Source organism: Ursus americanus, chromosome 33, assembly GCF_024610735.1.
Source record: "Ursus americanus isolate L20-20 chromosome 33, mUrsAme1.1.p, whole genome shotgun sequence".
Lineage (NCBI taxonomy): Eukaryota > Metazoa > Chordata > Mammalia > Carnivora > Ursidae > Ursus > Ursus americanus.
In genome coordinates, this window is record NC_142159.1 from 4,530,735 (window position 1) to 4,601,686 (window position 70,952).

General features: G+C 41.4%; 3 protein-coding genes across 9 annotated transcripts; all 3 read left to right on the forward strand.

Annotated features, from left to right (window-relative positions):
• The first annotated feature begins 9,882 nt into the window (after positions 1 to 9,882).
• Positions 9,883 to 50,248, forward strand: ZMYM6 (zinc finger MYM-type containing 6). Of its 5 annotated transcripts, none has more exons than XM_045782329.2 (16): positions 9,883 to 10,048; positions 11,388 to 11,554; positions 20,654 to 20,738; positions 21,727 to 21,976; positions 25,215 to 25,389; positions 25,487 to 25,678; positions 28,171 to 28,321; positions 28,752 to 28,867; positions 29,670 to 29,963; positions 30,139 to 30,289; positions 31,188 to 31,360; positions 32,427 to 32,574; positions 33,784 to 33,924; positions 34,359 to 34,396; positions 46,447 to 46,591; positions 48,255 to 50,248. In XM_045782329.2, the coding sequence occupies exons 2-16, from the start codon at positions 11,462 to 11,464 to the stop codon at positions 50,084 to 50,086; spliced, it is 3,984 nt and encodes a 1,327-aa protein (XP_045638285.1). In that variant the 5' UTR covers positions 9,883 to 10,048; positions 11,388 to 11,461; the 3' UTR covers positions 50,087 to 50,248. The 5 variants fall into 5 exon arrangements, with proteins under 5 accessions (XP_045638285.1, XP_045638286.1, XP_045638283.1 ...); XM_045782330.2 differs by lacking the exon at positions 9,883 to 10,048 and adding an exon at positions 10,126 to 10,205; XM_045782327.2 differs by lacking the exon at positions 9,883 to 10,048 and adding an exon at positions 10,133 to 10,464.
• Positions 50,249 to 51,497: 1,249 nt separating this feature from the next.
• On the forward strand, positions 51,498 to 55,056 carry TMEM35B (transmembrane protein 35B). 3 transcript variants are annotated; one of them, XM_045782587.2, is made up of 4 exons: positions 51,498 to 52,144; positions 53,548 to 53,710; positions 54,005 to 54,064; positions 54,636 to 55,056. In XM_045782587.2, exons 1-4 carry the CDS (start codon positions 52,037 to 52,039, stop codon positions 54,737 to 54,739), a joined length of 435 nt encoding a protein of 144 aa, XP_045638543.1. In that variant the 5' UTR covers positions 51,498 to 52,036; the 3' UTR covers positions 54,740 to 55,056. The 3 variants fall into 3 exon arrangements, with proteins under 3 accessions (XP_045638543.1, XP_045638542.1, XP_045638544.1); XM_045782586.2 differs by having other exon boundaries at positions 51,603 to 52,144; positions 53,530 to 53,710; XM_045782588.2 differs by lacking the exon at positions 54,005 to 54,064 and having other exon boundaries at positions 51,966 to 52,144; positions 53,530 to 53,710.
• A 4,586-nt stretch (positions 55,057 to 59,642) lies between these two features.
• Positions 59,643 to 61,051, forward strand: LOC123782419 (platelet-activating factor receptor-like). Its single transcript, XM_045782623.2, has one exon. The coding sequence runs from the start codon at positions 59,656 to 59,658 to the stop codon at positions 60,661 to 60,663; it is 1,008 nt and encodes a 335-aa protein (XP_045638579.1). The 5' UTR covers positions 59,643 to 59,655; the 3' UTR covers positions 60,664 to 61,051.
• The last annotated feature ends 9,901 nt before the right edge of the window (positions 61,052 to 70,952 follow it).

Here is a 70,952-nt window from a genome sequence, read left to right on the forward strand (position 1 = left end):
TCTGCAATGCATTCCAGATAATTTTGGTGGATAAAACTACTAAAAATCAAATTCAGATGTTAGGGATACACGTGAGAGTAAATGTGGGGCTAAAATATTAGAGCTGCTATTAGGCCTCTTTTAGTAGTGACAATAATGAAAAAAAAATTCAAGGTCATGATCTTGCAGTGCTATTTTCCATTTTAACATGTTATGTTACTGAATCATACTTTTTTCAGACAATATGGTTCCATTGAGCACTAATGCTGTCCCATGCATTGACAAATATTATCTTGTGCTATGAATTATTTGCTTTTCCGAGAGTCAGGAAGGCCCTTAGGACTTGGAGGGCTGTTGCTCTCAATAGAAATCTTTGGACATCTATACTTTTTTTAGTTCTTGCACCTGAATTATAAACTATTAAAGCTGGAAAAGCCTTTAGAGACTTTCTTGTGTAATCCACGCAGATTACAGATATACCAGACGTTTTCATTTTTGGCTGTCTAGCATCCAACTTTCCCCTTGTTTCTAAGCATCCTGATCTCCCTTTTAGGGAAATTCTCCACTATGAGGACAGTTTCTCTGTTTGTTTCCTCTCACAGTAGAATAGAGAGGGATAGATTCTTTCCATATTTTCTTCCTGATATGGCGAGTAGCTTAGCAGGTAACCTAAACTTGGCCAATCAGATGATCATTCTTAGAACTTTGAATCCTGTACAAGTGTTGTGACAGAGATTTTCAAATGTTCATAAAACCCTATTTTCTTATCCTCCTGGCTTACAGATATACTACATCTTCCTGGAAGTTAGGTGCGGCCATGCGACTTGAGTTCTGAACAATGGAACATAGAAACAATGCCCAACTTGTAGGCCTGACCTAAATGTCCCATGTGTGATCTTTGCCCTCTCTTTCCCCAACCATTGGCAGAATGGAGAAGACTCCACAGACATAGAAGAGGACAGAAACAGAAAACCGAAGAATTATGGGTCCCTGAGACAATGCCTGGAGGACAGCTGCCCAGAAAAGCGACTAGACCAGGAGCACCCATGTTGGACTATGGTGTGAAACAGAAATAAACTTTCATAGTGTAGAACCTTTATAATTTGGGAGGTTATTTTGGCATTTAGCTTACCCAGACTCAAAGACAGAATGTTTGGCATAAAGTTCATTTTAGCAATATTTGGACATGGATCAAGCTATTCTTGCTGACAGATCTTGGGAGGTCCCTCATTTTGTCCATCGTCTAAACCTTTACTTAGAGCTTCTCATCATTTTGCAAGCCACCATATTTTTCCTTTTTGGCTTAAAACAACCAGACCCAGGGTGTCTGGTTGACTTAGTCGTTAGAGCATGAGACTCTTGAGCTTGGGATTCAGGAAATGGCTAGGTTGGAGGATAGAGACATCCCCCCTTGGCAGGCCTGCCCCTGTGAGCCTTAGTGGGAGAAGAGCCAAGGAAACTAGTTCCCTGTTGACAGCTTGCTTCCACATGCAAGGAAAAGAAGATGCTGAACTGCACATAGTTTCTTCTCCCAAACTCTCTGTTTAGAGAAGTCACTGCCTCAGCTGAGGAAGAATGAGAGGGTGAATAGAAGTCAGTACTTTAATGTTAAAGATTGACCCTTTAGGGGGTCAAAAGGGGGACATAAGATATATATATCATATATATATATGATATATATAATAATTATATATATATGTAAGATATATATCATAATTATCGATAGATATTTTGGCTGCTAGAAATATTTTATTTCTGATAATGTATTATTGTATCAAACATTGAAACAAAGTCCTCTATTATTCTACCCATCACAGAGAAGTGTTCACAGTTTGCTGTGTATCCTTTCTTATGACCATGCTAAAATTGAGATTTGCTATCAAAGGTGAAGCATCCTGTGTAGTGCCTGGTACAGAAGGAATTCATTTGCTTCCTTCCTTTCTTCTTCCTTAGTGCCCCAGAGCCTTCTCTAGTCTGAGACTCTATGACTAGTCTTGAGCTGGGCTGATGTAACCATAGAGTCCGAGGTGTGCCCTCGTTTCCAGGGTGCTGACAGACTTAGGCCTGCCAGAACTGCCAGAGAGCCGTAGTCAGGAGTCCCAAGCCCATGGCAGGGGCCCCTGGGGCAAGAGCCGCTCAGCCAGGCCAGGCCCATGGCCTTTCCTATTCTCTGATCCAGGGGTCTAGACCCTCACCAGAGCCAGGGCTCAGGGCTGCCTCTTGGGTTAGCACACTGTCCTGTAACGCTCTTTTTCTGAGCTGGAGGGCCTGTCCCCGCCTTCTGAGCCTCTCCTCAGACACAGGGCTGGGCCCCATGGGGCAGTTGGAGGATGGCTGTGTTCATGTGGTGGCCCTTCCCACCCTTAGCTCCTCCTGTAACTCTGTGTGATGCCGACCAGGCATCAGGGATGTCTAAGCCTGTTTTCTTCTTTCTGGGTGTTTGGGATTAGCAGGAGATGAGAGTGGGGAGCGAGGGACACAGCTGGGGAGTGTGTGGGTAGGAGGAGGCAGCGCCGACTGTAGGCTTTGGAGGCCTGATTCTGCCTCCGACTCAGCTCACATGTCTTCCCTCCTGCAGGGAGTCTTTCCTGAAACCACCTCTCTTCCTCCCCCGCCCAGTTATTCACTCCTTCTAATTCTTGTGGATAGTTTTTCCATGTCTGCTCCGCCTCCAGCACATGACCTTTAAAAGCGAAAATTTAACTCATTCATGTCTATGTCTCTACTGCTTAGCATCGGCTCTGGCTCAATAATACTTGATAACTTTAGGCACCGTGATTGAGGAAAGGAAGGGTGGTACCCCGGAGCTGAATTATGTAAGTGGGGGTGAGGACAGAAGAGGGAGAAGGGACTACCTTCCTAGGGCTTAGCCAGGAGTTTATGATCAGAACCTTCCTGAAGGCGGAGCTGTCCACTGTAAAAGGAGCTGCTAGGGAGGAGTTAACTCCTTGTCTTGAAAGGTGTGCAGAGACTGAAGATTCTCCTTGCAGTGCTGCAACCAGGATTCAAGCACAGCGCAAGCCTCGGGCCATATAACCACTAAAGGGCCTTCCACCTCTGAAGTCTGAGACTGTGGGAGGACACAGGGCTGGTACCAGAGAGCTACCGTGCTTGGAAAGCTGCCTGTCTGTCTAGACATGGTCAGGGTTGCCTGGAGGCCACTCAGAATAATGTGACCGCCTAATCAACCCCAACCCCTATCGCTTTCTTGTACATATTTATAGTCATTTAAATCACATACAACTTACATAAACTCCTGCCTGTATATGCACATTTCTGTGAATGTTTATCTTCATATATTCTTCACAGATAAGCATGTTAAAACCTAACCTCATCACTAAATAAACACTCATTGGCCCAAATTTATACACACTTCCTCCACTGCCCCCAGGCCCAGGGAAGCTATGGGGCTTCCTCTACTCGGGATTGGCCAGGCAATTCTGAGATGGGGAGAGGAGGAGAAGGCTTGGCTTGCCTATGAGGGATAGAATTAATCATAAAAGAAGAAAAGACTGAAATTCACTGGAAATTTAGCAATCTACACCATACCTTGCACAGTATTTTCAGAAATGTCATTAACTGACCCTGACCGTCTTGGCCGTGTATAACATTCTTGGATTTTAGTTTCTGTCATAGTACTGCAGATGAGAAGTCCAAAGCTGGCCTAATTCTCTTTCCTTTGTAAGTAAATGTTTGTTTTCATGTTTCATTTAGGATTCTCTGCACTGACTACACATCCATCTGCACTGTGCTCTTGAGCTGGAGAGCCGCCCATCACTTCCCAGCAACTCTGGTTTTGATTTGGCGGCATCTTATAACCAAATATGTCAGTTGTGCTGTGGGATTGTAATTATTGATTGGAACATGATACTATCCTCTCCTCGCCACACCCTCTCCTCGCCTCAATGCAGTTACACATGGTCACGTGGACAAGAGCCTCTATCGGTATGTACTCAGAGTTTTATGTGTCATTTTTGAGCCTAGCAACATAAGACGCATGTGTCCTTCCTCCACACTCTCAGGAAGATGTGCCTACAACCGAATTTCAGTGATGGAGAAACAAGAGGGGAGAATCGTATGTTCACAAATGATGATAGAGAAGTGCACCTGCTTATGACCTAGAGCATATGCCTCGAATGGTGATATGAAAGGTTACCTTCAGTTTGTTTTTATTTCATTTTTATTTTTTAAAGATTTTATTTATTTATTTGAGAGAAAGAGAGTGCATGTACTGGCAAGGCAGGGGGGTGCAGAGGGAGAAGCAGGCTCCCTGCTGAGCAGGAAGCCCAATGCGGGGCTGGATCCCAGGACCCTGAGATCATGACCTGAGCTGAAGGCAGACGCTTCACCGACTGAGCCACCTAGGGACCCCTAAACTTCAGTTTATTTGAGGGATTGAATTTTGGGGTTTCTTTGTTATAAAAATGGTCTTCAACACCCAGGGATTCAAAAAAATATATCATCTATAACTTTGAGGAAAATAATTAAAATGCTCAAACTAGTTTTCAAGGTAGAGGAGAGGGAGAGGAAAAGAAAGAGTGATAAACAATAAATCTGTACTCTAAGCAGGTCACAAAATTGCAACTGGGAATTTGAAATAGAAGTATACAGTAAGGATTCTTGAAACATAGGAACCCAGAGGGAATTCCTAATAACATCAAACTAAAAGATATAAACTATTTTAGTGTGTCAGTTATCTATTGTTAGGTAGCAAACCACTCCCAAACATTGTGGCTTAAAGCAACTATTTGTTATTTCTCATGACTCTGTGATTGTTTGGGCTCAGCTGGGGAATTCTTCTGCCCCATGGTATGTTGACGCTTTTAGCTGGGAATTTGGCTGGAATACCAAGATAACTTCACCCACATCCCTGGGACCTTGGCAGGGAAGCTCAGGGATTTCTCTCCTTCTATGTGGTCTCTCCAGTAGGATGGCGACACCTGTTTACATGATGGTGGCTCCAAGACAGCAAAGGCAGAAGCTGCCAGTTCTCTTAGAGCCTACACCCATGACTGTTACACTGTCACTCTCCTGCAATTTCCTGGTCAAAACAAGTTGACAGGCCAGCCCAGATTCAAGTGGCAGGGAAACTGACCCAACTTCTTGATAGTAGAAACCTCATACACATACAGAGATAGGAGGAATTGTTGGTGGCCATCTTTGGAAACAATCTCTTATAGTTTGCCTTTTGGACATAACAATCGATGTCCCTTCCCAATCAAAATACACTCACATTCTCAGCTGAAAGTCTCAAATCATTATGGCATTGGATCAAAGTCCAGGATCCCACCATCTAACTCAGGCCGATGAAGAAGAAACTCTTCTGGTGTAGTTCATTGGGTTCATCTGCTCAGGTGCAACTTTTTCAATCCAAACGCCTGCTAACTAAAAAGACAAGTTATCTGTTCCCCTTGCTCTCTGCTCCCCACACACCCCAAACACCTGATGACACAGAGAAATAATGACTCCAATGAACGCTCCTGTTCAAAAAGAGGAAGAACAGAAAGCATATAACAGTCATTGATCCAAAGTAATTCACTACCTGGACACCTGTTGTCAGATTCTCCTACTCCAAGGACAAGGGATGTTCTTTGATTGTTTTGTTCCCTGGGAATGGTTTCATAATCAATTGTCTTCAGAGGCTTTTGCTTCTTCCCTCTGGGCTCATGGCTTTCTCCCCTGAGAAACCTTTATTTTCCGTAAGAAATGGTCCATATTTGCAGCTGAGTTGCTTTCTCAGCTTCTATAAGGGTCTTTTTCATTTCAAACACTCAGTAATATTTATAGTCTAGGGTTTCAGTTTTTCCCAAATGCTTCCCTTAAATACTTCATGTTTCTTACTGGGATTCACTCTGTGCCCCCTCAAACCACCTCCATTTTTCTTTGTGAGACGGGACTCTCTCTACTCTGGGTGTTTCAGATTGTTATGGGACAATGCCCTTGTGTTTCTTAGAAGCCCTTCTGTCTAGATGAGAGGGTCTATGAGGTACTGTTTAACTCCTTTTGAGGTCTTACAGCTGCACGCTTGAGTTGATCTTGACCTCGAGGCCACATTTTACCTGTGATGTCCTATATGTGATTTTTCTTCCGAGATTTGTTTCTTATTTTGATGACATTTTGCTAGCTGGAGAGACTGTCTCGGACCCTTCATATTTTGTCTAATTTCTGCTTGAAAACAAAAGTTCCTTCTTTCACTTGTTTATCTTTTGCAAAGCCTTATCATAGGTGACTAAAATAAGTCAATAGCACTTTTATATATTCTGTCCAGAAATCTCCTAAGCCAGATCTACAAGTTCACTAATTACATTTCTATCTTCCATGTTATTATAGGGGGCAGTGCTGCAGAACATTTTGTCGCTGCACTACACTGCTTAGTCTTCCTCCAGCCTCCAATAACAATTTCCTCACTGTTCTTCCGGCCTCCACTAACAGACTCCTTGCCTTTCCAGACTCTGCTGCCTGCCTCGTCCCAAAGTCAATGTCACATGTTTTAGATTTTAGTTATGGCAGTACTCCATTTCTAGATATCAATTCTGTAACAGTTATCTACTGCTAAATAACAAAGCACCCCAAACTTACTAGCTTATGATAAGAACTGTTTATTCATTCATGACTTTATAATTTTGACTTAGCTGGGTAATTCTTCTGCTTATCTTGCCTGGGCTCACTCATGAGGCTGCAGTCATCTATCAACTTGGAGGATCAAAAATTGTTCCACTCATATGTATGGGGCCTTGGTGCTGGCTATAGGGTTACTCTCTGCATGTGCTTTTTCATCATTCAGTAGTTTAACCCATCTAATCTTGACATGGTGGTTAGAGTGTCCCAAGAAAGTCAAAGCTGCAAAGACTATTGAGAATACATTTGGGAATTTACAGGATATCACTTCTGTCACATTCTATCAGTCAAAATAAATCACAAAACCAACCAAAAAACAAGGGATAAGGAAACAGACTCCCTCTCTTGATGAAAAAAGTTGCAAAGAATTTACCATATTTAATCCTCCACAGGTGACTGCAAAAGTTCTAAAGCAAATTTAATATTTAATGATTTTATATTGGAAACAACATAGCAGGAAGAACATACAGATGCCCAATATCACCATTTCCATTAAGGCAAGAAAATGAGATAAAAAGTATACGCTTAGAAAGGAAGAGATAAATTTGTCATTCTCTATATTGTTGAAAACTTAGAAAATTTTTACAAATATGGATAAACTATTAGAATTAATAAATGAATTTAGCAAAGGCGCTGGCTTCAAAACCAACATACAAAAGTCAGTTATATTTCTACATTTATACCGGAAATAAACAATTAGAAAATGAAATTTTACCCTTTAAAATACCATAAAAGGGGTGCCTGGGTGACTCGGTTGGTTGGGTGTCTGACTCTTGGTTTCAGCTCAGGTCTCATGGGTTGTGGGATCAAGTCCTGCCTTTGGGTCCACGCTCAGCAGGAAGTCTGCCTGGAGATTCTCTCCTTCTGCCTCTCCCCCTGCTCTCTCTCTCAAATAAATGGGCAAATATTAAAAAAAAATACCATAAAATATCAAAGATCTAGAATAAATCTAAAAAATATGTAATCTCTAAACTTAAAAACTAAAAACATTAACAAGAGAAATTACAGAAACAAATGGAGATATATACTCTTTCCATGGATTGGGAGATTCAATCATATTAGTTTCCTAGGCCTGCTGTAAGAAAGTGCTACAAACAGAAATTTATTGTCTTACAGTTTTGGAGGCTTGAAGTCTAAATCAATGTATCAGCAGAGCCTTCTCTCTGAAATCTGAATGGGAGAATGCTTCCTTGTCTCTTCTGGCTTCTGGTGTTTATATTAATCCTTGGCATTCCTTGGCTTGAAGCTGCAGTACTTCAATTTCAGCCTCAATTGTCATATGCTGTCCTTTCTGCAAGTGTCTGTCTCTATGTCTCTTCTTTTTATAAGGACGTGAGTTATATTGGATTAAGGGTCAACCCTACTCCAATATGACCTCGTCTTAACTAATTACATCTGCAACAATGTTATTTCTTGAGGTCACCATATCTTTTTGGGGGACATGATTCAACACAATGAATAACAAATATCAATTTTCCAAAACAGGTCTATAGCTTCAGTGCAACATTAAACAAAATTCTGGCTGAGTCTAAAATATATGAGGAAAATTTGGTCGCATTTGGCAAGCGGATTCTAAAATTTATATGGGGGTGCCTGGCTGGTTCAGTCAGTGGAGCATGTGACTCTTGACCTCAGGGTTCTGAGTTTGAGCCATGGGTGTAGAGATTATTTAAAGATAAAATCTTAAAAATAATAAAATTTATATGAATATGCAAAGGACCAAGAAGAGCCAAGACAATTTTGAAGAACATAATGGGAGGGGAGACTTTTTTCTACCAGATACCAAGATTTACTGTAAAACTGTTACAGAAATTAAGACAGTGTGATATTTCCACAAAGAGAGACAAAATGAATAGATTACATAGTCCTGAAACAAATCCACACATTTATAGACAATTTATTTATGCAAAGGTGACAATACAGAGCAATAGGGGAAAGTACAGACTTTCAAAAATAGTACTTAATCAATTTAACATTCACATGTAAAAAACGAAACCCGACTTACCTCACACCATACACAAATCCCCACTTCAAGTGGATTGCAGAGCTAAATGAGAAAGACAAAGTAATTACAATCCCAGAATTTAATCAGGATCTTTGGTAGGAAAATATTTCTTAACAGGACACAAGAAGCACTAAGCATAAAGGTCTTCTATGTTTGTTAAAGACCAATAATGAAGTGGAAATGCTGGCCACTGAGTGGGAGAAGATATGTATAATACATGTATTCAACAAAGTACTCATATCTAGAATATATGTCCACAATAAAACGGCAGACAATCCAATACAAAAATGGGTAAGAGACTTGAACAGGCACTTCATAAAAGAGTATATCCAGATATCCAAAAACATAAAAATGGGCTCAATCTCATTAGAAATCTGGGAAATCCAAATTAAAACCACAATGAGGGACACCTGGCTGGCTCATTCGTTGGAGCGAGAGACTCCCGATCTCTGGGTGGTGAGTTTGGGCCCCATGTTGGTTGTAGAGATTACTTTAAAATAAAATCTTAAAAAACCCAAAAAACAAACAGAACACCCCACAGAGAGATATCACTATACCCCCACCAGAATGGTTAAAATTAAAAAGATGTACAGCGGTAGTTATTGGCAAGGATGTGGGGCAATTGGACCTCTCATAGATGGCTGGTAGGAGTGCGACTGAAAAACCACTTTCTAAAATTTCTTGACATTATCCACTTAAGTTTTATATATACATAAAAAGCACATTAGTTAATAGGTATAAACTTAACATATGTGCAACAAAAGACAGGAAAGCTCACAGCAGCATTATTCCTAATAGCCAAAACCTGGAAACATCAATAGTAGATAAATTGTAGCATATTCATAAAATAGAATATTATACAGCAGTCACAAATCAAAAAACAATTCTGAATGAAAAATACCAAATCTTGGCTTTGAACAAGTTAATTAATCTATTCATTTACATCTCTGTGATAAAAATGTGTACCTCTTGGGGTTGTGGTGAAGATAAAGGGGAATGATGCATGTCAAGTGTTTAGCAAGCACTTGGCTTAATAAATGTCAGCCATTATTTATTCTTATGTTCCTTAGTAGGCAATCTTTCCGGAAATGCAAGTTAAAGAATAGTGCAGACTATTTACAGTGCTATTTAATGCCCCCAACTTCCTGCCCCAAACCCTTTCTTCTACCTTTTCACCCTTAGGTCTTGGTCTCTTTAAGAAATCAACCATAACTGAGGAAAGAGGAATCCTGGGAAGATCACTCAGCTCAGGTCCAGAGCATGACGGGAAAAGGAGGGGCGGAGACCAGGGCTGCGCACGCGCGGTTGGCCGGGTGTTGCGTTGGGATGGATCAGGCGGAAGAATTCCAGTAAGAGAAAATAATCCTCGTCCCGGCGCGGGGAGCCTTGGGTCCTAGCCCTCCTTACCCACCCGGTACTCCCTGGGAGCAGGGAGGCGACCGGAAGGTGAGCGCGGCTGTTGGCGGCTATAGGGACTGCGCGGGGCGGGGCGGCGGGCGCGCCACGTGATGAGGCGGGCACCGGACGGGGGCGGTGCCTGGAGGGCTGCGTGACTGACGCCGTGCGGATTTCGCCGTAGGGACGCGGTGACAGGGATTTGCGGGTAGCGTTCTCCATCCGATATAACGTTGCCGCGTTTGTACTCGGTGACGGGCGCGGAGATTATTGGTAGGGACGAGACTTTCGCAGCGGTACCATACTCGATGGAGGGATGAGCGCCCGTAGATTGTTGTAACTGTGGCAAGTGGTCAGAAGTTCTCAGCTCTTCTTCCCCGCAGGCTTTTCCACCAGTTGCCCATTTCTATGCCTGGCTTGACTGTTTGGATAAGGACAACTTTGGGGAGCTTCCTTTTTTGCTTCAGGTTTAGTGCGTTTACTCTTAGGGGAAGGGAAATCTGCTGGATGGCTAAAAGAGTTTCTTGTTTACAGGGAAGCGATTGAGAAGCCTAACTCAGAGGGGCTTATTCGTGGGCATGGCCCCCAGGGAGACCCTGGAAGGTGCAGGTGGTCCACTTTAAACAAGGGCGTGCCTGTTGTTCACCGGTGGTGTCATCTGGACCTCTGATCTATTGTTAGGCCAATAAATGGGGCCCTTACGGAGGCCTCCAGTAAAGGCTGAGTTAGAGGTGGGGGTGGGGAGCTCGATGTGCCCTGCCCCACTTTGAGAAACAAAAGCTGAGGTGGGCCTCCAAGTACTCATTCTCCCGGAGTCAGAAACTGCACCTCTGAGCCCTTTCCCCTCAGTGCTTGGTAACTTTTCCCCACATCTTGGCCAGCTGGTCTGATTCCCCATGTAAGTTTTCAACATTTGAGAGACCAGAGTGTTTGTCTTTAAAGTTATTAGGGAGGTGGGAACTTTTTCCAGAGACTTTTCGTATTTTATTTTATTTATTTATTTATTTATTTGTTTATTTATTTATTTAGAGAGGGAGGGGGAGGGGCAGAGGAAGAGGGAGAGAGACTCCTAAGTAGGCTCCACACCCAGCTCTGAGCCCCTGGAGTCAGAGTGGGGCTCAATCCCAGGACCCTGAGATCATGACCTGAGGGAAATCAAGACTGAGCTGCCTGGGTGCCCCCAGAAGACTTTTCTTATGTGAAGATAACTATTAAAGGAGCAGAAGACAGGAAGAGGGGAGAATAGAGTTAGTCATGGCCCCAGAAGAGTTGATTTTCAAAGGCTCCACTCTGAAGCCTGGTGCTCAATACGAAGCTTTTAATATAGATAAACATGAAGGAGAAAATGAAAAGAATAAACCTGAATACCAATCCTTTATGTGTATTTTAGGAGTCCAGCTATCCTTTACCAAGAAGAAATCTATTAGTTTTAGACTGGGGAATTCCTTTACATAAGAAATTAGAATGAAAGAACCTTTGGATGGTGAATGTGGCAAAGCAGTGGCACCACAGCAGGGGCTTCTGGACAAAATTAAAGAAGAACCTGACAATGCTCAAGTAAGCGTTTCATTTTATTTAAAAAATTTTTTTTATTCTTTTCTCTCTAGTGAATTCAGATTTTTAGTTAGGCAGTTTCTGGCTTGTATGTTAAAACAACCCCATTTTTTCCCCATTAGATGAGTAAATCAGTTTATCTCTTCTTTAAATGAGATAAGATCTTGGTAACTGTATATTTCTGTTTGTAGAAAGAAAGTAATATGTATTACCATTTTTCTATACTTGGTACCTTTTTTTTTTTTTTAATTCTCTTGTATCTGACAGTAGTTTCCTTTTATTCTGTTAAGTATTTGTGTTCTATTCTCTGCCAGGGGATCGAGGAGTCCGTTTAGTCCCTCCCCTCCTTGAGCTTATAGGTTAGTAGGGGAGATAGATGTTACACAAGTAGTTGATCACATAATATATCTAATTACAAACTAAGACAAGTGCTCTGCAAGAAAAGCCTAAAATGGGGAATCTGACCTAGTTCTGGTTGGGGGCAGACGCTGGGTAGGGAAGGCTTCCCTGAGGGAAGGATGTTTAAGCTGAATTATGAAGAATGAATTGACTAGACAAAGGCACAGAGAGTGTTCCAGACAGTGGGATCTGCATATAGGAATGCCCTGAGTTGGGAAGATGAGTGGTTCTTTTGAAGAACCGCAAGACCATTGGGCTTAGAACAGAAAACATGAAAATGTTAATAAGGGTAATGTTGACCATAACAACAACACTAATAGAAAATATTTATATGTCACCATGTACTACATATAATATCATAATAATTTGTGACATTATCAATATTAACTTAGTGATCTTTTTTTTTTTTTTTAAAGATTTTTTTTTTATTTATTTATGTGACAGAGAGACAGCCAGCGAGAGAGGGAACACAGCAGGGGGAGTGGGAGAGGAAGAAGCAGGCTCATAGCAGAGGAGCCCGATGTGGGACTCGATCCCGGTACGCCGGGATCACGCCCTGAGCCGAAGGCAGACGCCTTAACGACTGCGCTACCCAGGCGCCCCTAACTTAGTGATCTTTAGATGTGCTTAGATTGTGCCAGGCACCATTCTCACAACCATATTATGATCCCCATTTTACAGATGAGGAAACCAAACTACAAAGAAGTCAAGCAGTTTACCACGGATCACAGTTCATAAATGGCAAACTAGATTTAAATCCAGGTAGTCAGACTTCAAAGCCTGTTATCCTGCCTCTAGAATGAGGCTCTGTAGGTAGTTTGAGGCGAGATTATGCAGGGCTTTGGGACCATGTTATGAATTTTGGTCTCTCTGGGAAGGCTCAGTGGGAAGAGAGCAATGGAAGAGATTGTAGGATTTTAAGTGGGAGAGTAAGATAAACATGTTCGGAAAGATCATCTAGGTACCCTTAGGGACCCAGATTGAAAATCTGTGGTGATCAGTATGGAGACGTCGGTTAGTTGTTTTGGCAAAGAATGATTTTTTTTTTCTTGCACTGTTCTTTTGCTTGATACTCTCTAGTTATGGCGTGAGCAAACCAATAATACTAAAAATATAAAGAATATAATAACAAAATAATAAATAATAATGGAAATATTTTATTTCTTATACCATCTGAAAGGCAGTATTATTCCAGACAGGGATGCCAAATAGGTTTTGTCTCTTTCATCAACTCCATGTCTTCCAAAGGTGCTGTGCTGGGAAGGCGTCTGAGGTTGAGTCTACAGGATGTGGGGTACACGGTTGTGGCATCCATGATATTTATTTTCCCCCCAGATGGTAAATTCTTACTCTTCTTCTTCCAGAAGTAGCCATTTGTTTGCCGAGTTTTGTGGATTCTACCTTTGAGGTGTTTTTTTTACTGTCTCTGCCTTTTCGTCCCTATTTCATTATTTCTCATTTGAACTTTTTTCTTTTTAAAAGATTTTATTTATTTATTCATTCAGCAGAGACAGAGACAGCCAGCGAGAGAGGGAACACCAGCAGGGGGAGTGGGAGAGGAAGAAGCAGGCTCCCAGCGGAGGAGCCTGATGTGGGGCTCGATCCCGTAACGCCAGGATCACGCCCTGAGCCGAAGGCAGATGCTTAACCGCTGTGCCACCCAGGCGCCCCTCTCATTTGAACTTTTATAACAATTTCCTACTCACCCTTTTTCCTTCAGTCACAGTCCCCAACAAAACACTGTAATGACACTATTGTACCTCTGCAGATCTGATGATGTGTCTCTCCCTTTAAAGACCCGGTCTCCTCATGTGTGATACAGCATGAACTTTTTAGTGTAACATCCAAACTATCCATGTTTTGGCCTTTGTGTCTGTCTTCAGTATCATGGTCATCCTTCCCACCTTTTCGAATCTATTTACCTGCAAACTATCTGCAATTTACTTGAAGTCATATTCTGTTGAGTTTTGTTTTCTTACCTTTGCACGTGCCATTTCTTCTGCCTGTGGTATTCTAAACTAGGCAACTTGGCAAAAATTTTTCTCCTCTTTAAGACATAGTTTAACAGTCAGTCACTCCGGTAGAATTAATCATTCTCTTTTTTTTTATGGTATATTGCTTTCACTTTTGCCATGACATCTACAGGTCAATGAATTTTGTTTTCATACAGAGTCTGGGATCCTCAGTTCTTAGTGCAATGGCTAGACAAGGTACATGCTCAGTAATTGAAATCAAAGAGCCTCTGTTTCACAGATGAGGAAACTGGGCCCGAAGAAGCAAGGGACTTCACCAAGGTCCCATGGCAAAGTTGGAGCACAAAACAAGTTTTTAAAAATTCTAGATCCAAATTTTCTTTCATTGTGCCTTGTCTGTATAGTGTATAAATTTAACAAATATTGTGCTATGAGTTGAATGTCCTTTCTGAATGTCAAAATTGTGATAATGAAAATCCCAACAGCTTACATTTTATTTTTTTAAAAGATTTTATTTATTTTTTTATTTGACAGAGAACGAGTGGGGTTTGGGGGGGGAGAGCTGAGGTAGAGGGACAAGCAGACTCCCTGCTGAGTGCAGAGCCCAAGACCCTCATATCATGACCTGAGCCGAAATCGAGTTGGACTCTTAACCGACTGAGCCACCCAGGTGCCCCAAGAGCTTACATTTTATCTATCTATCTATCTATCTATCTATTTATTTATGTATTTATTATTGTTTTTAGATTTTAGTTATTTGTCAGAGAGAGAGAGAGAGAAAGAGAGTGCACAAGCAGGGGGAGCGGCAGGGAAAGGGAGAAGCAAGCTCCCTGCTGAGCAGAGTCCCGATGCGGGACTTGATCCCAGGACTTCAGGGTCATGACCTGAGCCGAAGGCAGACGCTTAACCGACTGAGCCACCCTGGCATCCCAACAGCTTACATTTTAAATTTAAGTAGATAGGGACCCATTCAGTTCTCTTTGGTTTATATTAATGCTACTCAAGGTGAACAGGCTATAATTTTTTTCATAGTTGAGAGTGTGGGCTATGATAGAAAAGCCAATTAAACAAATAGTGTATGGTGTTTTCTGTGTTGCATTCAAATATTGGAAAATGGTAGGCAAGAAATAAAAAATGTTTAATATATTCTGATATACAGCCTTCCCCTGTCCCCCCCCCCCCCCCGACCATCTGAAAGCAGTGTTCCTATGAGAACTTTGTAGGCTGAAATGGTGTAAAATGAAGAAGTGAAATGATTACCACTAATTTATATGGGAAATTTTTTGAGCGTTTCTAGATTAGGCTTTTGTGATACCTTAGGACATATCTTAGTAACAGATGCACAAAATAAATCAAGATAAAGCCCTGATGCTCACATAGTCCAGAGCTATAGCAGCTGAGGTGCTGAGTGTGCTTCCTGGGAAAGGAGCTTGGTGGTGCTGCTCTCGCTTCTTGCTTCTCGGGATGCACGCTGCCTCTGCAACTGCTTGCTGCAAAACAGAGCTGAAGGCTGTTTTCGCTTTTTGCCTTTTCTCATAAAAACAGAAATCTTCAGATTTCTTTTGGTTAGTGAAAGTAGGTAGTAATGTCTTTTGTGAAAGTGAAGTGGTGTTACACAAACTTTTGAAAAGTGGGGAATATCTCTGCTGAGAGTCTGTTCTGGGTATTCAAGTTACAGTTAAGCTATCATTCATTCAGTGAGTTTTTATTCCTGCTTACTATAAATTTCATAGCACATGTTCAACATTTTGTAAGTCTTTTACATATGTTAATCCATTTGATACACACGACCCTGTTACTCTTCCTGCTTTACCCACGAAGATGCTGAGACACAGATAGTAACTTGTTAAAGGTCACACAACTGGTACGTGGCTGAGTGAGGATTTGAACCCATACCGCCTGGTTCAAGATCCCAAAACCTTAACCACAATACTGTAGGCTAAGTTGTGTTGGTTACTTTGTTTTCAGAAGAGCTATAAAGATGAAAGACAGGGCCTCTGCTCTCAAGGAAATTGATACTGTTAAGGGGGAGATATAGGAATAAGAGGTAATTATTTATTGAGTGCACCTCACCAGAAGCTATGCTAAGCATGTCTTGTGCATTCTCATTTAAATTCTACAGCCATATGAAGGATGTATCTTTACCCCATTTTACAAATGAGGGAACTGAAAAAAAAGAACAAACAAATGAGGGAACTGAGGAAAGGAGAGGTTGGTAATTTACCAAATTCAAAGGCAGCAACAGAGCTGGAATAGGAACTGGCTTCAAACTTGTACTCTTCCTGTTGCTTTGTGCCACCTTCGTACAGATACAAAGTCACAGTATTATGTAATTATTGTAACAGCAAATTGTTTAGGGTGCATTGGGAGCATAGGAGAAGGAGCCCTTCAGTCTGTCTGCAGAGGAGAGGAAGTCTTCACGGGGCAGGCAGCACTTGAATCGTGACAGTTAAGCTTTTCAGGCAGAGAAGATAGAATGTGCCAGGTCATGGAGAGGTGAGAGAATGTGGTATGTTTAGTGGTCGAGTATTTCAACAACAAAGAAGAGAATAGATTTAAGATGCTTCGGTAGAGTTGATCAAACTTAAAGATAACATATGAGGCATGTGGGTCAAGGAGGAATCCCAGAATGCTTAGAAGTTTCTGTCCTCAGTAAGTTGAGTTTTTGATGATACTATTTATGGAGGGGCAAGGAACAGGATTTGGGGGGAAATAAGTGCAGTTTGGGATCTGTTGTGTTTAAGGGGCTAGTGGGACATTCAATGGGTAATTTGCCCTGGGAGGCATTTGCATATATGGATATGGTATTTAGAGATTTGAAAGTTATCTACCTGTAGGTGTAGTGTTGCCAGATAAAATACAGAATGCCCAGGTAAATTTGTATCAAGTTAACGGTGATTTTTTTTTAAGATTTATTTATTTATTTGAGAGAGAAAATGCCAGCTTGGGAGAGGGGCAGAGGGAGAGGGAGGGAGAGTCCCAAGAGGACTCTGCACTGAGCACAGAGCCCAACATGGGGCTTGATCTCACAACCTCAAGATCACGACCTGAGCAGAAACCAAGTCAGAGGCCTAAGCGACAACACCACCCAGGCACCCCAACAGTGATTATTTTTTAATATGTTATATGCAATACTTGGGACATACTTATACTAAAAAAGTATTTGTTGTTTATCTGAAATTCAAGTTTAACCAGGCTTTTATATTTCCATTTGCTCAATCTGGTAGTCCTATATAGGTGATAGTTGAAGTTCTGAATGTGGATGAGATCGTTCAGGGACCAAAAATAGAGGAGAGAAGAGCTCAGGATAGAAAGCTGGGAAATGGATTAATTTAGGGCTTCAAAGTGGCTTCAGAGTAGTCCCTGCAATTAGCAGCCTCAGCATTACCTGGAAACTTGTTAGAAATTTATATTCTTGGACCCTGCTCCAGACCTACTGAGTTAGAAACTCTGGGGTTGAGGTCCAACAATCTATGTCTTTTTTTTTTTTTTTAAGATTTTAATTATTTGAGAGAGAGAGCTTGTGTGTGTGTGAGAGAGAGAGAGATCAAAGCAGGGGGGGAGGGGTAGACAGAGAAGCAGACTTCCTGCTGAGCAAGGAGCCTGATGCAGGACTTGATCCCAGTACTTCAGGATCATGACCTGAGTGGAAGGCTGACGCTTAACTGACTGAGCCATCCAAGCACCTAACAATCTATGTCTTAACAACACCTTTAGGGGCTTCTGATGCCACTGAATTTGGGAACCATTGACTTTAGGACTGAATATAAGATCAATGAAGGATACTAAGACATAGTAATGAATTGAAGTAACAGAACCAGAAGACAATGAAACGGAATCATTGGCAGTATCAGATGTATCTGAGAAGCCATGTAAGATAAAACCTTTAAAAAGTGTCTGTTGGGTTAAGCAACTGCAAGGTGATTGGTGAATCTTAAAACAGTTTCAGTTGGGGGTGTCTGGCTGGCTCAGTTGAAAGAGCATGCGACTCTTAATCTTTGGGTCGTGAGTTTGAGCCCCATGTTGGGGGTAGAGATTACTTAAATATATAAATAAACTTAAAGAGAATAGTTTCAGTTGAAGCAGTAGCCTGACAGCATTGGGTTCAGTGTTCAAAATAAGGAAGTAGAGAAATAATTAGGTGCTTTCTCTCTGGGTGGTTGGAAGGTGAGAGAAGAGGGAGTAGTTCCTTAGGAAATAGGTTCCTCATAAGCTGAGAAGAAAAAACCAACATGGAGGTGGTGAGAGGCTGAAGATACATGTCGGTGGTATGGAGTGCTGAAAGAAGGCAGAGGGAGTGGGATCCCAAATGCTAGCACTGTTTTTAGTCATCTTTAAGAAGGTTGTTTTTTCCTGTAAGATAGGAGGAGAGTTTGTTGATTAATTTGTAGGCATGGTGGAGGGGGGAATCAGGGTGTTGAGGGAGTTCTTAGTTGTTTCTTTTTTTTTCTTGGTACAATTGAAACATCAGGGAGCAGGAAATTTGTAGGGTTGATTTATTAGTGGTGAAGGTTTGAAACAGTTACTTTGTGAATCAAAAGGGAAATTTAATAGGCATATTAGAAAAATATCAGATTGAGTTGATGATAAGGCAAAGTAGTTTTATATTCTTTTTGGTAAGTTGAAGGAGGGTGTATATAGATACTTTTAACTTCCTCCTCTTTTTGCAAGTGCCAGTAAGTAAACATTGTTATTTAAGTATAATGTTTAAGATCATTGACTTGGATTCATTCATTCAACGAGAATTTATTTAATGCCATAACCATGAAAATAATAAGAAAAGCTAGAATTTTTGTGTGTAAGTCATGCTTAACTTTTGGTTTATCTGTAAGGTATCATGCTACAAACTGCATTTGTATTAAATCATTTATCCCCCCGTAATGGCCCTATGGATTAAATAATATATTTTATAGATAAGGAAATTGAAACTGGAAGAGATTAAATAACTTGTTTGAACCAGGATCACGTCTGTTTCTGCCTGCTGTCAGAACCCATAGCCTTCTCTGTTAGGTTATGTTGACTGTGCCGAGGTGGGAAAACAGATATGGTCCCTGTCCTTAATGGGCATGGTCCTTTCAATCTTGTGTATATGGGGGAAAGAAGAAGGGCGTTAGGCATAACAAATTATCACCCAAATAAATAGGAAATGATGTGTTGTGACAGGTGGTATGAGTGAAAGGAAATGGGAGACTACAGCAGGGAAACTTCTTTTTCAATGGGGGCCAGGGTTTGAATTCATTGTAGTAATTTTTTATTATTTTATCTTATTTTACTTTATTTTATTTTTTAAAGATTTTATATATTTGTCAGAGAAAGAGAGAGAGCACAAGCAGGGGGAGCAGCACAGGGAGAAGCAGGCTCCCTGCTGAACAAGGAGCCTGATGCGGGATTCAATCCCAGGACCCTGGGATCATGACCTGAGCCGAAGGCAGATGCTTAACCGACTGAGCCACCCAGGCATCCCTATTATAGTAATTTTTAAAAAGATTTATTTATTTATGAGAGAGAGAGAGAGAAAGAGAGGTTTTAGTACATGTGAGGGGTGGGAAGTGGGGAGAGGGGCAGGGGGAAAGGGAGAGAGAGTCCTAAGCAGACTTCCCGCTGAGTATGAGTCCAATGTGGGGCTTGATCTCATAACCCTGAGATCAGGACTTGAGCCGAAAGCGTCAGGTGCTTAACCAACTGCGCCACCCAGGCGCCGCTATAGTCATTTTTTTATATTGTATTTATACATCTGTGAAGGAGATAGCATGGGTTTTGGAACAAAGAGACCTGGATTTGGTTCCCATCTGTGCATTTAATGTCTCTGTGACCTTGGATAAATTGCTGAACCATCGATCTCTAAACTTCACTTTCCTTGTCTATAAAGAAGATATCATGGTTCCTGATTGCAGCAGCTCATTTGGTGCCATAATGTGCACTGTGGGAAGTGGTAAATTAATGCAGTGGTACCTAGTCTTTGGCGTGTAATAGTCCAGAGCAATTCGAAAAGTAACTTTGGGAGATGACCTATCAGTCATTTATTTTCCTAAGGATAGAGATATTAAAAATACAGCTGCTGTTTATTATCACCGTTGTTTCAGAAAAGAATACGATTTTTAAAAAGTTTTTATTTTGAAATATGTATTTTAACACCAAAGGAAATGTAGGGTGGTTGTGATCTCAGAATAAAGAACAGTCTTTTTCAAAATAGATATATGTACTTTTAAAAAATTTGTTTTATGATTATATTTTAAAGCATTTTAAAGAATGTATAATTAGGATAAATCAAAGGCTCTGACGATTTTATGTGTAATGAACAGATTGCATTGAAACTCTTGTGTCTTTTCTGCCATTAACAGATATGACAGTTTGTAAGTCTGTGGGCTAAAATTACTAATTGGATCCAATCTCTAAATCATTCAGATTTAATTTTATTTATTGTTCCATTATAAACACAGCCCAAAAAATGGTAGCGCTCAACATTGACATAGCTGTGTACGACTCCTGTATATGAGATTACATTTGAAAAGTAGTTAGAACTGTCATGAAAGATTTTCCAGTTCTGAAAGGTCCTTTTTGTAAAGATTAAATTTAGTCTAACGACTTGTAAATTTTGACTTTTGAGGTATTTGTGAAGGTGATTATGATTAGAATGTAGAAGAGATAGAACAGTATTTGTTTTTGCTTGAATTTCTAGTTTATTTAGATACTAACACTGTATTCATTTCTTTTTTTTTTCCCCCCTAAGGAGTACGGACATGCCCCACAGCCAAAAACTCAAGAAAGTGAACTGAAAATCAGTGCTGTGTTTTCAGTTGGTGACAGTCCTCTTGGTAAGAAATAGAACGGTATAAGTCAATTATGATTAATATTGGTATATTCTGGCTAGTAGAATTGAAGGAAAGCACCTCCTTATGTAAGTCTTTTTTTCCTTAAGACAAAGCAGAACTTTTTGAACTGGGTCTTAACTAGCATTTTTTTTTTTTTTAAAGATTTTATTTATTTATTTGACAGAGATAGAGACAGCCAGCGAGAGAGGGAACACAAGCAGGGGGAGTGGGAGAGGAAGAAGCAGGCTCAAAATGCTTAACTAGCATTTTAAAAAGTGGAATAGAGGGGCGCCTGGGTGTTCATTCGGTGGAGTGTATGACTCTTGATCTCAGGGTTGTGAGTTTGAGCCCCATGTTGGGTGTAGAGATTACTTAAAATCTTAAAAATATATATATATATGTATGTATGTATGTGTATATATATACACATGTATGTATGAAGAAATAAAAAGTGGTGGGGCGCCCAGGTGGCTCAGTTGTTAAGCGTCTGCCTTTGGCTCAGGGCGTGATCCCGGGGTCCTGGGATCGAACCCCACATCAGGCTTCTCCGCTGGGAGCCTGCTTCTTCCTCTCCCACTCCCCCTGCCTGTGTTCCCTCTCTCACTGGCTGTCTCTCTTTCTGTCAAATAAATAAATAAAATCTTAAAAAAAAAAAAGTAAAAAGTAATAAAAAGTGGGACTAAAATAAGGTTGTATTAAAGTGTAATGCGTGTAGTAAGGAAACAATTTCATGAAACTACTTTTTCAGTTATTAAATTTTACACACATAAACATACACACAAGTGTATGTCTTCTGAGTTATAATGTGAAATATAGTTCTTACTATGGGTTATGGTTAAAAAAAGTTTGAAAACCCCTGGTTTAGAGTGTTTATTGACTCACTAATACTGGATTTCAAGACTGAGAATTTGTCCTAAAAAATGGAGAACGTGTATTTGTTTGTGTCGATACTAAAACCGTTTTTTTTCCTTCCCTTATTTTGTATTTCTAGCCCAACAGTTGACCCCAGGCTTTCAGTTTTCTCTTGCATCATCTGGCCCAAACGTATTGCTTCCTTCGGTTCCAGCTGTAGCTATTCAGGTTTTTTGTTCTGGCTGTAAAAAAATGCTTTATAAAGGGCAAACTGCATATCATAAGACAGGATCTACTCAGCTCTTTTGCTCCACGCGGTGCATCACTGGATATTCTTCACCTGTCTGCGTTCTACCTCCTCCCAAGAAAACCTGCACAAACTGTACAAAGTATAAAATTTTTAACTACATCTCTTTTTACTTTACTTTTTTAGTGTGTATATAGTTTAGCTTAAATATGCTATTGTTAAAAAAACAAAAGAACCAAAGATGCTTTTGCTACTTTAAATCTCTTTAGCATGTTTCTATGGAATATTTAGTTGATTGAGATATTTGCAAATTCTCAAGTTTTGTAACATTAAGTAAGAGACTTGGTGTTAAAAGTGTCATCTAAACCAGTTTTCTATCTCTTTAAGCTTAAATTTTACTGCGAAAAGAAATAAACTAATAGTGGGAATTGTAGGACCACTCATATATCCTGTAATTGTAGACAACAACCAATCACAGCTATTTATTATCTTGAAAGTATTGAAGTATAGAATAAAATAAGAGTAGTCTTATATATTATGTAAGTTATCTAATTCTTCAGAAGATAAAAAACTCTAAATGGTTACAAAAGTAATGTGTTTATTTCTAAAACATCCTTGTAAGTTTTTGTTGGAAATTATTTTTTGCTTTACAGTCACACATAGGTGCAGAGAAAGGAAGAAATAGCAACAAAGCCACATAAACTTCTTTTTCTATGTTAGTATGTTTGAAAAATTGGGCATTTTCTGCCTATTCCTGTGGTAGTGTAGTTCTAGGAATACATTGTATTGTCAGTAGTCATTAATGTAGAGTGAAAAAGTTACAAGCTTGGTTTAGATCATGGCTCTAATCCCTTACTAGCTATATGACGTTGGGTCTAGATTTTAACTTTCCTAAGCCTTCATTTCTTTGTCAGTTAATAACTATCTACTTACTCAGATTTTAATGAAAGTATTAGCCCAGGGCTTACAAATGCTTAATAAGTGGGATCCTGTTATTTTTTTTTTTTTTTAAGATTTTATTTATTTATTTGACAGAGATAGAGACAGCCAGCGAGAGAGGGAACACAAGCAGGGGGAGTGGGAGAGGAAGAAGCAGGCTCATAGCAGAGGAGCCTGACGTGGGGCTCGGTCCCACAATGCCGGGATCACGCCCTGAGCCGAAGGCAGACGCTTAACCGCTGTGCCACCCAGGCGCCCCAGGGATCCTGTTATTTTTAATGATAAAATTATTATTATGTATATTAACATAGAATTTATAGGTTCCTGTTTTTTTCTTTGGAGATAGATGATAGTTTCTTTATCTGCTTGGGTGCTGGCCTTACGTATCTAAAAGTAGATCCTGTTAAAATGGAAATCTCCAACTAAAAAGAAAGAGGAATTTAAAAATATTTTACATAAATATTCAAATTTAGTTTTGGTTCTAAAATGTCCTTCTAATACCTTACTTAAACTCTTCTATACATTCTCATGAAACTGATCTGGAAGGGTAAATTTAGTTTTCTGTTTCTAGATACTCTGTTTCAACATATCAAATATCAAAACAAAATGAATTAAATTTTAAAGAACTAGCACAACTTACACATCCAAATGCATATTATTCTCTTAAAAATAGTCACTCTTGTCAGAGATATTTTACCACACCGCTGCTCTTATTCAAAATTTTTTTTTGATCTCTTGATTTGGCATTGCATTCAGAGCCTATGAAACATTCCTTTAGACCAAGTTAGGTGACAAATCTATCTTTATATCATGATTTTTGCAAATCGCCAAAAGTTGCTTGATGCCTTTATCAGTTGACTGTCGTAGACGATTCAACTGAGTCATACTCTTAAACATGAGATTTGACTATAACATTGAAAAGTTGTTCTTAGAATTCTTGTAAATAAAAGAGACATTAGAAGAATGTCGGAGCCATGTTTTTGGAAGATGTATTTTTTTTCTTAAGATTAATGTTAAGGTGCAAGTTTCATTTGGGTGCATAAGGTTTAGAATGCATTTATATTTATGTGCACAGATTTCCATTAAAAAGGCGTTCTTGTTGGTTTACATATGTATATATTATACCACTGGCAGATTCCCATTATTAAATAACATTCTCTATTGCTTTGTTTTTAGTAGAAAACTCACTTTTCAAAATTAATAACTTCATCCGTGTGTAAGCATATCCACTTGGTTTCCAAGATTCACTGTCCTATTTTTAAGGTTAGGTGAGTTTTAGAAAATTAAAGTACTTTGTTGTTATTGTTATTCTTTGATAGTTTACCATGGAACAGTTCTGTATGATAAAGGCACAGGATGGGAGGCAGAATAGTGGAATGATTAACTCCATGGACTGTGGAATCAGACTGCCTAGAGTTTGTATTCTGGCTTCACTGCTAACGAGCTGTGTGACCTTGACAAACTGTTTAACCTTTCTGATTTGGTCTCCTCATTTGTAAAGGGGCAATTATAATACTTACCTCACAGAATTTTTGTGATAATTAAGTTGGATAATTGGAATAAAAAGAACAATGTCTGGTACATACTAATTACTCAGTACACATTACTGTATATAATATTACCACTATATTCTTTGTGGCCTCTACCAGAGCTTCTAATTAATGACCATTTCCTTTAGTTTTTTATACTGGTCAGAAAAATGACAATACTTAGCCTTTGTTTTTACTGTCGGTGCTTATTACAGAAATGAGCTCTTACAAAATAACTTGAGGAGTCTTACAGAACGACTCGATTATTAGTGTTCTTTCGTATTCTTAATTCCATCTGTCCTCTGCTACCGAACCTTAATAGCTCTTTCGTTATCTGTTGCTTTGCTCTCTTCATTTATAGTTAAGTTTTATATATCATGCTAATTTTTTATATTAATCTTTGGTAGTTCATCTGTTTCCCAAATCTTGCATTTCAATTAAAAAAAAACCCCAAAACGTGTCATTCCTTGTCTCACTCATGTTTTGACTCTTGGCAGCTGCTGGCTAGTAAGAGGACAAGTGTATTTTGGTCTGGAGTTGTGGGATGGCCACTTGTTCCATTGGCTCCAGCGGATGAAACTTGGTTGGAGTTGGAAGCCTCACTGTTTTTGTCACGAACATCTGGCTGGATAGATTTTAAATATAATTTTCCCTCAACACATCCATAAATTAGGTAGCATAAACCCATGTTATCCATGAAAAATTGAGAGAGTAATTACTTTACTCATTGTCACTCAGCTAAGTAACAGAACTAGCCATCAAACTCAGTTTTCCAGATGCCTTATCCCAGGCCAGCTGTTTTCTCCTATGCAGTAGCTGCCCTTAGTAAATGTAGTTATTTTAACTCACAGTGAGGAGGAAATTACAGTTATGAAGAACACATTTCATTTTGCCTTTATTATTTATTTTTAGAGACATTTTAAATCCAAAGGATGTGATCACAACCCGATTTGAAAATTCTTCTCCTAGCAAAGATTTCTGCAGCCAATCATGTCTTTCTTCTTATGAGCTAAAGAAAAAACCTGTTGTCACCATATATACCAATAGCATTTCAACCAAGTGCAGTATGTGTCAGAAGAATGCTGATGTAAGTCACGTTGTACCTGTATTGGGATTCTGCTCAAAGATCCGAGATTTTTAATCGGCTTTGCTGATTTTGGATGTGTATGTTCTTTATTTCCTAGATTCGATTTGAAGTTAAATATCAGAATGTGGTGCATGGTCTTTGTAGTGATGCCTGTTTTTCAAAATTTCACTCCGCCAACAACCTCACCATGAACTGTTGCGAGAACTGTGGAAGCTACTGCTATAGTAGCTCTGGCCCGTGCCAGTCCCAGAAGGTTTTTAGTTCCACGAGTGTCACAGCGTATAAACAGGTATGAAGATCTGTCTGTCACACATAGTTAGGCTCGCTCCTTCCAGGGTGGCCCTGCAGGGATGAAGTGCGAAATAAACAAGATGAGTTGATCTTGGTGTACGAGTTCCCCTGCAGAAAAGTGAGGTAGATTCTCGTGGTGTAAGTGTTGATTATGGTAGTGAGGTGATACAGGTGAACCAGATCATGGTCAGGAATTCACAAATGGAATTTCATGTTTTGCTAGGAGTCTGAAATATTTTGTGATATATTGATAAGTGAAGAAAGCTCCACATTATTGTAAAGAAACTGTGACCAATTATAGATGATAAAATTAGTGGATCTAAAGCATATTTTTGTCCTTTTAGAAAATACATTTTTTGGGGCACCTGGGTGGCTCAGTGGGTGAAGCATCTGCCTTCAGCTCAGGTCATGATCCCAGGGTCCTGGGATCGAGCCCCACATCAGGCTCCCTGTTCAGCAGGGAATCTCCTTCTCCCTCTCCCCTCGGCCTGTCTTTCCCACTTGTGCAGCTCTCTCTCTCTCTCTCTCTGAAATAAATAAAATCTTAAAAAATATATATATATTTTTAATGTGTTTTGGAATGAATTGTAATTATTTTGGCACATGCCTTTATTAGACTAGTTTAGCTAATTTTTATTTGTTGTAATGAATAATGGATTCATTTGGTTACTAAATAGATCAATTTCGTTAGTTATTGTGGAATGATTTGAAATCTTTAAGAAATCATTTTTCTAAAAAAGGATATAAATGATCATTAAAAATTTTTATTTCAGTTAGCAAGTTTGATTTATTTTTAATTCCTCTGAGCAGTTGGTAGTGGACATTCATCTTTGAAAGTTTCCCTTTTCTAAGAATTAACCACTTTTGGCAGTTAGGTTACTGTTTTCACAAGAGTAAAATAAAATAAAATCCATGTTATTTTTATATACGTGATCCAAAAATTTCTCTTCCTAATTTTGTTGTTGGTATTATACTCTGTCAACTGCATAAATGATGTTCCTCTTTTACCAGGAAGATTATGTAGTGAAACTTCACACTTTGTATTTTCCTACTATTTAATTCCCTATAGAACTTTCTAAATTTAAATTCAATTTAATTAACATACAGAGTATTATTAATTTCAGAGGTAGAGTTCAGTGATTTATCAGTCTTATATAATTCCCAGTGCTCATTATTATATCACGTGCTCTCCTTAATGTCCATCACCCAGTTACCCCATCCCCTCACCCACCTCCCCTCCAGCAACCCTCAGTTTGTTTCCTGTGATTAAGAATTTCTCATGGTTTGTCTCCCTCTCTGATTTAGTCTTCTTTTATTTTTCCCTCCCTTCCCCTGTGATCCTCTGTTTTGTTTTTTAAATTCCACCTATGAGTGAGATCATATGATAATTTCTTTCTCCGATTGACTTTATTTCACTTAGCATACATAATACCCTCTAGTTCCATCCATGTCATTGCAAATGGCAAGATTTCATTTTTTTGATGGCTGAGTAGTATTAGTATTAGTAATATTCCATTGTGTGTGTGTGTATTTATCCATTCATCTGTCGATGGACATCTGGGCTCTTTCATAGTTTGGCTATTGTGGACGTTGCTGCTATAAACATTGGGGTGCAAGTGCCCCTTTGGATCACTACAGTTATATCTTTGGGGTAAATACCTACCCCATACAACTTCTTATTGAAGAGACTTTATCTTGTGTCAGTGACAGTATAGTATAATGGTTAGTCTGGACCTTTGGAGTGAGATGAACTGTTTAATCTCCCACTTTCCTGTTTGTTAATTGAATTAAAATTAATTTAAACTTTTTGTTAATATAATTTCTTAAAGTGTCTCACAATGTTGTTGAAAGGATTTTATGATACAGTCGATACGTTATTTGGTATAAGGTCTAGCTCATGGTGAGCACTGAATAAGTGAAAATATTGGTAATTTATATAAATGGTAGCCGTCATTATTATTGTTTCTTAAAACATGAGTAAAGTTACAGGCAGATTTTATTGTGAACTCAGGTTGGAAAGCAGGTAGTTCTGTAAGATCCCCTAATATACATTAAACCTCATCTCTGTTTCCTCCTGCTAAAGTGTCGTACTGGTTACGTAGCCTTAAAGGTGGCAGATGACCTTCTAGACTGATGTCCAAGGTCTGCTGAGGATGGCCCTTTGGTTCATGGATTGCCTGGTCATCTTTGATCCTTTGTAATGAGAAAAGTGCATTTACAAATGCCAGAGTCATTACTTTTAATGTGTTTTGTGGTTAATATACGTGAGTAGTTACTAATTTTCTTCAGTTTGTGTTTTATTATTGTCTGAAAGAACTTACTTTTCCCACATCCCAACTTCCAGGAAAATCTATACTTAAAGTGGCCTCATAGTCATGTTCAAATATTTCAGCCAGAGGCAGTCATTGTAGGTAGCTTTTCTTTTTTCTTTTCTTAAACAACTTGTATGTTTGTGCTAGGTATCTAAATGTTATTTTATTTTCTTGATAGAATTCAGCCCAAACTCCTCCATATGCCTTGGGGAAATCATTGAGGCCCTCAGCTGAAATGATTGAGACTACCAATGACTCAGGAAAAACTGAGCTTTTCTGCTCTATTAATTGCTTGTCTGCTTACAGAGTTAAGACTGTTATTTCTTCAGGTAATGTTTAAATTCGATAAATTTATAGATATAGTAACTGTTGAAGAACAATGTAGCTGCTTTTCTTTCATTTTGTTACAAACCGAATTTATCTATATGGTTAAATTGAGACCCCAGATTTAGTTTCAGAGAACTCATTTTTAAGTGAAAATAGTTTTTCACTGATTTTTTTGGTTGAGGTATCTATTTTATAGTGTCTATGTGAAAAGAAAGACAAAAACAAACAAATGAACACACAGCACTTGTAAGTTCCAAATTTTTGTGTAAGTAGAACTTCACTGCGATTAGTTGCATTTAGCACAGATTATTGTAAAGTTGCTTGATTTTGGTTTTGTATATTACTGAGTGTTTTTTAATCCTTCTGGTACACTTTTGGATCATTTGTTCATCTGGGTAGCTTATTCATTGGTTTTTATTTTTTGTGACCCAGGTGTCCAGGTTTCATGTCATAGTTGTAAAACTTCGGCAATCCCTCAATATCACCTCGCCATGTCCAATGGAACTATATACAGCTTCTGCAGCTCCAGTTGTGTGGTGGCTTTCCAGGTATGATCTCGGGTCGTCTTTTACCCCTGAGGTTCTCTTAGGCATTGGTCTAACTGCCGAAGGTCCATTTTTACAAAAGATTAGATTTAAGTTAGAAAGAAAGAAATTTTGTTCAACTCTGGTCCCTGAAGTCATTTCTGCAAAATGTCTCAGCCAGTATTGAGCCTCGGTGCCGTCTTCCTAATTCAGGGTCCTTACCGAAACTACTTTTCTCTCCTACTTTTGCCCTTGGTCAAAAGGATGGAAACTAAGATATGGTTCAGATAGGTGCTCATGTGTCCCTTCCTCTCATCCTGGGCCAAGTACGTAATGACTCCTGGCATGAAATTGTGAGCCTCCATTGACTTGTCCCATTTGTTCCTAACTCTCTGAGATAGATGGAGAAAGTGGAGTTTAGTGACCTTCTGGGGTGGCAAGATGCCTGATACAGTGTCGCTGGCACCAGGGCAAAAGAGAGCACTGGTGGCCACCATGCTCTTCATGGCCATCAGAGGCTGGTTGGTGATGGGAGTGCCAGTGGAGGGGTATTTTGGGGGAAAGAAGGGGTCTGCTTTAATTTATTAGAGCCCTGTATTAAAGGTGTTTGGGAAGCCTGAATTCCAGTCCTTAACCTTATACTGTTGCATTTCTCAGTCCTTCTATTCTGGAAGTATGCCATTGAAACTCTTTCTGTGGACTACTTTATAAAGTGTTCAGGAAATATTTGTTCGGGCATTGATTTATTAAAACAAGAAAACAAAAATTACCCAAGTCATGTTACTTCTCAGTCGCTAAAATCTTTGCCTTATTTGTGTTCTTCCAGAATGTATTTAACAAGCCAAAAGGAACAAACTCTTCAGTGGCGCCCCCGTCTCAGGGCCAAGTGGTTGTAAGCCCACCCTCTGGGTCAGCAGTGTCGGCTGCAGGAGGTACCGCCCCTGCCGGTTCCGGTTCCCGTCCCACTGGCTCCGTCAGCAGTTCTGCCTCTGCCACAGCCGGCTTCCGGCCTCTTGCTGCCCAATCCCAGCAAGTTGCTGTAGCTCGGACACTTGTTAAACTCAAGTGTCAACACTGTAGCCATCTGTTTGCCACAAAACCAGAACTCCTTTTCTACAAGGTAAAGAGAAATCGTGAAAGGGTTGGAATATAAACATATCCATCAGAAGCATTTGTCTTTTCATCTTTGACGGTCACTTAATTTGCTTTGAAATGAGAAGAATGGTTTCTTAAAGGTAAAACAACACTTTAATTAGGTCTTAATGACTGTTTTTTTTTTTTTTTTTCCTGTGCAGGGTAAAATGTTTCTGTTTTGTGGCAAAACTTGCTCTGATGAATACAAAAAGAAAAATAAAGTTATGGCAATGTGTGACTACTGTAAACTGCAGAAAATTATAAAGGAGACTGTCCGATTCTCAGGGGTTGATAAGCCATTCTGTAGCGAAGGTAAAGAAAACAAGCAGTTCAGTTTTATCCACAGAGCATGTTGTTATAAAGTAATTCATACTGAGTGGGGCCATTCATCTGTAATTAATTTTCAAGTAATTTTGTTTTATGAGGTATAATTGGAGGCTTTTTTCTTGGGTTGATGCTTACTTAACTATTTTTTATACTGAAGTCACTTTGAAGTCTATACTTTTAAATGTTAATACTTGAAAAAATTTTTTTCAAGATTTATTTATTTTAGAAAAAGAGAGCACATGGCAGGGAGGAGCAGAGGAAAAGAGAGTCTTAAGCAGACTGCACGCTGGGCACAGAGCCCAATGTGGGGCTTGATCCCATGACCCTGAGATCATGAGCTGAGCTGAAACCAAGAGTTGGATGCTCAGCTGACTGCACCACCCAGGCGCCCTGAAGAAAATTTTAAATATTGTAATATATTTGTGATATGATTGGCTTGTGATGATTTTTTAAATTACAGTAATCTTAAATAAATTGCTTTAAAGCTCAAAAAAGACTTTCGAAAGATAATTAGGTCAATGGTATTAGTATAGAGTGTAAAAAATCTCTTCATAAGTTTAGCAATGACTTGAGAGATCTTTCTGTTCTTGCACCCACTTGTAAAGAGGGTACTTAAGCAATTACTGCTTCTTGGCTTAAGAAACTTTTATATCTCTGATGTTTCTGAAAATAGATGGCCTAATATTTAGAGTATATTTAAAAGGTGATACGAGTTTGTTTTGTGAATATAGAGACTATGCTTGCTCCTATCCTCGAAGCAAGTGATTATGTCAGGTATGTAGAAATTAGCTTAGCTGGTACCTGAGACTGTGGAAACTCACTTTATCTCCTTTAGGTTAATGTAAGTTTGATGTTTCTTCCTTTCATCCCTTCTGGTTCTCAGTTTGCAAATTCCTCTCTGCCCGTGACTTTGGAGAACGATGGGGAAATTACTGTAAGATGTGCAGTTATTGCTCACAGACATCCCCTAATTTGGTAGAAAATCGATTGGAGGGCAAGTTAGAAGAGTTTTGTTGTGAAGATTGCATGTCCAAATTTACAGTTTTGTTTTATCAGGTAAATGTAACATACCTTTTTGGCTTTCTGAAGTTAGTACAAATTATTTTCTTAAAATATATTTGGATCATGTGAAGTAAAATTTAGTGTTTAGAGCTGGGTAAAATAAATTATGGGCTCCTAAAACAAACTTTAATTGAATAGAAATACAAAATTTTGTGGGTAAAGAATATAGGATTTCTAGAGACGTTGTTGTTTGAACATATGTTCCTTGTATTTTTATATTTTGCTTTCTCTTCAGGCATATCGACCTTATGGATAACAATTCTTTCAAGTTAGAACCTTACATTGTTATGTTGTCTTAAGTGGCTCTCTCAGAAGGTTACTGTGATGAATTAGAAGTCAGACCTTGTTCTCACTTAATAGGTCAAGTGACTATGACTGACCTCCTTACTCACTACCTTTTAAAAAAATTACTTTTTTGGAAGGCTAACTGTGAAAGCTACAATTAATTGAACCACTAATACACACCCAGTGCTTCATAAATGTATTACTACCAATTTATAAATCAGGAAAAAGAGCAAGAGCCAAGGAGGATAAGTAATGTACCCTTCGAGAAGCTGGTAGGTGATAGTTAGACAGCATCTGTAACACTTGAGTGAAATCATCTGTTTTTTTTTTTTTTTCTACCTACCCTCTAAAATATAATCTTGGCGGAGAAGTATGTCTTTATCATAACTATATGACCGGGAAACTATCTCAGTGCTCAAGACAAAGGATACCTAGTTAAATATTTTTTGAAGAATCAATTACAACTCCAAAGTCCATATTCTTTCTCCTGCATTATGCTGCTTCTTAACCTCTTAAAAGTAGAACCTATCTTTAGAGTCCTTCATCCAAAATTTTGAAAATGGGAGATCAATTTTTATATTCTATATATTGAGGGCATCTATGTGGAAACAAATAAGTATATCTATTTTTAACCGCATTATTTTAAACCTTGTATTTTGTGATCTCACCTGACTTTTACATCCTGTTTTCATAGTGCCTTCTGGTTTTATGATTAATGTTATCATTTCATTATTTTGTGGTTTTAAGCCTATCCTGTCTTACATTTCTCTCTCAGATGGCCAAGTGTGATGGCTGTAAACGACAGGGTAAGCTAAGTGAGTCCATAAAATGGCGAGGAAACATCAAACATTTCTGTAACTTATTTTGTGTCTTGGAGTTTTGTCATCGGCAAATTATGAATGATCCTCTTTCACAAAATAAAGGTAAAATTAAACTTGGCTAACAGGATCTTTATGTCAGTGCTAGGATATACTATTAGCACACGTAGTTGTAAATAATATAATGAAAACAAAATTTTACTGGATTCAAATAGCTTGGATTTCCTTAAATTTTCCTGTAAGAATTCTTAACGATTGCCCTTCAGGGAGAGTTAATCCTGATGTTTTTTGCTATCATAGTCAAACACATCAAGAAATCAGTAAATGTTGTAAGTGCTAATTTTATAGGAAAGTTAGATTTGATTGCTTTTGAATTTATTTATACATAAGTCACTTCCACTAAGAGATATATGTCATTCAGTTAATAAACTAGAAAAAAAAAAAAAAAGAAAAACAGGGCAAACAAAGGGAGAGGCTATAAGTACGTTAATATAGTTTCTGTGACTGGCGTAAGATTTGATCCAGAGCTTGCTTATAGCCAAGGAAAAAGAACCAACACATTAATTATATCAGAAAACATAAAGTAGACCAGTTCTTCATAGGTAGCAAAGTTTTTTTGGCTAAGAATAAAAGAATTTTGCAAGTAGGACAGCTAATATGGTCAAAATATCCAGATGAATAGATACATATGTGGCGTGTTCTTAAAGTAGCTCCTTGAAGTAGTGCTTCTCTGAGTTAGGTTCAAACCATTTGGTATTGTGCTCTCTGATCAAAGCCTGGAGTGCTGTTGACTTGACAGAATCCATGTGCTTTGTCCTTAAAGTCTGGCCCTTGTCTACCTTTGCAGTCTTACTGGTCATCACCTTAATCCCATATGCCACTTGCCAGCGTTTTATGTCATCATCCAGTCCCGAAGACCAGCCAGTTCACTGGTAGAAGTTTCATTTTATCACATGGGTTGGCAAAAAACCATTTAATGGGCAGGTGCCTCACCAACTTATTTTTTAAAATTATCATGTTAAATTTTTATTGGAAGCAAGTTTAGGCGAAGGAGGTTTTAATATTCACTAATAGAGAAGGCCAGTTGATTGTGAAGCTAATACCTATATTTTTACATGTTAAATAGCATTTGAAGTTTATAATTTTAGAGAATCAGCCTGTCTTTAAGTCCAAATGAATGTTAATCTGACCAGAATAATTCTTTACACAGAGTTAGATATTTGCGCTGCTCCTTGAAAACTTAGTTGTTAAACAGGGTTTTTTTGTGTGTGTGTAACCCTTTTGTTTACACGAGGTCTTTTTTACTTTAATCAGTAAACATTTATAAGGTGCAGACTGCTTCAGTGGAGCTCCCTTCTGCAAGGAAAAATACAACACCAGTTATAACCAGTGTGGTGTCATTGGCAAAAATATCTCCTACGCAGCCTACAGGGAGCACTAACAGTGTTTTAAAAGGTATGACTTGACATAAAGGCATTTAGTTAGACTGTAGAGGTGAATGCTGTGTAGTCTAAGTAGGTTTTGTTGCTAATATTTACATTTATATTTATATAAGGAAACATGGCCCTTTTTCTCAGAGGGAAGTAGGTAGCAAGTAGGTTGCCTGGGTAGAGAAGGAGTGGCATGTATAGTTTATTTTTTTTAAGAACCTAAGTGATTTCAATGTAGTTGCCTTTATCACTGGAGATTCTAATACAGCTGGATGAGATTGAGGCCCAAGAATCTTTACCAGGCAGCCCAGATGATATTGATGTCCAGTTTCCTTGGACCATTTTTTGTGAAATTCTGGACTAGACTCTGGCCCACCTTAGTAAGAGGAAAGCAGTTTCTTGGTCTCAGCGTTTACATCTGTATATCCTGGGGATAATGTATGTTTTAATTTATACCAGGTGCAGTTACTAAAGAGGCAGCAAAGATCATCGAAGATGTAAGTTTTATTGTTAATATTTTTCCTCATAATGCCACTTGTGTTTATTTTCATTTTGGATGTAGCATTCTAATACGTACCTGAATATATTTCTGTTTGCAGCTTACTCTTGTAAAAAAGAGTAATCTATTATGTGCTAGTTTTGTTTTGGGATCTTAAAGTTACATCATTAATAAGAATGCGTTTCTGATTTATTTCATTGTGTTCTGTCTCCTTAATTTCTTTAAATACTTGTTAATTCCATCTGGTTGCTTATTTTTCTCTTTTACTACATTCAAGTATTTTTTTTTTTTTAAGAAATATCTCTCTTTCTTGGGAAAGATTTCTTTTTTTTTTTTTTTTAAGATTTTATTTATTTATGTGACAGAGAGACAGCCAGCGAGAGAGGGAACACAGCAGGCGAGTGAGAGAGGAAGAAGCAGGCTCCCAGCAGAGGAGCCCGATGTGGGACTCGATCCCGGAATGCTGGGATCACGCCCTGAGCCGAAGGCAGACGCTTTAACGACTGCGCTACCCAGGCGCCCCTCAAGTATTTTTCTTTAAGACTAGAAAGTCTCTTGAGGGGCGCCTGGGTGGCTCAGTCAGTTAAAGTGTTTTGATTTCAGCTCAGATCTTGATCTCAGGGTTCAAGCCCCATGTTGGGCTCCATGCTGGGTATGGAACCTAGGAAGGAAGGAAGGAAGGAAGGAAGGAAGGAAGGAAGGAAGGAAGGAAGGGAGGGAGGGAGGGAGGGAGGGAGGGAGGGAGGGAGGGAGGGAGGGAGGGAGGGAGGAAGGAAGAGGAAGGAAGGAAAGAAGGAAAGAACGGGAGGGAGGAGAAAGTCTCTTGAAAAAGTTCATTGTGGTGTTTTATGCATCTTCAAATTATGTGAGGCTGAAAATAGTGCAAAGTAAAAATACATTTAAATTCCCACTTTATGTCTCAAATTTGAAATATTGTGAAACTTTCCAAAATTAAAAAAAATATTTTGAAGAAATGCATAATTTCAAATCTGGCAGCCTGAAAGGATTGCAAACTATGTCATTGTTGTCCGTGTCTTGTGTTAGCAGGAAACCAAATTCCCATCATCCTTTATCAATATCATAGGAACCTAATGTATCAGATCTTTCTTGGGTTAACGTTTTTGGTGACTGTTTTTGGCTGTTCTCTTAACATTTGTTTTTGGTATAATTAAAAATATTTTTATATATCATACAACATTGTTATTCAAATTCATTAAGTAGTGGTGCTAGTGCTAAAAATGTGCCCCAAATGCAGTATCTTTGGAACAGAAGTTAGATGTTACAAAGCTCTGTGATGAAGTCCAGGCCTCGGCTGTGAACCCCCATGCTGTTCATTTAGGAGAGTGAAACCTGCCGAATATTAGAGATAATGCTCAAAACCCCCCCCCAAAAGCAGCATTAAAGAGGGCGCATCATTTAGTTCACATAAAAATATCTTCTAACCAGGCAAAAATAATGGAATAAATGGGAAAAAATCCTGGCAACAGAGCTGCAAGATCAGTGCTGCCGTAATGCAGCCCTAAGGCCAAGCCATCGCCTGTGCTAAGGCATGACGTGTTTTGATGATTTGAAAGGAATTGAAAGGGAGACAAAAAGGTTTACTACAAGTCATGGCTGGCTTTCCAATTTTAAAGCCTACCGAGGTTTTAAGAATACAAAAATGAGCAAGCGAGCTGTATCTGCTAACTGAAGCTACCAAAACATTTCAGCTTTACCATAATCTAAAGAGGCTTTAACTGGGGAGACAGCCTCACACCTAGTACAGAATCTGTGAAAGTGGTAGAGAAGGTGAATTTGTGCAAGGTTGGTGAAGGGGATGTTGACATTTTGCTTGGGTTGTTCTCCATGGATCAATAAAGGAAGACTTGCTACAATTAGAAAAACAGGGCCCCAGCAGTTAGCCTGGGCCTTCAGCACAACAGCCAGCAGTGAAGTAACTGGCATATGCTTTTGGCCATATTCCAGCAGCAATTGCTGTTATTAAAGGAAATGATTCAAAGGTGGATTGCTGTTTCATGGTGGCAAGGTGAAAAATGGACAGTGTGTCTGCATATCAAGACATCTTCAGTGGGAAAAAAAAAAACGCTCAGTGAAAAAAAAAATGAGAGGCAAGAACCAGCCACGTTAGATCCATTTGTTAGAAGTCTTCCAAGGACTCAGACTAGCATTCCTGGTGATATGAAGAGAGAACTTCCGCTAATTTGATACTTTTTAACTCTTCCCTTACTTGTGTTGTTGGAAGATGATAATGATAACTTCTACTTAATTATTTTCAGGCAGAATACTACATTAGTTAATGAAATACCATTAAGTTAACTTTGTATATTGTGTATTATACGTTATATTTTTAAATTACATGATCAGTTAATTGCTGTTACAGAATTAATTCTGTTATTAACCATATAACTATAAAATTAAGTATTAATGTACTGCATTTTATACTATACTAATATACTGTGCTTAATACATTATTAGTATGTATTATTAAAGTGTTCTAGAGGGGCGCCTGGGTGGCTCAGTCGATTAAGCGACTGCCTTCGCTTAGGTCATGATGGAGGTCCTGGGATTCAGTTCCTCATCTGGCGCCTTGCTCAGCGGGCAGCCTGCTTCTCCTTCTGCATGCCACTCCCCCTGCTTGTGTGCACGCACTCTCTTTCTCTCTGACAAATAAATAAATAAAAATCTTTAAAATTAAAAAAAAAATTGAAAAAAAAAGTGTTTGCCTTGGCTCAGGTCATGATCTCAGGGTCCTGGGATTGAGCCCCTTCTGGGGCTCCCTTCTTGGCTGGGAGTCTGTTTGTCCCTCTCCCTCTGCCCCTCCCCACCGCTCATGTATGCTCTCTCTCAAATAAATGAAATCTTACAAAAAAAAAAAAAGAGAACATTCTATATTGGTTGTAGATTTATGTATTCTGAGAATGCATCCCTCCTCTATATGTATGGGACAGTCAGTTTGAATTATTCAGGGTTTTCAGGAATACATCTCTCATATTAAGTGTGACTGCCCTATATATTTTTTCCCCTATGTGGAGTACCTCTGTAATTCACCAGTCATTTAACCTGTGTTATAGAATAGCTCTGATTAATATTTTCAGTTTAGCCTGTAGCAAGTATAATAATAAATAATGTAGTACTCTTACAATGTTTAAAAACCTGACGGTTTTAGAATCTTTTTTTGTTTCTCTGGGGCTTTAGTGTGAATCTCCTTCAAGTTATTTAAATAGTCTTAAATTTCAGGGAAAGGTGAGATACCGTAAAGTACAAAGGAGAAAATCTGCAAGTCAGTGAACTTTCTATAAAGATCTAGGTAGTAAATGTTTTAGACCTTGCAGGCCATACAGACTCTGTTGCAACTCCTCACCTCTGCCATTGTAGTGCGGAAGTAGCCATAGGCCATCCATAAATGAGCGAGTGGCTGTGTTCCAATAAAATTATTTTAACAGAAACAGGTGGTGGACTGGACTTGGTCTACTCCATACTTTGCCAATTCCCGCTCTACTGTATTCCCACCATTGAGAATTAACCATTATTAGATTGGGCTTATTTGCTTAGTTTTTTTTCTCTCCTCTCTCTTTTTTTCTTTTAAAATTTAAGTTTCTTTTTAAAAGATTTATTTTAGAGAGAGAGCGAGCGAGAGCACAGGGGGGAAGGGGAGAGGGAGAGAGAGAATCTCAAGCAGACTCCCTGCTGAGCGATTCCATGACCCCGAGATCATGCCCTGAGCCGAAATCAAAAGTCAGAAGCTCAACCGACTAAGCCACCCGGACGCCCCTAAGTTTTTTTCTTTAATTGAAGTATAGTTTGACATACTGTATCCTTTTAGTTTCAGGAGTATATCAGTACATCATAGTGATTAGATATTTTTATACATTACAAAATGATTGCCACAATAAGTCTGGTTACCATCTGTCACCAAAGTTATTACGTTTCTTACGCTGTACATTACATCCCCATGGCTTATTTATAACTAAGTTTTGTCCCTCTTAATCCCCTTCACCTGTTTTGCCTGCCCCCCCAACCTCACCCTCTCTCTGATAACCAACAGTTTTCTTTATGTTTGAGTCTGTTTCTGTTTTGCTCTATTTGTTTTATTTTTTAGATTCTACAAAGTGAAATCCTATGGTACTTGTCTTTCTCTGTTTGACTTATTTCATTTATTTCACTTTGCATAACATCCTCTAGGTCCATCTGTGTTGTTGCAATGGCAAGATTTCATTCTTTGTTACGGCTGAGTTATATTCCTGTGTGTGTGCACACGCACGTGCGTGCATCACATCTTCTTTATCCATCCATCTATCAGTGAACACTTAGGTTGCTTCTATATCTTGGCTATTGTAAATAATGCTGCACTGAACTTTGGGGTGCATGTCTCTTTACTTTGGTGTTTTGGTTTTCTTTGGATAAATTCCCAGAAGTGGAATTGCTGGATCATATGGTAGTTTTATTTTTAATTTTTTGAGGAAACTCTATACCGTTTTCCATGGGGGCTGCACCAGTATACATTCTCACCAACAATGCAGGAGGGTTTTTTTCCTACATCCTTGCCAACACTTGTAATTTTTTGTCTTTTTTATAATATATAATCTGACAGGTTTGAGGTGATAAATCGTTGTGGTTTTAATTTGTTTAATTTAATTTAATTTCCCTGATAATGGTGATGTTGATCATCTCGTCATGTGTCTGTTGACCATCTGTATGTCTTCTTGGGAAAAATGCTTGTTGAAGTCCTCTGCCTATTTTTTAACTGGGTTGTTTACTTTTTTGATATTAAGTTGTGTAAGTTCTTCGTATATTTTGGATATTGACCCCTTATCAGATAGATGATTTGCAAATATTTTCTCCCTTTCAGTAGATTGCCTTTTCATTTTGTTTATCATTTCCCTCTTTGTGTAGAAGCTTTTCAGTTTGATATAATTCTGTTTATTTTAGCTTTTGTTGCTCTTGCCAAAAAAATGTTGCTAATACCAATGTCAAATAGCTAACTTCCTGGGGTGCCTGGGTGGCTCAGTCAGTTGAGTGTCCAATTCTTGGTTTTGGCTCTGGTTGTGATCTCTGGGTTGTGAGATTGAGCCCTCTGTTGGGTTCTGTGCTGAGCGAGGAGTCTGCTTGAGAGATTCTCTCTCTCCCTCTCCCCACCTCTTCTCCTCCCCCCGCTCGTGCTCTTTCTCTCTCTCTCAAATAAATAAATAAAAATCTTCTAAAGGAAGTAGCTAACTTCCTATGTTTTCTTCTAGGAGTTTTACGGTTTCAGCTCTTATATTCAGGTCTTTAATCCATTTCATATTTATTTTTCTATGTGGTGTAAGATAGTTTCAAAGTAGGCTCTTCACGCAACATGGAGCCTGATGTGGGGCTTGAACTCACAACCCTGACATCAAGACCTGAGCTGAGATCAAGAGTCAGACGCTTAACCAACTGAGCCACTCAGGCATCCCTAGTTTCATTCTTTTGCATGTAGTTGTTGAGTTTTCCTCAACACCGTTTATTGAAGATATTGTCTTTTATCCGCTATATATTCATGTCTCCTTTGGTGTAGATTGATTGACCATATATGGGTGGGTTTATTTCTGGGTTCTCTGTTCTATTCCATTGATCTATGTGTCTGTTTTCATGCCAGTACCATACTGTTTTGGTTACTAGAGCTTTGTAGTATAGTTTGAAATCAGGGAGTGTGATACCTTCAGCTTTGTTTTTCTTTCTCAAGATTGCTTTGGCTAGTCTAGGTCTTTGTGGTTTCATACAAATTTTAGAATTCTTTGTTTTAGTTCTGTGAGAAATGTTGTTGGTATTTTGGTGGGAATTGCATTGAATCTGTAGATTGCTTTGGGTAGTATGGGTGTTTTGACAATATTAATTCTTCCAATCCATGAACATGGTATAGCTTCCATTTATTTGTATCTTCTTCAATTTCTTTCATCAGTGTCTTGTAGTTTTCAGGGTACAGATCTTTTATCTCTTTGATTAAATTTATTGCTAGGTATTTTATTCTTTTTGATGCAATTGTAAGTGGGATTTTAAAAAATTTTCTCTAATAGCTCATGATTAGTGTATATAAATGCAACTCATTTTTGTATGTTAATTTTGTATCCTGTGACTAATTTGTTTATTAGTTTATTGACTGCTGTATAATATTTTATGAAAGTAACACATTTTATTTATCCATTGCCCTATTGATGAACACTTCCAATTTTTAACCTGTAAAATATCTGCTATAATGAACATCCTTGCATATGTCTCCATGTGAACGTGTGCAGGTGTTTGTCTAGTGTAGGTATGAAAGAGTGGAATTTTGGAGTCAAAGAGTATTTGTAATTTTAGTTTTTAAAATGGCTATTTCAGTTTTTGTTCCCACCAGCAGTTTATGATCGTACTCATTTCCCACAGCCTTGCATCATTTAATGTTGTCAGATTTAAACTTGTTTTTTTGTCAATCTGTTTAGTAACATTTTATTGTCTTACTTTGCAGGTCACTAATTACTAGCATGTTTGCTTATATTTCTATGTTTTTGAACATTTGAATTTTCTTTGAATTTCCTGTTTTTGATTTTCCCCCATTTTTGTGTTGAAAATTTTCCTTATCAATTTATAGAATTTCTTTATATATTCCGGATTTGCCCCCACTTCTTTCTACTCGTTTTCATTGATACAAAAACATGCAGTAATACTTAATATCTATTTTAAAAAAATCCTTTAACAGCATAGCCCTCTAGCTATTGTCCTATTTCTCTGCTCTCCATTTTAGAAAAACTCCCCTAAGGGTGGCCTCTACTTCCTGCCTCAATTTCCTTATCCGTTATCTTTCCTTAACTTACTTAAGTCAGGTTGTCCACTGACTTAAGTCCACCGAAGCTGCTCTTGTCAAGGTTGCCATCAGCCTTTATTTTGCAAATCCAATGGTCAATTTTCAGTTCTCATTTTACCTATCCTTTACCCATACCCTCATTTTCCCCTTCCTTCTTGAAATACCTTCTTCAGCTTCCAGGTCAGCATACCTCTCCTTTATCTCAACCTACATTACTTCCCAGGGACTCAATACAGTCCTGTGGTTTTAAACACCACCTAGATGGTGGTTTATTCCCAGATTCATTTCTCTTGTCATGACCTCTGAGCTCCAGATTTATGTATCCAGCTGCCTACTTGACATACACACTTAGGTGATTTAATAGCCATCTCAAATAATATGTCTAAATCAGAACACTTCTATTTTCCCTCAGACTTCCTCTCTAGTGTTCCTTACTTCTTACCACTCCTATTGCTACCTCCTTTGTCTGAGGCACCATCATCTTTTCTCTGGTTCATTGCAGTGACTACCTACCTGTCTTTCTGCTTCTATTCTTGCTCTTTGCATTTTTTTCCTCCTCGTTGTTAGCAGAATGATCTTAAAACAAATCAGATTGTCACGCGACTGCTTAAAAACCTTCAGTGAAATTCTGAAAAAGATAAAGAAGGGGGAAGAGCCGGTTTCCGAAATTATAGTAAAATTCTAAATTTTATAAAGTGAGGTAGTTAAACCAACTGATACGGAAGCCATGAATAGACAACTGAATAGAAAAGAAGTCCAGGGGTGCCTGAGTGGCCCAGTTGGTTGAGCATCTGCCTTCGGCTCAGATTGAGCCCCCCCGCATCAGGTTCCCTGCTCCAGGGGGAGTCTGCTTCTCCCTCTCCCTCTGCCTGTCACTCCCCCTGCTTGTGCTCGCTCTCTCTCTCTGTCAAATAAATAAATAAAATCTTTAAAGAAAAGTCCAGAAATAGACCTGAATATATATGCAAATTTAGAAATAATAAAGATGGCATTCAGATCAGTAGGAGATTGAGATTATTCAGTAAATAGTGACAATTGAGTATACATATGGAAGAAAATACAGTTGGATTTGTATCTTACAAGTTACACCAAAAGGAAGTCCTGATGCAGAAGACATTTAAGTATAAAAAAAATAATAAAGTAGTAGGAAAAAATACAGGAAAGAATTCAAATGCAGAAGTGGGTAGTCTTTCTAAATATGTCACATAACCCAGAAGCCATAAAAGATTTGTTTGGGAAATTCAGCTACATTTCAAAGTCAAAAGATATGAAAAAAATTATAAGATTGCAGTTCATGTCATGAAAAGCTAGCTTTTTTCATATGTAAAGAGCTGCTATGAATCAATAAAAAGACCCAGCACCCATTAGGAAAATGGGCAAAACTATGATCCTTCAGTTTACAGACTATGATATAAAAATTGTTCTTAAACATATGCAAAGATATTCAACTTCAAAATTAGAGAAATGGCAGTTAGAACTACAGTTTTATCAGATTGCCAAAGATAAAAATGATGGATAACACTGTTAAGGCATTTTTACATATTGTCAATAGCAGTTGGTAAAACTGCTACAGAGAGCAATTTAGTAAAACTTGTTAAAATTTAAAATGTAAATACCATATCACCAAGGAACTCCATTTTTAGGAATTTATCCTTCAGATACATTTCACACATTTATAAAATGAAGTATATACGGGGATGATTGTGGCATTGTTTGTAGTAGCAAAGGCTTGAAAACAACCAAATTGTTTCATCAGTAGTCAGAGCCACTGTGAGTTCATCCTGAGTTACTGTGTGAACTAGAAAAAAAATAGGCCTAAATGGGTAGGTCCTGAAATATACCCCTCTCCTATCTTATACTTAGTCATGTGGCCTGGTAAGTGGAGTTCCCTTCACAAGCATACGCAGCAGCTCTTTGGGGACTGTAGTTAAAATAAATATGCTATATCCATACCCGTAGAATACTATGTGCTTAAAAAGAATGTGGGAGCTATATCTGTACAGACATAGAGCAGTCTCATATATAATAAACGAAAAAGACAAAATGGTATAGCATACTGCCGCTTGTATTTTAAACACACACACAAACCACATGCCTATACATATGTATAGAAAGCTCTGGAAGGCAGCCAGTAAATAGATAATAGTGGTTGCCTTTGAGGAGAACTGAATGACTGAGGCAGAATTTTAAGAGAGGGAATTATTATTTTTTCATTGTTAAATGTTTAAATCTTTGAATTTTCTGTCATGTGTTACAGTGCTCATTCAAAAAATATGCCTAGAAATTTTTTAAAAGCTAAAGGAAAACAGGGCACAAGACAGGAGTAGATAGTTCACAGAAGAGGAAAAACTAATAATGCTTAAGCATGCAAAATACCCAACCACACTACTGTTTGGTAATTTTCCATTTATTGAGAAATAGCAAAAAGTTTCATAGTACTGTGTTAACTAGAGTGTTGGGAAACAGGCTCACATACATTGCTGAAGGTCATATAATTTGATATAATATCCTTCTGTGGAAAGCTGTTTGGCTGTACCATCATAATTAAAACCTTCTGACCCACCAAACCGTACTTATAAATATATAAAACCTTAATTATAAATATACTGGCACATGTAGAATTAATTTATATGTAGGAATATTTATTATAGCATTGTTTGTAATAGCAGATATTTTTAACATTCACTGTTTAGCAGCAGAGACTCTTCAGATTACCTCCGGTACATTGAATGTATAAAGCTGCTACTACGGCAGCTTTATACGAAGTTTTGTAAATATTCCTCTGTGATAGCTTGCTCTGAGTACAGTGCAAGGTGCTAGAACCTCACTGATTATATGCTACCAATTTGTAGTCAGAAGCAACTTAATTATAGGGACCATCTCTAGAAGGATGTATAGGGAACTGGGGACAGTGGTTGTGTTCAAGGTTGAGTCTGGATAGAGGGCAGACGGAAAACTTAATTTTCATATATATTTTTAAAGATATTTATCTGAGAGCACACATGGAGGGGGGTGGCAGAGAGAGAGGGAGTCTTTTTTTTTTTTTTTTTTTTTAAGATTTTATTTATTTGTCAGAGAGCAAGTGAGAGCAAGGAGCCCGATGTGGGACTCGATCCCAGGACCCTGGGATCATGACCTGAGCCAAAGGCAGATGCTTAAATGACTGAGCCACCCAGGCATCCCAGGCTGAGGGAGTCTTAAGCAGACTCCGCGCTGAGCATGGAGCCTGAGGCAGGGCTCAATGTCATGACCCCAACTATTTGAGCTGAAACCAAGAGTTGCGCCACCCAGGTGCCCCTTCATGTATATACTTTTATACCTTTTCTATTATTACATAATTCAAAATTATTACATCTACTCCCTGTTTAAAAGGTAAATATAGCGGCACCTGCTCCGCAGGGAGTCTGCTTCTCCCTCTGCCGCTGCCTCTGCACTTGCTGTCTCTCAAATAAATAAATAAAATCTTAAAATAAAATTAAAAGTAAATGTAAATAAAATCTGCAGTGGCTTTCCATCACATTTAAAATACAATCCTAATTTCTTGTTGTTTTTAAAACTAAGACCTCCAGATCCTACACGATTTGGCTTCTGCCTGCTTCTTCAAACATTTCATTCTAGCCCCCGCTTACTTTATCTCAGTCTTGTTCTCGTCTCTGTTCCTAAAGCACGCCGAACTCTTTCCCACTTGACGGCTTTTGCGTCTGTAATCCCACTGCCTGGAGTCCTCTGGCTTCAGGCCTTTACATGGTTTGCTCTTTTGAGTATTCAGAAGATCTCTGCTCAATGTGTATTCCAAAAATACCCCTCCTCTACACTATCACCCTCCATTCCCTTATCTTGCTCTCTTTCTTTCATAGCACTTAGCACTACCTGGAATTATACATTATATATTTGCTTTACTTTTTATCTTCTGTGTCTCCCTATAGAATGTAAAGCCCATAAAAGCAGGACTTTCTTTGTCTTGTTTTTTGCTGTATCCCCAGGGCTTAGGACAGTGCCTGGTTTACAGTAAATATTCGGTAAATATTTATTGAATGGAAAACATGTTTTCAGTACATTCTCCAACTGTGTTGCTTATCCTTCAGCTTTGTTTTATAAAGACCTTTATTTGCAAAAAAAAGTTCAAGGTAGTCAAATGTATTAGTCTTTTCTATTTTGTTTTTAACTCTTTTGTGTTTTGTTTAAGAATACCTTCTCCTTGGGGTGCCTGGGTGGCTCAGTCCTGGGATGGAGCCCCTGCTTCTCCCTCTCCCACTCCCCCTGCTTGTGTTCCCTCTCTCGCTGGCTGTCTCTCTCTGTCAAATAAATAAATAAAATCTTAAAAAAAAAAAAAAAGAATACCTTCTCCTTGGGGTGCCTGGCTGGTTGGTCAGTAGAGCATACAACTCTTGATCTTGGGTTGTATGTTCGAGCCCCATGTTGGGTGTAGAGATTACTTAAAACAAAAAATCTTTAAAAAGAGAATACCTTCTCTTTGTTCTGGTCATTTGAAAGTTCTCCAGTGATTTGATTTGATATGATTTGATTTGATTTTTAAGATTTTTAAAAATTTTTAAGTAATCTCTCCTCCCAATGTGGGGCTTGAACCCACAACCCCAAGATCAAGAGTTGCATGCTCTGCTGACTGAGCCAGCCATGTGCCCCTTTCCATTGATTTTAAAATTTTATTTTTTTTTAATGTTGAGGTCTTTGATCAATATGGAATATATTTTTACATATGGTTTGAGATTGGATCTAATTTTTCTGAATAGCCAATTGTCCTAATCAGCAAAGATTGTTTTCACTGTTTTGATTGTCCTTACTATAGGCAGAGTGGGTTTTTTTAAATTAATAAATGGAATGGATACTGATTACAAGAATTAGAAATTAATGTATATTTTTATTTTAATTTATTTTTTTTTAAAGATTTTTATTTATTTATTTGACAGAGATAGAGACAGCCAGCGAGAGAGGGAACACAAGCAGGGGGAGTGGGAGAGGAAGAAGCAGGCTCATAGCGGAGGAGCCTGATGTGGGGCTCGATCCCATAACGCCGGGATCATGCCCTGAGCCGAAAGCAGACACCTAACCGCTGTGCCACCCAGGCGCCCCTAGTGTATATTTTTTAAAGTAACTTCTTTATTGCAACTGCTCTTTCAGAATTACATTTCTTTTGCTGTGTGCCATGTTTCAATTGATACAATTATGGTCAGTGATAAGGTACTAAAAAAACATCTCTTTTTGGTTTCTAATTTGTTTTTAACTAGGGAAGCACACAGACAGATGCCATGAAACTTCTATCTTCCCAGTCTCCCAGGCTTTTAAAAAACAAAGCAATATTGTGCAAGCCTGTCACACAGACCAAGGCCACCTCTTGCAAACCACATACGCAACACAAGGAGTGTCAGACAGGTATGTGTCCTTGCGCTCTCCATACGTACAAAGTTACTCTGTTTTGTTTGTTTTTGTTTTTTTAGGAAAGGCAAAGAAAATCATTTACAGTTTCTTAAATGTGAAAACATTCATTCTTGTTTGAACATCTAATTTATTCCTTTTATAATTATTGTCATTAACACTAGTAACTACTAAATTGAATCCATCTGCCCACATAGCGTTATGTGTAGAGTGGACAGACATCTCTGTGTGTGCATTGCTGTTTTTCAGATGTACAAACTATTATAACTACTAAGGTACAAATTTATTTAAAAGCATTAGTGATTTAACCTTAGTTCTTTTTTAAAAACGCCGTGAATTGATTTGTCATTTACTAAAAGTATAACTGTGTCTGAAGTGTTGGTGGTCAGGAAAATTATTTTAATTCATACTTGGAAAGGTTGTAAACTGTTCCCCTGATCCATGTTAACTGCCACTACCTTTCTATTTTTAGTTACTTGTGTAGCCTACTCTGCCCGAAACAGTTTTTGATTTTTGTTTTTAATGATAATATTACTACCCAGAATATACTGTATTTAAAAGCATAGTCTGTCAACAAGTAATCATGAGTTTTTATGGAGGGTGCCTTTCTTTTGGTAGGAGTCAAAGAGAATCCTGTTTTCCTTCCAAAGTAAATTTGTTTGTTTCACATTCCTGTTAAAATGATATACTCTTTGTGTACGTGAATTTATATGTGGAAGGTAGTGAAGGATCTGTGGACATCTGTATGTGTGCGTATGTGTGTGCTCATACAGGTTTTTAGAATTTCTAGATTGAATATTGGATTGTTTAAAATACACTGTTGTGAACTGCTTTTTCATTTGACATTGCTCATCAGAAACATTCCATATCAATATAAATTTAAATATACATTGCGATTCTTAACGGACGCATAGATTACAAAGTATCCATCCCCCTAAGATTGGACATTGAGATTGCTTTTAGTTATTTTATATTATAAACAGTGTTAAGTTGTGTAAATGGATTTTTGTTTACTTGTCTAATTATGTCCTTAGGATCAATCCTAAGTAGTAGAATTTCAGATTCAAAAGCTATCATAGATTTTTCAGGCTTTTGATATGTGTTACAGAATTGAAAAATTACATCAGTGTTTGAGAACATCCATTTCTCTTTACTCTCGTGGACACTGGGTATTCTAATAATTAACCTTTAGTTTTTTCCTCAACTTTAATTTGGAAAAATTTCAGAATTCAGAAAGATTGAAAATATGACACAATGAACATTAATACATCCTTCATCTCGATTCACCAGATGTTAACTTTTTGAAACGTTTACTTTCCCTTTTATCTGAAAATTTTAAAAGTAAAGTAATTTGTTCTTAATTTGATGTGTCCGGTGGACTTCAGCCCTAATGCCAGTAATCTATTGAATACCTAGCATTGCTAGTTCACGTACTGCAGCCTACAGTTTTGCTTTAGTTAGTGGCCAGGTTTTGGGCAAGGAGAAATTCAGTTTTTAACGGCACCATGGAAGTATCATGGTTTGGGTTTCAACTTTAATGAGTGTATGCTTTTGACAAATATAAGTAGTAATAAAATATAAATTTTAAATGTGTGGGGGAAAACAAAGAATATGGCTTATTTCTTCTTGAAAATAACAGTGATTCAAATATTTCATTCAGATTTCCCTATGCCTAATGAGAAACATGACGCGGAACTTGAGTCTCCACCTGCAAAGAAAAAAAGAATAGGTTTTTTCCAGACTTGTGATGCGGAATATTTAAAAGTTGGTTTTATCATCTGTCCAGGATCAAAAGAAAGTTCACCAAGGCCACAGTGTGTCATTTGTGGAGAAATTTTACCCACCGAAAATATGAAGCCAGCAAATCTTTCTCATCATTTGAAGACAAAACATTCAGAATTAGAAAACAAACCGGTAGATTTTTTTGAACAAAAATCTCTTGAAATGGAATGTCAAAATAGTTCTTTAAAAAAATGTTTACTAGTTGAAAAGTCACTTGTGAAAGCTTCTTATTTAGTTGCTTTTCAAATTGCTGCCAGCAAGAAGCCGTTCTCCATTGCTGAAGAATTAATTAAACCGTATTTAGTAGAGATGTGTTCAGAAGTTTTGGGTTCAAGTGCTGGAGACAAAATGAAAACCATTCCTCTTTCTAATAATACGATTGGACACAGGATTGATGAACTGTCCGCAGACATTGAAGATCAGCTGATTCAGAAAGTCAGAAAGTCCAAGTGGTTTGCCCTCCAGGTAGATGAATCATCGGAAATCTCAAATATCACCCTTCTTTTGTGCTACATACGGTTCATTGATTATGATTGCAGTGATATAAAAGAAGAATTACTATGTTGCATTGAAATGCCTTCTCAAGTAACTGGTTTTGACATATTTGAACTAATAAAAAAATACATTGACAGTAAATCTCTGAATTGGAAACATTGTGTTGGTCTCTGTACAGATGGGGCTGCAAGCATGACTGGCAGGTGTTCTGGTTTAAGGGCAAAAATTCAAGAAATTGCCACGAACACAGTGGCATTTACACACTGCTTTATTCACCGTGAACATTTAGCAGCGGCAAAGTTGTCTCCACGCTTACATGAAATTCTTTTGCAGTCAGCACAAATTTTAAGTTTTATAAAGAGCAATGCATTGAATTCACGAATGTTGACAATTTTGTGTGAAGAAATGGGGTCTGAGCATGTGAATTTACCACTTCATGCTGAAGTACGTTGGCTATCGAGAGGGAGAATTTTAACAAGATTATTTGAATTACGACATGAAATTGAAATTTTTTTAAACCAAAAGCATTCAGATTTGGCCAGGTATTTTCTTGATGAGGAATGGGTTGCAAAGCTGGCCTATTTATCAGATATTTTTTCACTTATAAATGAACTCAATTCAAGTCTCCAAGGAACTATGACTACTCTCTTCAGTTTGTATAATAAAATGGATATATTTAAGGAAAAGTTAAAAATGTGGTTGAAGCGCACACAAGAGAATGATTATGACATGTTCCCTTCATTTTCCGAATTCTTAAACTCATCAGACTTAAATATGAGAGGCATTGCAGGCATTATTTCTGAGCACCTGGAAGGACTTTCTCAAATGTTCCATGACTGTTACCCACCAGAAGACGACTTGCGTTCAGGAAATTTGTGGATAATTAATCCTTTTATGAATCACCAAAATACTAATCTCACAGACTTTGAAGAAGAAAAGCTAGTAGAGCTATCTTCGGATTTGGAATTACAATCAGTATTTAAATCAATGTCTGTAACTCAGTTTTGGATAAATGCCAAGACAAGTTACCCAGAACTCCATGAAAAGGCAATGAAGTTTTTGTTGCCTTTTTCAACTATTTATTTATGTGATGCTACATTTTCTGCTTTGACGGAGTCAAAACAAAGAAATCTCTTGGTTTCTGGTTCTGCTCTAAGACTTGCAGTCACATCTTTAATTCCAAGGATAGAAAAATTAGTAAAGGAGAAAGAATAGTAACATGGCTATTGCTTATTATCAAAGTCTATAATTTTGTGTTAAATTTTGTATAAGTTCCCTAAAATATAATTTCCTAATGTGGATATGTGTTTTCAGTGATTAAATAAGTGTTTTAAATATTTTTCTTTTTGTTGAGGAATTTAATAATAATGCATTTATATCTAGTTGTATAAAAATTTTACTATAGTCTAAGGTAGAGAACTTAGCTATTTTTTTTTTAAAGATTTTATTTATTTGACAGAGATAGAGACAGCCAGCGAGAGAGGGAACAGAAGCAGGGGGAGTGGGAGAGGGAGAAGCAGGCTCATAGCAGAGGAGCCTGATGGGGGGCTCGATCCCACAACGCCGGGATCACGCCCTGAGCCGAAGGCAGACGCTTAACCGCTGTGCCACCCAGGCGCCCCAGAACTTAGCTATTTGATCGATTGATTGGATAATCTGGATTAGAGACAAAAATGAGGGTAACAAAAGGCCCCTTTATAACATACCAGCACACCTGGACGTTGAAACCGCTTGGCCCTTAGAAACACATGGGACGTTGCAGTCTTCAACCAGGCAGCCCCCTATTCCGGCAGGTTGTGTGTAAGTATAAAACCAAGATCTGAGGAACTCCCGGGTGGCTCAGTTGGTTAGGAGTCTGCCTTTGGCTTGGGTCTTGGATCTCAGGGTCCTGGGATTGAGTCCCACACGAGGCTCCCTGCTCAGCGGGGAGCCTGCTTCTCCCTCTTCCTGTCACTCCCCCACTTGTGCTCTGTCCCTCTTTCTCTAATTCATAAAGTGAAAATTGTTTAGAAAAACAAAAAAACCCCCCAAGATCTGAGCTGCTTGGCTAACCAGAAATGGAAGCAGCAGGAGAGTTTTGAGACCCTTTATAGGGGTCTCTGTGGCCCTCTCCACCAGGGCTTGCCAAACTTTTTCCGATAGTCAATATTTTAGGTTTTGCAGGCCATATGGTGGCAACAACTCAGTTCCGCGGTTGCAGCAAAAAACAGCTGTAGGCAGTACGCAAACGAGTGTGGCTGTGTTTCAATACTTTTTATCTATGAACATTGAAATAATATAGTTTTCATGCGTCAGAGCTGCCTTTAAGTTTTTTTGTATTGTTAAAAAATGTAAACAAACATTGTTGGCTGGGGAGGGGGAGGGAGTGAAAAAAAAAAACAGACAGCTGACTTAATTTGGCCCACCGATTGTCCATCTGGGTCTAGACAGATCTCCAGGTGATAGCAGATGGGCCAGGAGTGGCCTGTAGGGTTTTGTTCAGTGAAGTCTCTCTTCCCACAGCTGCAAGTGTCTGAATTTTCAAACACTTCACATTTTAATTTCAGCTGAGAGAAATTCGAGGGAAAATATATTTTACACAAAGAAAAAATTTTAACCACTTGTTACTGATTTATTACTAATAATTTCGTAACTTACGAATTTACAAGTAACTTTTGAGCTCTTACATGCGCCAGGCATTGTGCCAGGCCTGTTTTCAGAACGGAGAGGCTTATCCGCCTTTACAGATGCAGACACAGGCCCATCAGGTTAGGCTGCAGCTCCTGGCAAAGCCTGGGAGGTTCAGGCAGGAAGGAAACCCCGGTCTTCTGCGAGGCACGTGCAGATACTCCTGTTGGACTCTGTACTGCTTGGGAGACAAGAGGCTTCCCCTGAACTCAAAGGCGCCCATTTAGTCAGCTGAGCCGGTGGGCCTCAGTGTCCCCATCTGTGAGATGGGGATGCCCCGCCAGAAAAGAGGGTGGCAACGGCCTCGGGAGGCGAGGAGCGGGAGGCTCTGGCGCGGGTCTTCTGGCCGCCCTGGGGAGAGAGGAACCCAGCGCGCGGCAGGAGGCGGGGTTCGGCTGGGCCTCCCCTCCCCTGCCCTGCCTTACCCTGCCCTGCCCTGCCCTTTCCCCTTCCCCTCCTTTCCCCTTCCCTCCCCGCTCCCGGCCGGCCTGCGCGGCCATGGCGCTGGGGCTCGCCGCTCTGCGCGTCCTGCTGGGCGGCTTCTTCGCACTCACGGGGGCAGCCAAGCTTTCGGAGCAGATCTCGGCTCCCGCGTCCGAGCAGATGGTGAGCGACGGGGCGTGGGCGGCGGGTGGGCGGCGGGCTGGCGGGAGGGGGCGGCGGCGCGGCGGCGGGTGCTGCGGCCCCGGCCGTTACCCCCGCCCTTGCCCCGGCGCCCGGCCAGTCCTCGGCCCGCCCGCCTTCCGGCGAGACGGCGCTAGAGCGGGGGCAGAGCACGCCGACCGAGGCGTGGGCACCTTCCTAGGGCGCACCTCGGAGTCCTCGGGCTCTTGCCTAGACGGGAAGGGACGGGGCAGATTTCCTTCCAGCGGAGTCCCGGGGGCCTCGCGCAAACCTAGGGCGACAGGAGGAATGCGTCGGGACCGGGCGGGAAGAAGACAGAATAGAATGGGGGACCCAGCACCCTCCCCGTCCCCTTGTCCTCCTTCGCTTGCTTGCGTTCTTGGGAGGTTCGCGAGGAACGGGTTATTAATCCCCGCTTGGTGGAGTAGGAACTCGCCCTGAAGGTCAGTGTATCTGCTAGAGGTTACACGACTAGTCAAGACGTTCTCCTAGCTCCGAATCTAGAGAGCCCTTACCGTGGAGGCTGAGAGGAAAGTCTGCAAGTCCTCCTTCCGCCTCCTGGCTAGTTCCAGACTCTTGGAAAAGCTTTCTTGTGGTTATGCCCCCCAGTCCCTCCAGCCCCTCAAATAAGCCAGACTTGGAGACCCCTGCAGCCTCCGTCTCCCAGGCCTGGGTTCTGCCCTTCCTTCCTGGTTTAGGGTGGTGGATTGTTTGGGGAAGGACATCCCCAGAGCCAGACAGCTTAGAGTTCCTTCCTTGCAGCAGAGTAGGGAAGGTAGAGCTGAGGTGGGGAGTAAGGGGGCAGGAAAAGGTAGCCGGCGTGGTTGTCGTGTGGCTCAGATGAGAGCCTGACTGGGCAAAACGAGCCTCTTTGAGCTCCTTAACTACCCTCGTGTCTACTGCAGTGGGATCCAGGCCCAGCATACCATGTTCAGAGTGGAATCTGTTGAATAAGCAGCACTCTACCCTTTCATCCTCTCCCCCGCCTCCCAATATTCCCAGCATAGTATCCTCAAGAAAACCAGGCCAGGCAGCAAGAAAGAGAAGCTGTGGCATGCCTAGCTTCCTGGTCTTGGAATTTGGGGCTGGGGTGTCATCCAGTGACAGTCTGGTGAGAAAATCAGTCCTCCTCTGCACCACCATCCAGCCCTTCTCCTTGGAGCATAAAGCCTGTTTCCTGATTCCAAAGCTCAGTCCCTCAGGGAGGCCCTCTCCTCTCCAGACTGACCTCAGCCCTGGACCTGACCTCCCGAGAATGGCAGCTCCTTGGTTGGGGGAGTTGAGGGTGCAGACGTAGAATGCCCCTGTGGAGTGCCCAGGCAGTGGATCCTCGAGTGGGGCTGACAGGCGTTCCCTGCTGCTCCTAGAAAGCCCTGTTTGTGCAGTTTGCTGAGGTGTTCCCGTTGAAGGTGTTCGGCTACCAGCCAGATCCCATGCGCTACCAAGAGGCTGTGGGCTTCCTGGAACTGCTGGCTGGGCTGCTGCTGGTCCTGGGCCCACGGATGCTGCAAGAGATCAGTAACTTGCTTTTGACCCTGCTCATGATGGGTAAGGGGGTGCAACTGCACTGGGGAAATGGGGACTTCTGGCAGAGGGTAATAGAAGATTTGGCTGTTCCCTTTCCTGATGCCTCCTTTCCTTTTTTTCTGGAACCAGGAGCACTCCCTGCTTTTCTGTAGTTTCCGTGGTCTTCAGACTAGGACAGGTGCTTTTTAAACTTCATACACTATAACATGGTTCTATGTCAGACATACTTCCTACCTCACTGATTCAACTGGCTGCAGGGTGTCCCCATGGTAAAGACGTATTGTAACTTAAAAGCCCCTGCCCCTCTCTCCTCAGCCCTACCCTTGAGACGAGGAGATGGAGTTGCAGCTGCCCGTGGAGTTATGCGTCTGGCAGGTGGGAACAGAGAGCAAGGGAGCTGGGCCCCCTGAACAGAAAGGCAGAGAATTTCCCTGTGACAGGCAGTCCTAGAGGAGCCCCTCCTAGCAGCCCTGCCCACAGGAACTCCTGATGTACAAAGACAGCTGCTGCTTCGAAGGTCAGACGTCTTCGGGTTCTTCGGTATCCCCTGGCCTGTGGCACCATTGCTGCCACCCCTCCCCCAGGCTTTCCATCTCTGGAGCTTCCCTCATCGTCAGATCTTTCCCATAACTCCACCACCAACCCCTGGGCCGCCGCCTCTCCAGGAGGGTTAAGGGAGAAGGATGAGAAGTTCCAGAATGTCCATCTACCCACCTCCCTGTCCTATTTGCAGGATTGATCCTATTTCTTTCTCACCCTCTGAGAGTGGCTACATTAGTTCAAGGGGCCTCTGATTCTTGGTTCTGTTCTCTTTAGGCTGCTGTGTGTGTGTGTGTGTGTGTGTGTGTGTGTGTGTGTGTGTGTGTGTGTGTGGTGGGGAGGTGTTGAATAGGAGGGCTTGAGCTGGAGTGGGTCAGGGAGCCTCAGGGACCTCTTTCCATTCCAGGGGCTATCTTCACCTTGGCGTCTCTGAAAGAGTCACCGAACACCTACATCCCAGCTGTCGTCTGCCTGGGGCTCCTGCTGCTGCTGGATATCTGCCAGCTCTGAGGCCAAACTGAGGAGGTGGTCAGACCCACCAGGGAGAAGACTCTTCCAAGTGCACTCAAGGAATCCTGGGAGTCGAGGGCCTCTTGCCTCTTCATGCCATGCCACGGTCACGGCAGGAACATGGTGGAACACACAGTGTACCACCTTGTTACCAGTACCTCCAGGGTTGGCCAGTGTTGAAGCGGACATCTTATCTTCCTGACCCTGCTTTCTGTCTTGGACAGCTACTGCTCTGTTTTGAGGGCTACGTGTTAAACATACTAACATTCCTCATGTCATGTGAAAATAGAAAATAAACAGAAAAGCAATTTAAATCACCCAAATTTTAATGTACCAAAATAACTATTAATTCCTTTTAATAACGGTACTGCTCAACTTTTTGTATGCCTTTATACAGATATTTTTTAATGAAAATGAGACAATATAAATTATTACCTTTTTATTTATTTTTTATTTTTTTTTTGAAGATTTTATTTATTTATTTGACAGAGAGAGAGACAGCCAGCGAGAGAGGGAACACAAACAGGAGGAGTGGGAGAGGAAGAAGCAGGCTCCCAGCGGATGAGCCTGATGTGGGGCTCGATCCCAGGACTCCGGGATCACACCCTGAGCCGAAGGCAGACGCTTAACGACTGAGCCACCCAGGCGCCCCTATTACCTGCTTTTTAAAACCTACATACTGTAGCACCATTCTGTGTCTGTTTTCCCTCCTTGCTGTTAATGGCTGTACGGTATTCCTCTGTAAGGATGTACTGTAGTGTGTTTATTCACGCCCCCCCGAGGAACATTCAGATTGCACCCGGTGTCTTGCTGTTGTACACTCCACAGCAAATCCCCTTTGCATACTTACTGTCTTTCTCTAGAAGTGAGGAGAGAGGGTGGGAGAGGCAGAGGGAGAGGGAGAAAGAGAATCTTAAGCAGGCTCCATCCCCAGCGCGGCCCAACATGGGGCTCGATCTCACCACCCTGAGATCACAGCCCTGGGATCACCTGAACTGAAATCAAGAGTCAGATGCGGGACGTCTGGGTGGCTCAGTCCATGAAGTGTCTGCCTTCAGCTCAAGTCATGATTCCAGGGTCCTGGGATCGAGTCCTGCATCAGGCTCCCTTCTCCCTCTGCCTCCTGTTCCCCCTGCGTGTGCTCTCTCTCTCTCTCTCTCTGACAAATACATAAAAGCTTAAAAAAAAAAAAAAGTGGGACGCTCAACGGATTGAGGCACCCAGGCACCCCTAGATTGCCCCCCCTTTTTTTGCTACGGCAAACATAGTAAATCACCTTTGCGAACTTACTGTCTCCCTAGAAGCGAGGGTGCTGCTTCAAAAGGCACTTGCATTTTTTAAATTTTTATAATACTTGAAATTTACACATTGAATAGGGCGGAGTCTAAGTACCTGCTTCTGCCTGAGTTCTCCCAAGCCACATGGGCTATTCCTTCCTTTTCTTTTACCTTGTGCACGTTAGGCGTGCAGAGCTAACAGAAATGGGCACGGGGTCATCCTCTGACAGGCTCTGAAACTGCCAGCCTTGGGTGGGGAGGTAGGGCACTCAGTGTGGTGCTTCCTGGGTATCTACCTGGAGGCAGAGGACAGCCACCTCCAAGGGCTGCTGCGTGGAAGAGCAGTGCTGGAAGCCTGGGATGAAACCCAGAGGTCCTACGCAGTCAGAACCTGGGCGTGTGTGTGTGCGAATTATTGAGGGACAGTGACCGTGTTAGAGTCCCTCCTATCATACCACCAACTATCTTCACCTCAGTGGGGGACTTTTGGAAAGTGATATGCCTCCCATAATGGAAGATAGGAAAAGGGTTCGTCGATTTATGCAAGTACTCTAGCCACCCGCCTCCGGATTGCTGGGGGGGGGGGTAGGGACAATGGCTTTTGGGAGCCCGCAGGAGTGAGAGAAGTCTGAGCACGTCAGTCCATTTCATCTGCACTACAGAATCGTAATTTCTGCTCTGACACGGACGAACTGGGAACCTCAGGCAAGCTGGCATCCTTAGGTCTTTTCTTGTGTCTGGGAGCACAGTGACGCAATCTAGAGTAAGTGTGTGGATGCGTGTATAGACACACGCTGGCACATCTGCGGTGGCACATAAGCACAGTCGTATGTGTGGAGTACACAGAAAAACTGTAGTGTACATTCACTACGTAGTGTCAAAACCATCAGGAAGCTTCTTCTTTCACGGAGTCCGGAGATAACATACCTTCAGTTTCCAGGTTGGGTCCTTTGGCTGCTTTGCAATGACATCAAAGACTGACGATCTCCCCACTTTCCGCTCTGTTGCTTTCAGTGTATTGGCTCCTGCCCTCGGCGTTGCGAAATAGTTGCAGCAGCTCTGGACAGCACATTTGCCCGTAACATCCAGAAGTGAAAAGAGAGAGGAAAGCTCTCTTTGAAGACCTCCAGGTTTCCCCTCACATCCCACTGGCCGGAATTATGTCCCATTTCTATTCCTGGACCCACCATTGGCAAGGAGAGTGGAATTCCCACGAAAGACTTAAACTAGTTAAGGTTTGCGCGCCCGGTCAGCAAAGAAGGTAGATGATGATTCCTGCTACTTACTAGCTTATTTGCAAAATATGGATAATAAGAGTAAATACTTCACGGAGTTGCTGGGAGGACTTAGTGAGCTAAAATGCTTACAGTCCTGTCTGGCACATAGTAAGTACTCAGTAAATGGTATTATTAAATAGCATTTGTTATTAAATAGCGGTCTGTGCTACAGATGAGAAAATGCATTCAGAAGGCTGAAGTGCCTACCTGTCAGATCTGAGACTAGAATTAAGGCCTGATTGACTCCAGAACCCACACTTTCCACCGCACCAGCTGCCGAAGTCACAAGTGGGCAGGGATGACACCCAGGCTCTCTTCAACAGGGTAAATGGGATGATCTGTCGGATGTGATTAAATGTGCCTTGATTTCCAGAATTGTCCCTCTGCGTGAAAATTTTGACGCTCGAGAAAGTAGAACGTGGAGCCCCGGGATCCGGGCCTCTTACCCTCTCCACTCCTTCCAGGATGCGACGCCAGCCTGTCTCCGGCCAGGACTTGGAGTAAAACCTCGCACAGCTGGCATGAGATCGAGGGCCCCCGTTTACCACAGTTTGGCCCATAAGCTGATTAGCTACAGGGCCCCGAGGCTTGGCTGGAGGGCCCGCCCCGCAGCTGTGGCGCAGGCAGAGAGCTGGAGGAGTGGGCTGGCCAGCTGGTGCCGAGCAGTTGGGATTGACGGCAGCAGCAGGATCCTGAGCTCCGGCAGTGTTTCCTCAGCCCAGGGAGAAGCCAGGCCTCAGGAAATGTGCCCCCAAACCCTGGGCCTTGCTCAGGTCAGCGCAGTGACATTCAGCCGCAAGGCTTTCCCTATGCCTTTCTCTCCTCCTCCCTGTGTCCCCTTGCCCTCAAAGACACTCCCTTCCCTTGGGGCCCTGGCTGTACCCCACAAACCCAGCTCAGAGCTGCCACAGGTGGGCCCCAGCCCCTCCAGCTGTTGGGCCCATTCTTCACGTGGTGTCCTGGGATTAGTCGGCTGATGGGAGGGTCTGAGATGTGAGGGTGGGAGTGGATTCTGCTCGGTTTCAGCTCCTTAAAGCCAGGCCCCCAGAGCCCCAGAGATTGCTGCAGCAGCCAGAACGGCACGAGGTAAGAGAGGAATGATCTGGTGGGATGGCAGGCAGAGGTTCAGGGTGGCCAGCTGGGGGCCAGAGCCACGGCAGACGGGGCCGACAGGGAGGGGGAGAAGAGAATACACTCGGGGTCCCAGAAAGGACTGCAGCCTCAGAGGTTCAAGGGCAGAGGTAAGAATTTTGGCATTGGAGGAACTGAGTTTTGGGACACCCTAGGAGGGTGACGATGCCAAAAATAGGAACGGGACACTGGCTTGTGCACTTAACCCCCTCGGGGAAAGAAGAGGAACACGCCCAGATGTCTCTGTGTTGTTTTGTTTGCTCCGGGCGCCTGTGTGGGTGGCATACACATTCATCGGCTTGCTGCCTGGAGGGGAAGGGAGCTAATGGTTATGAAGTGTCTCCCCAGTGTCAGCCACCGCGCTCAGAGTTTTACTTATGTTTCCTCATAATCCTCCCAACAACACTGTGCGGTAAGTATTTTCATCTCCGTTTTACAGCAGAGAAGCCTGGCTCAGTGAAGCGCAGTAATTCGCCCAGGATCACATGGCAAATAAATGTGTGTATCTAGAATCTGCCTGATTCCTGGGCCTGTGTTCTTTTCCGCTCTGCTGTCCAAAGTTTTGATTCAGACCCAGGACTTTGTGGTCAGATCCAGGTGCAGGGGAAGGAAACAGGCTGGGAAGGCTGAGAGTTGTGAGACGTTTTCCGCCCTGCCCCAGGGGCTCCAGGCAGGCCCCAGGAGAGGACCTGCACTACCCAAGTCCAAGGTCACTATGCAGGGGCCTGTCCTCAGGGTCACTGCATCATAAGCCTGTTCCTTCATCCACGGTTCACGGAGGAGGGAGGATTGGGCTTTTTCTGGGAAGGACTCCCTATTCCAGTCTGGTTTCTCCAGAACTCTCTGTTGGCCCAGCCTTGCTGGAGCTTACTGCACATGCCTGTAACTCCACATTATCTGAACCATACTCCATCTGTGAGGGGCGCTTCCACCCTCTCAGTCACCAAGGTTGGAAGTTTCCAAGCTATCTGGGACTCTAGCCTCTTCCTCATTTCCCCGCAGCTTGTCAGCAAGCCCATTCTACTTCAGATGACTCTGGGGTTCACCCCCCGGGGGTGCCGCCTCCGCTCCGTCCTCATCCTCTCCCACGTCGACTTCTTGCTGCTAGGATCTCCTCCCAGCAAGGGCTGAGGAACAGGAGGCTGGGGTTGAGCGAAGCTGGCGTGGAGGGCTGCTTCTGTGGCTAACGTCCGCAGTGACCTCTCTTCCTCTCCCTAGTCCAAGGTCGGAGATGAACGGCAGTGTTGGGGACCCGGGCGTCCGCGGCTGCAGCCCCTGGGACGACCCTGCTCGCTTCATCGTGGTGCCCGCGGCCTACGCCTTGGCCCTGGGCCTGGGGCTGCCGGCCAACGTGGCGGCGCTGGCGGTGTTCGTCCGCAGCGGCCGGCGCCTGGGTCAGGCCCTGCGGCTCTACCTGCTCAACCTGGCCCTGGCCGACGTGCTCTTCACGCTCACGCTGCCGCTCTGGCTCACCTACTACCTGGGCCCGGCCCACTGGCCCTTCCCGGAGGCCGCCTGCCGCGCGGCCGGGGCCGCCTACTACGTGGCCACCTACGCGGCCGTGGCCTTCGCCGCGCTCATCAGCCTGTGCCGCTGCGGCTCGGTGCGCGGGCCCCGGCCCAGGACGCCCGGCCGCCTGGCGCTGCGCCGCCGGGGCCCTGCGCGCGCCGCCTGCGCCGCCGCCTGGCTGGCCGGCCTGGCCTGTGCCGCGCCCTCGCTGGCCGCGCCGCACGCGCTGCGCCCGGGCCCGGGGGGCGCCGCTCGGTGCCTGGAGCACGGCTGGGCGCGCGCCGGCCTGGCCTACGCCACCGTGGCCTTCTTCGCCGCTGCCTTCCTGCTGGTGCTCGCGGCCTACGTGAGCCTGGCGCGGGCGCTCGCGGCGCCCTCGGGCCCCGGCCCGGCCCCCGCCGGCCCGCACCGGCGCGCGGCCAGGACCATGGTGCTGGGGCTGCTGCTGGTCTTCGCCCTCTGCCTGGCGCCCTACCACCTGCTGCTGGCGCCCTGGGTGGCCGGGCGGGAGGGCGCCACGGGCGGCGACGGCGGCGGCTGCCGCGCCGCCTCCACGCTCGACGTCCTGCACACCCTCAGCCTGGCGCTGCTGAGCCTCAACAGCTGCTTGGACCCGCTCATCTACTGCTTCTCGGTGCGCCGCTTCCGCCAGGACTGCTGGGCGCTGGGCTGTCGCCCCGGGCTGGGGGCGCCCGGCGAGCGCGCGGCCTCCTTGGCCTCTTCGTCTTGAGGCCCTGGCCTCCCCCGCCTGCGGCACCCCTGCCACCCTGGCAGCGTGGCGTACGGGGTGGAGGAAGCCCTCAAAAGGACCTAGATTCCGATCCTGACGCAACCACAGGCTAGCCACCTCGCTCTAGAGCTCCAGGCTTGCCGATGACAAGGGGCTAGAACAGTCCTTGCCGCCCGAATATCCCCTAGATGTTGGCATCTTTTGGATACAGATAATATGCCGTGATCTGGCTCCTGCGTCCCTCTCAGCATCTTCTCATCTCCATCCCTTCATCCTCTACCACCTCTGCCCCTCTCCGTGCGTTTAGTCACCTTCTCAGTCCCTGAAACAGACCAGTTTCCTTCCCAACAGGGCCTTTGCACCTGACTTTGCCAGGAATGATGTCCCTCTCTCTCCAAGAAGTTATTTCCTCTTCATCCTCCCTTCGTTAGAAGTAACTGTGTACAGGGAAGCCCTTCTCGACCAGCAACACGCATGCGAGCACACAAATGATTGGGTTGGGTCTGATTGTTCCTTCATAGCTATTTTCACAATTGTAAGCAAGCAGTTAAGTGGGTAATTCGTTTTTTTCTTCTATCTTGCCAGAATGTATTTTTTTTAAAAAAAGATTTTATTTATTTATTTGACAGAGATAGAGACAGCCAGCGAGAGAGGGAACACAAGCAGGGGGAGTGGGAGAGGAAGAAGCAGGCTCATAGCGGCGGAGCCTGATGTGGGGCTCGATCCCACAACACCGGGATCACGCCCTGAGCCGAAGGCAGACGCTTAACCGCTGTGCCACCCAGGCGCCCCTATCTTGCCAGAATGTATTGATGTTGATCCATGAGAAGGTGCCATTTCTGTAGATCCCAAAAGGTTGAATATTGGCAATTGCGTTTTCATCTAATTCAACTTAATAAATTCTGTGTTTGCCTTATTCACGGCTGTATCCCCTGTGCTTGCTACTGTGTCTTGCGCACCGTGAGGCAGTATATGAGGTGCGTGAACGAAACCTGGACATAATTAGCTTAAAATGCTCAAGGACTCACTCAGGCATTCCAGACTGATAGATTTTCCTCCAGTTTTTCTGGGATTCTCCAAGCTCGTATTACCTGGATTCATTCTTGACTCAGTCTTGATGATTGCTTCCCTTTTCTGTTGCTGGATACCCACAATTCTGCCATCACCTCCACTGTGCCAAGAGTCCTGTGCCAAGACTTGGTGGTAACCAAGCTGGAGGTCTGTCCTGCTATTAGCTGGGACAAGGATCGGCCTGAATCGCTGCCTTCTACTGAGCTGGGACTCTGTCAATGCGTGCAAATCCCTGCCAGGGTCACTGGCCACCAATGCCTTCCCTTCGGGTGCCTTGACAACTCAGCAGTTGGCTTCAGTTGGCTTCCGTCTCCTCAGCCATGTTACTGGAGGCCCCACAGCAGGACTGCTTGGCTCTCAAGGAGTCAGAACTTATGAGTGAGAGCAGCGTGTTCGTGCTGCCAAGTCGGTTGAGTCAGAAAGGGCCCCCCAACGAGCCACTGAGTCTTATTTCTGATTTTGCCTTCTAATGACAACATTTGATAAATTCCTTCTTTTCTTTTCGATAAGTTACCTTTCATCGGTCCCTTATTCCTTCTTTACATTTTTTTCTTTTTTACATTTTAAAAGCAATACACGTTTGAAAATAAATTCAAGGCATAGGGAAAAAGGTGAACTAGAAAGTAAAGGGCCCCTCGTGGTAGCCATTGTTCATTTTTTCTTGTGTGGATCTTTCTAGATGTTTTCTATTCCAGTACGTATATATGTATAGTTAATAGTCTTCACAAACCCACAAATGGGATAGGATTACAAGACTCTTCTGCAAGTTTCTTCCCTCATTTAGTAATTTTGTACATCTCTTTATATCTTTTTATACTAATTATATCTTGTACATCTACCTCATTCTTTTTGATAGATGCAGAGTATTTATTTTACTCAATTGGTTCACTGTTGATGGGCGTTTGTTTTCATTGTTTTCTGCCATAAATGATGCAATGAGTGTCCTTGTCCACGAATCTTGGCATACTTGTAAATCTGTAGAATAAATTCCTGGCAATGAAATTGCTGTGTCAAGGAGTATGTGTGTGTACTTAAATTATTTAATTACATTACCTAATTACCACCAAAAATGCCATGCAGTTACACACCCATCAACAGTATGTAATGGTCCCCGTTTTCCCACACCCTTACCGGGACCAAGTATTGTCACCTGCCCTCTCTGGAATCTGGACTCCTGTCTGCATTACAACTAGGAGCATGGCTGCCTTTTTTCTCTTTTTCCTAGAAGGCTGCTCAGTCTCCTCCATATTTATTTGAAACCTGGTAAGCCTGGGAGCACAAAGGAAAGGGTGTCACCTAAGACCTCACACCAGCCAAATCTTAGCCTATCTTGCTTTTTGGAGGAATTAAACAGAAGCACAAATGAGACCCCAAAAGCACAGTGGCAGGTCCATATTGTTAGAGAGATCTTCTTTGCGGATTAGGTTGGTTCATCCCATGCAGTGGGGGCCAGCATCTCAGGCCAAGGCCCGGAGGCAGCCTTGGCCCACATCATGAATTCACTTTGCTCTGGTGGGTTGAATGGCTCAGCCTTGGGGTCCATGCAAGGCTGGGTCTCTGAGAAATGATCTGGTGTCCCACATTAGGACCGGCTGAGTTTCCTAAGCCTGAATTTGATTCTGTCCAAATAAAAAATGATTCCCTATGGCCTTATCCATCCCTGTGGTCTTGTACTATCTTGCTTTTAATGTGACTTTTCCCTTAGTAATCAGTTTCCTTTGGGAAATGTCTAACTTAGTCTTCTGTGTCTGACCTGGGGAAAAATAACTTGAGACTTGATTACCTCTGGGAGGTCAGATCTGATGGAAAGAAAGCCTCTGTCTGGAGTTACAATGTGTGGGAATCATCCTCTTTCCTTCCTGTCGACTCGGGAAGGTGGAACCTGGGGTGAGGACCCAGAGGCAAAGAGCTGGAGGGATGAAGGAGAACAGACTGCTTTGTACAGTACGAAGAATCCTTTTGGATTCTTGATCCTCTTCCTTATTCCAAACCTTGAAGAATTTGACCCAAGACCCTCCCTCAACCCAGGATGGAGAAGAAGGGAGCCCAGGTTGGTTGGTCCTTGATTAGATGCTGGAAATCTCCTTTCTCCAGGATCTGGGGAAAACTCATCTGCCAGTTGTTTTCAACAGCTATCAATTAGTATGCCCTAGACTCCCCCTACCTCTTGCTGGGCCAGGAATGCCCAAGGACCTTTGGCTGCGGGGCTCTGAACGTGGTGCTAAAAAGCTGCTGCCGACACAGAAAGAACCAATCTCCCCTTCTCTACTGGCCCCACTCCCTCCCTCAGCTTAATCACAGTCCAGATCTCTGAACCCAGCCCAACCCCACTCCTGTCCTTGGCCAGGGCTGGTCCAGGTTCTTGACTCTGCACACACCTGCCTGGGCTCCCTGATCAGCTCTGCAGCCTCTGTGACCTTACCTGTTCCCACCTGAGTCCTCACTTCTAGCCCAGGTCCCACCTGCTCCTTTGGCCTCTGTAGGGAAGCCTGTTAGGTTTCACCTTAATTTCTCTCTCCGTCTTCAGGCCTCAGGGTGCTCTCTCTGCAACTGATGTTTTTCCCTGACATCTATTTCCCTTTCCTCTAGCCCCAGAAGGATAGTGTTTTTCGCCCTGTGTGGCAGCTATCCTTCAGTGATCCTGAAACTACTTCCTTGGACTCATCCCATCTTCAGGAACGACAACTCCTTTCCCAGAACAATAACCTGTAGCGTTCTCCCAGGCCTGCTTTTCTGGCTGTTGATGTGGCACATGGCCACCACCTGGGCCTAGCAGTGACACATTGACATAAAATCATGCTTTGTCACCCCTCATTCTCAGTGAGCACTAGTCTTGTTCTGAAATGTAGTTGTGGTTGGGGTGTTGGGTTCACATTGGCCCTTGGCATTTGTGGAGTGCTGGGCAAAAGATCAAACAGAGGCTCACATACTGTTACATCTAAATATTTAGAAGTTATAAATTAGGTAATCTCTACACCCAATGTGAGGCTCAAACTTAACCCAGAGATCAAGAGTCGCATGCTCTTCTGACTGAGCCAACACATTGTTAAATAAAATGTGTTCCATTCTCCCACTTAGACAAATATACCTTCATAATGACAGGATAGAAAAATATGTGTAAAGTTGTAGTTTTTAAGGACTGAAAGCCAGCAAATTATCAAAAATGATTGAATTAAATTCAACATGTTATGTTTGACCATTGTATTTGAATCTTGTATAAGACATTATTGTCATATAAAATATAAAATATTTTAATTTAATTTCCTAGTTGGAGTTCTTTCAGCTTTTTGGATCAATGACTTTGTAGTGTTCATCGTATTGGGACAAATTTTGGCCATTGTTTCTTAAAATCATTTTGTGTACTTTTTTCCTATTTTTCTGGGATTCCAATTACACATACATTTAACCACATGAAATTGTTCTATTGAGTCTGTTTATTTATTTTTTATTTTTTATTTTTAAAGATTTTATTTTATTTATTTATTTGACAAAGATAGAGACAGCCAGTGAGAGAGGGAACACAAGCAGGGGGAGTGGGAGAGGAAGAAGCAGGCTCATAGCGGAGAAGCCTGATGTGGGGCTCGATCCCATAACGCCGGGATCACGCCCTGAGCCGAAGGCAGACGCTTAACCGCTGCGCCACCCAGGAGCCCCGAGTCTGTTTATTTTTACCAATCTCTCTTTCCCCCTCTCTGTTTTTTGTTTTGAATGGTTGTTATTGTGTGTCTTCAATTTCACTGATCTTTTTTATCCAGTGTCTAACTGGCTATTAATCCCATCCTTTTTCACATTATATTTTTCATGTCTAGAAATTCCATTTGATTATTTAACAATCTTTAATTTCTTTTCTCATTATGTTCATATTTTCTTCCAAATTACCGAGTCTATTTAACATAAATATGACAGTTATTTAAAGTCCTTGTTTGCTAATTCTATCATCTTTCTTATTTCTGACCTTTGTTTCTATTTCATAATTTTTTCTTTTTTTTTTTTAAGATTTTATTTATTTATTTGACAGAGAGAGAGAGCACAAGCAGGGGGAGCAGCAGGCAGAGGGAGAAGGAGAAGCAGGGAACCCGATATGGGACTCGATCCCAGGACCCCGGGATCATGACCTGAGCTGAAGGCAGACGCTTAACCAACTGAGCCACTGAGGTGCCCCTAATTTTTTTCTTTTGATTGTAGGTCACATTTTCCTGCTTCTTGTCATGTCTCCTATTTTTGGATTGGATTTGGGCATTGTGAACGTTATGCTATTGACTGTTGGTGTCTTCCTCTAAAAACTTTGGGTTTTGTTTTATAAGGTAGCTAAGTGACTTTCAGATTATATGGATCCTTCTGAGTCTTATAAGTTTCTTCAGGGCTAGTTTGGAGTAGCCTTTACCCTAGGGATAATTTAGCCATACCACCAATGCATGATCCTCCTGAGAGCTTGGTAAATACCATGAGTGTTCAATGAGGACTCTCCACTCTGGTTTGTCAGAGCTCAAATATTCTCCCGACCTTGTGGAGCTCTGATGATTTTTCAGCTTGCCAACTACTCATGTGCTCTTTGCCCTGTCTTCTGGTGTTCACCTTTGTGTGCATGGCTTGGATGTCAGCATAAACTGAAGGACACCCTAGCAGACTTCTAGAGCTCTTTTTCTGCAGAGTTCCTCTTATTTGTAACTCTGCTCTGCTAATTGCAGCTACCTCAGGCTCCATGAATCCCCATTTCTGTTCTCTTCAACTAAACAAGACTTCCACACTCTGCTTGGGATCTTCTACTCTGCACTATGGTCCAGAGTGTATCTTCAGGGAGATAGCTGATGAATTTGTAGGGCTCACTATGCTTGTTTTCCTCTTCTCAGATTCACAGTTCTGCACTATTTGCTAACGTGTGAAAGAGTCATAACTCTTTTTTAAAAAGATTTATTGATTTATTTCAGAGAAAGAAAGAGTGTGAGTAGGGAGAGGGGTAAAGGGAGAGGGAGAAAAATCTCAAGCAGACTCCCCACTGAGCATGGGGCCCCATGTGGGACTCAATCCTAGTACCTTGAGATCACGACCTGAGCCAAAACCAAGAGTCCGGTGCTTAACTGATGGAGCCACCCAGGCACCTCAGTAATTTGTTTTTTTTTTAAATTTTTATTTGAATTGAGTTGACATACAATATTACATTAGTTTCAGGTGTACAACATAGTGATTCGACAAGTCTATGTGTTATACTCTGCTCACAAATGTAGCTACCATCTGTCACCATGCAACCCTATTATAGCATCGTTGACTATATTCCCTACGTTGTGCCTTTTTTCCCCATGACTTACCCATTCCGTAACTGGAAGCCAGTGTCTCCCGCTCCTTTTCACCCATTTTTGCTCATCCCCCACCTCCTTACCTCTGGTAACCATCCGCTTGTTCTCTGTATTTATAGATTTGATTGTACTTTTTGTTTGTTTATTCATTTGTGGGTTTTTTTTTTAGATTCTAAACATGTGTGAAATCATATGGTATTTGTCTTTCTCAGTCTGACTTATTTCACTTAGCATAATACCCGCTAGGTTCACGCATGTTGTTGCAAATGGCATGATCTCATCCTTTTTCATGGCTGCGTGAAAGGATGGTAATTTGACTTCATTATAATTACAAACTTCTCTTCAACAAATGACAAAATTAAGAAAGTGTGAAGACAAACCACAGACTTGTAGCGAATATTTGCAATACATAATTTGGAAAAAGCACTCTTAACGAATATATAATGAATCCCTTCAAATCAATAATTTAAAAAAAGACTGACAACTCAAGTTTTAAAAAGACGAAAATCTCGAACAGGCTGTTCACAAAAGAGGATATCCAAATGGCTAATAAACGTTTGTAAAAGTGTTTGACGTCATTATCTTTCAGGTGAAATCAAATTAAGACTACAACGAGATACCGTCTCATACTTACACAATTTTAGAATGGCTAAAATTAAAAAAACTGACAAGTTCAAGTTGTTGAAGATGTAGAGAAACCAGAAGTCTTATACATTGCTCATTGGGAGTATAACTTTATATAAACATTTAGAAAACTGTTTGGCAGCATACACTAAAGCTAAACAAACATGTGCTGCGTGATTATACAACTCAGCTCCTGGGTATATGCCCAAGAGAAATGAATGCATATGTCCACTAAAAGATATGCATGTAGCACAGTCAGAGCAGCATTTTGCATGATAGTCCCAAATTGGAAGCAAACCAAATGTTAATCAAGAGTAGAGGGGCGCCTGGGTGGTGCAGCGGTTAAGCGTCTGCCTTTGGCTCAGGGCGTGACCCCAGCGTTACGGTATCGAGCCCCACATCAGGCTCCTCTGCTATGAGCCTGCTTCTTCCTCTCCCACTCCCCCTGCTTGTGTTCCCTCTCTCGCTGGCTGTCTCTATCTCTGTCGAATAAATAAAAATAAAATCTTTAAAAAAAAAAGAGTAGAATAAATTATGATATAGTTAGATCTGGGATATTAAATAACAACGAAAAAGATTTAACTGCATGTAATAACATGGATGAATCTTATAGTTATAAAGTTGGGCAAAAGAGCCAGACGCAAAAAATTACAGTCTGTATGATTCTAATTTTACATAAAGCACAGGCAAAGCTGACTATTTTTAATCAGATTATTTGGTTTTTGGTGTTGAGTTGCAGAAGTTCTTTATATATTTTGGATATTAACCCCTCATCAAATATGTCACTTGCAAATATCTTCAGTATTATTCAGTATCACCCATTCAATAGGTTGTCTTTTTGTTTTGTTGATTTTTTCCTTTGCTGTGCAGAAGCTTTTCACTCTGTGATAATTATTTTTGATAATTATTATTTCCCTTTTCTTGGAGTTCCCAATATCTATAATACAAGCTTGAGGATTCTGAGAAGATGGCAGAGGAAGAATCGCCAGGAATCTGTCTCCCCTCTGAGAGGACAATTGCACTGGCAAAATCTGTCTGATGTAACAGTTTTGGAACTCTGGAGTCTATTGAAGGCTTGCAACTTCTGGGGAAAATTTAGGATGGTAAATTATGGTTAATTTTGGTCACTTTCAGCTCGTAGTACAATAGCACTGACCCCTACCCCTCAGCTACATGGCAGACAGCTGTGCACATATTCCTGGAGCAAGTTGCCCACAGTACATGGGAGATAAGGTGTGCAACAATGACCCTGTCGTCCAAATATATGGGATCTGTGCTTTGATCACTAATTGTTGCTTCTGCTCAAAGAGGTGCAGACAAAGAAGAAATGGGCAACTATTTTTGTTGCACCTGCCCCCTGCCCCCTTCCGCCCTACCCTTGTTGAAAACACATCTTCTCTGCTGAAGTGGTTTGCAGGGGATTTATAGGGCCAGAGTCCCTTTTTCCTCCTTCACTTTTTGCGTGTACCTTTTTGGGAGCCAGACACTAAAGATTAGAACATTCAAAAGCAACTGCATTTACAGACAAAATTAGAAAGTGACCACACTCGCCCAGGGAAAGGCTCAGTAAAAACCTAAGAAGACATTACGCTTACACCTCATTCTGATCCTCAGCACTGAGACAGCCTAAAACAAACAAACAAATGAATGAACGAACAAAACCCACAGTAAACAAAAACAATAATAAAACCCAGCAAACCCTGGGACGAGGGAGAACCTGATTTCCTGAGTTACCACAATATTAGATTCAAATTTCCTGTGTTCAACAAAAAGTGCCAAAGCATACAAAGAAACAGCAAAGCGTAGCCCATTCCGAGAAAGAAAGAAGCCCCCACAAACTGTCCCTGAAAAACACCTAATGGCAGATGTACTAGACAAAGACTTTAAAACACCAGTCTTAAAGATGCTCAAAGAACTAAAGAAATATGTGGGGAATGTGAAGAAAATGATGTATGAACAAACGAAATATCAATAAAGAGATAGAAGTCCTAAAAGAAACCCAAAAGAAATTCTGGAGATGAAAAGTAGACTAACTGAAATGAACAATCCACTAGAGGGATTCAAAGGAAGATGTGAGAGGCAGAAAAAAGAACTAAAAACTTGAGGATAAGACGGTGGAAACTATTGAGGCTGAGAAACAGAGTAGAGAGATGAAAGAAAAGTGAACAGAAATTCAGGGATCTGTGGGATATAATCAGGTGGACCAACATATGCATCCTGGGAGTCCTAGAAGGAGTAGAGAGAGAGAGAAAGGGGCAGAGAGAGTATTTGAAGAAATAATGGCTGAAAAGGCCCCAAATTTGCTGAAGGACATGAATATAATATCCAGGAAGTTCAATGAATCCTTGTAAAATGAATTCAAGGAGACCCACACCAAGGCACATTATAATCAAACATTCAAAAGACACAATCTTGAAAGCAGTGAGAGAGATAGAAATCATCATATACAAAGAATTGTCAATAAGATTATCCGCAGATTTTGCAGAAAATTTGGAGGCTGTAAAGTGGCTCATAATATTCAAGGGCTAAAAGAAAAAAACCTGTCAATCAAGAATCCTATATTGGCAAAATTGTCCTTCAAGAATGAGGGAGAAATTAAGAGATTCTCAGATAAACAAAAGCTGAGGGTGTTGGTGGCCACTAGGCCTGTCCTGCAAGACAGGTGGAGTCCTGCAAGGTGAAATGAAAAGACACAGTAGACGGTAATTTATTTAAAGTTGTATGAAGAAATAAAGATCCCAGAAAATATAAATACATAGGCAATTATAAGCCCTAGTATTATTGTTACAATGGTTTGTAATTATATTTTTATTAATTTTCTACATAATTTAAAACACTAATACATTTATTTTTTTAAAGATTTTTATTTATTTGAGAGAGAGAGAGAGAGCAGGGGGAGGGGCAAAGGGAGAGAGAGAATCTCAAGTAGACTCTGTACTGAGCATGGAGCCCTAGGCGGGGCTTGATCCCATGACACTGAGATCATGATCTGAGCCGAAACCAGGAGTTGGATGCTCAACTGACTGAGCCACCTGGGTGCCCCAAAACACTAATACATTTAAAGAAAAGAATTATTAATGTAAATCTTGTATTACTGTAACTTTGGTTTGTAACTCCAAATTTTGTTTTTTACATAATTTAGGGTACTAATGCATTTATTAGTTTATGTTTTGGGACACATAATGTATAAAAATACAATTTTGTGACATCAACAACCAAAAGGGGTGGGGATAGAGCCGTAAAGGAGCAGTTTTTGTATGTTATTGAAGTCAAGTTGGTATAAATACAAATTAGAGTGTT

Bases quoted from the DNA above. Each gene is read 5' to 3' on its own strand.
- LOC123782419 (XM_045782623.2), top strand. From the start codon at position 59,656: ATGAACGGCAGTGTTGGGGACCCGGGCGTCCGCGGCTGCAGCCCCTGG.
- ZMYM6 (XM_045782329.2), top strand. From the start codon at position 11,462: ATGAAAGAACCTTTGGATGGTGAATGTGGCAAAGCAGTGGCACCACAG. The intron at 20,739-21,726 runs GTAAGAAATAGA...TTGTATTTCTAG, and splicing joins AGTTGGTGACAGTCCTCTTG to CCCAACAGTTGACCCCAGGC. The intron at 25,390-25,486 runs GTAAGTCACGTT...TTTATTTCCTAG, and splicing joins TGTGTCAGAAGAATGCTGAT to ATTCGATTTGAAGTTAAATA.
- TMEM35B (XM_045782586.2), top strand. From the start codon at position 52,037: ATGGCGCTGGGGCTCGCCGCTCTGCGCGTCCTGCTGGGCGGCTTCTTC. The intron at 53,711-54,004 runs GTAAGGGGGTGC...CTCTCTCCTCAG, and splicing joins TTTGACCCTGCTCATGATGG to CCCTACCCTTGAGACGAGGA. The intron at 54,065-54,635 runs GTGGGAACAGAG...TTTCCATTCCAG, and splicing joins TGGAGTTATGCGTCTGGCAG to GGGCTATCTTCACCTTGGCG.